The 72,089-nt window shown below is 43.2% G+C and overlaps 3 protein-coding genes across 10 annotated transcripts; 1 reads left to right on the top strand and 2 right to left on the bottom strand.

The window, feature by feature from the left end:
- Window positions 1–6,576: 6,576 nt before the first annotated feature.
- On the bottom strand, window positions 6,577–7,486 carry LOC127321877 (high molecular mass early light-inducible protein HV58, chloroplastic). Its single transcript, XM_051350836.2, has 2 exons — window positions 7,289–7,486; window positions 6,577–7,201 (listed from the first exon to the last, which is right to left on the bottom strand). The coding sequence occupies exons 1-2, from the start codon at window positions 7,403–7,405 to the stop codon at window positions 6,746–6,748; spliced, it is 573 nt and encodes a 190-aa protein (XP_051206796.1). The 5' UTR covers window positions 7,406–7,486; the 3' UTR covers window positions 6,577–6,745.
- A 3,416-nt stretch (window positions 7,487–10,902) lies between these two features.
- LOC127321982 (AT-rich interactive domain-containing protein 6) lies at window positions 10,903–17,313 on the bottom strand. The gene is made up of 13 exons (XM_051350931.2): window positions 16,403–17,313; window positions 16,265–16,304; window positions 14,056–14,108; window positions 13,852–13,897; window positions 13,351–13,443; window positions 13,010–13,129; window positions 12,879–12,930; window positions 12,741–12,807; window positions 12,402–12,468; window positions 12,130–12,180; window positions 11,883–11,975; window positions 11,657–11,790; window positions 10,903–11,340 (listed from the first exon to the last, which is right to left on the bottom strand). Exons 1-12 carry the CDS (start codon window positions 17,311–17,313, stop codon window positions 11,686–11,688), a joined length of 1,698 nt encoding a protein of 565 aa, XP_051206891.1. The 3' UTR covers window positions 10,903–11,340; window positions 11,657–11,685.
- Window positions 17,314–39,493: 22,180 nt separating this feature from the next.
- LOC127322068 (pentatricopeptide repeat-containing protein At4g20740) lies at window positions 39,494–50,915 on the top strand. Of its 8 annotated transcripts, XR_007864506.2 has the most exons (5): window positions 39,494–41,835; window positions 43,833–44,016; window positions 45,200–45,302; window positions 46,218–46,318; window positions 46,808–47,142. XR_007864506.2 is itself a non-coding variant. In XM_051351016.2 (2 exons), the coding sequence occupies exon 1, from the start codon at window positions 39,627–39,629 to the stop codon at window positions 41,811–41,813; it is 2,187 nt and encodes a 728-aa protein (XP_051206976.1). In that variant the 5' UTR covers window positions 39,494–39,626; the 3' UTR covers window positions 41,814–41,835; window positions 43,833–44,478. The 8 variants fall into 8 exon arrangements, 1 of the variants encoding a protein (XP_051206976.1); XR_007864507.2 differs by lacking the exons at window positions 46,218–46,318; window positions 46,808–47,142 and adding an exon at window positions 50,677–50,915; XR_007864505.2 differs by lacking the exon at window positions 45,200–45,302 and having other exon boundaries at window positions 46,189–46,318; window positions 46,808–47,139.
- Window positions 50,916–72,089: the final 21,174 nt, after the last annotated feature.

The following is a 72,089-nucleotide window of genomic DNA, read 5'->3' as shown; positions in this document are numbered from 1 at the left end:
TTCCTTGCTCTGTAAGCCACCCTCTCCCCTATATAAGGAGAGGGGGCACACCCGTATTCGGGATAATCAATCTCTAGGGAAACCTTGTATCCAAAAACCTATAAACATGTTGAGATCAATGAAGATAGTGATCTAGAGCAGAGTTCTTCCTTGTGTGTTTCTTCTTGCATCCCTGCCTTTGGCTGTGTTCTTGAGGAAAGCATCCGGAAGTTCATCCCATCTAATCACAAACCCTCCCCCGAATCCTCTAGCGTCCATTTGGCCCCAAGTTAAGCCATCCTATGGCATCTGCTCGTTCACCACGACGACATTTACTGATTATGCAAACTTGATTGTTAGAAAAGCCATGCCACCATATTTTAATTCCCAACAAAGAAAGGAATTCTTCTATGATCTTAGACATTAATTTTGGGATGATATTATTAGACGTTGTGTACCTGAATTTGAGCAACAGGATATCATAAAAGATTTTCATGACAATCCATATGGAGCACATGTAGGGCATCATAGCGCTGCAAAGGTATTGCAATCAGTTTTTATTGGCCTACTTTATTTAAGGATCATGTGGTAAATGTCCAAAGGTAGGAAATATTGTAAGATGAATAAAATTCCCATGAATTATTTATTAACACTTGAACCATTTGATATGTGGGGAATTGAATCTATGTGACTATTCCCACCATCAACAACAAAACATACACATATTTTGGTTGCAGTGGGTTATGTGACTAAGTGGGTGGAAGCAATTCCAACCAAAAGTGCAGATCATGCTACAACACTGAAGATGCTCAAGGCTGTAATCTTTCCTAGGTTTTGAGTACCTAGATTTTAATTTACTGATGTTGGTTCTCATTTCTTACATGGTATTCTTAGAAAAACTTTAGCAAAGCATGGTGTTAATCATAGAATTGCATCCCATGTCATCCTCAAACTAGTGTTCAAGTTCAACTAAGCAATAGGGAAATGAAGCTCATTTTGGAAAAGATGGTCAATAGGTCCAGGTCTAATTGACCAACAAAAATTAATGATACATTGTGGGCTTATAGAACGGCTTTTAAGAATCCTATGGTAATGTCTCCTTACAAATGTTTTATGGTAAAGCTTGTCACCTCCCATCAGAGTTAGAAATACATCTAGGTGGTTTTTTAAGCAACTAAACTTTGAATTTAATACTTTTGGAGAGAAAATAATACTAGAACTAAATTTGTTAAATGAATGGAGGAATGGAGCTTATAAAGTGCAAGATTATTAAAGAGAAATTTAAAAACTGACATGATAAAATAAAGGGAAAAGAATTCAAATAAGGAGATCAAAGTATTATTGTTTAACTCTCGCTTTAAGTTTTCAGCAGGGAAGTTGGCATCAAAATGACAGGGTCCATTAGTGATACAGGAGGTGTAACGCTCCGGGCCATCTGAACCTATGGAGATGTCAATGGTGAGCCTCATGTGGTAATGGAAACCATCTTAAACATTATATTGCAGGTCAAAAATGTGTTGGAAAGGTGGAAGAGTTAAATCTCCAGAGTTCCGAGGCCATAATTGCAAAAAATTCCCGTGACCGAATTTAGAAACTAATAAAATGCGATTTTCGGGTGTGTAACTTTCTCGGAATATCGTTATGTTCTAGGAAAGTCATTATTTTAGAAATTTAAAGCGTGTCGCGAAAGAATTGGACAAAACGGAATCCTGGGGAGGGAAAGAGTCCAGCTGGCGTGGGCCCACCCTATCTTGGGGATGTTGATGCATGTAAAATGCATCAATGAACTTTGTAGTTTATTGACACATATTCCAACATATATGTTGTTGGAGATATGCCCAAGAGGCAATAATAAAATGGTTATTATAATATATCTTTGTGTTTATGATAATGTTTACATACCATGCTATAATTGTATTAACCAAAACATTGATACATGTGTGTTATGTGAACAACAAGGAGTCCCTAGTAAGCCTCTTGTATAACTAGCTTGTTGATTAATAGATGATCATCGTTTCATGATCATGAACATTGGATGTTATTAATAACAAGGTTATGTCATTATGTGAATGATATAATGGACACACCCAATTAAGCGTAGCATAAGATCACGTCATTAAGTTATTTGCTATAAGCTTTCGATACATAGTTACCTAGTCCTTATGACCATGAGATCATATAAATCACTTATTACCGGAAAGGTACTTTGATTACATCAAACGCCACTGCGTAAATGGGTGGTTATAAAGGTGGGATTAAGTATCCGGAAAGTATGAGTTGAGGCATATGGATCAACAGTGGGATTTGTCCATCCCGATGACGGATAGATATACTCTGGGCCCTCTCGGTGGAATGTCGTCTAATGTCTTGCAAGCATATGAATAAGTTCATAAGAGACCACATACCACAGTACGAGTAAAGAGTACTTGTCAGGAGACGAGGTTGAACAAGGTATAGAGTGATACCGATGATCAAACCTCGGACAAGTAAAATATCACGTGACAAAGGGAATTGGTATCGTATGTGAATGGTTCATTCAATCACTAAGTCATCGTTGAATATGTGGGAGCCATTATGGATCTCCAGATCCCGCTATTGGTTATTGGTCGGAGAGAGTACTCAACCATGTCCACATAGTTCGCGAACCGTAGGGTGACACACTTAAGGTTTGATGTTGAAATGGTAGAACTTGAAATATGGAATGGAGTTCGAAGTTTTGTTCGAAGTCCCAGATGAGATCCCGGATATCACGAGGAGTTCCGGAATGGTCCGGAGAATAAGATTCATATATAGGAAGTCATTTTATAAGATTTAAAATGATCCGGTGATTTTGCGGAAGGTTCTAGAAGGTTCTAGAAAAGTCCGGAAGGAATCACTAAGGAAGGAGGAGTCCCGAAGGGACTCCACCTCCCCATGGCCGGCCAACCCTAGAGGGTGGAGTCCAAGGTGGACTCCACCAAAGGGGGCCGGCCACCCCTCCACATGGAAGGGGGGAATCCCACCTCAAGTGGGATTCCCACCTTGGGTAGGTTTCCCTACTACATGGAAGGTTCTAGTGTTGGGGTCTTATTCGAAGACTTGTAGTCCAACACTTGGGGATCCACCTATATAATGAGGGGCATAGGGGAGGGGGCCGGCCACCACAACCACCCCACCTTGGCCGCACCCAAGGAGGCCGGCCACCCCCTCTCCCAAACCCTAGCCGCCCCCTCTCTCCTCCTCTTCTCCCGCACGCTTAGCGAAGCTCCGCCGGAGATCTCCACCGCCACCGCCACCACGTCGTCGTGCTGCCGGATTCAAGGAGGAGCTACTACTTCCGCTGCCCGCTAGAACGGGGAGAAGGACGTCATCTTCATCAACACCGAACGTGTGACCGAGTACGGAGGTGCTGCCCGATTGTGGCACCGTGATCAAGATCTTCTACGCGCTTTTGCAAGCGGCAAGTGATCGTCTACCGCAGCAATAAGAGCCTACTCTTATAGGCTTTGGAAATCTTCAAGGGTTAGTCTCGTTCATCCCCTCGTTGCTCCCATCTTCTAGATTGCATCTTGGCTTGGATTGCGTTCTCGCGGTAGAAAATTTTTTGTTTTCTATGCAACGAATCCCTACATATGTATCATATTGGTAGTTATTATCAATGTTCTTAATGATTTCGGAGATTTTCTAAACAATCTTCTCTCCTCTAGTTCTAACTCTGTCTAGCAGAAAAAACATTCTGTTAGTATTTTATACTTTTCAGGAACTACGGGACTAAAAAGGGGGGAAAGAGTGGGATAGCAGGAGGTCAATAGGCTGGGAAAGAGAGGGGATGAGACGAGCCCCCACCTATGTCACGCAACTACCCCAATTTTCTACATCCTTGCTCGGATGCCGTCGATTCCAATGACATCCTCTTAGTCTTGATCTAAAACCTTCTATTAAAAGGGTCTCCAACGCGATCTCAGAACATACAGAGGCGGAGATCAGAAGCAAGAAACAGAGAGCCCGAAGGGTGGCGTTGGAAGGAGTTTGGATGGGGCAATCGCTGCCAGAATCGCCTCCGGTGGACTCCACCCCCTCCGGCGTGTTCATCATCAACATCTTCATCAACACCTCTAGCAACATCCTCCATTTACCTCTTGTAATCTCTCGGAAAACATGATATGTGATGCAATCTATTGTTTTCCCGTGATCTATTGTGTCTCTATGTCTATGTTTGAGTAGTGACTTATTCATAGCAATTGTGAAATAGTTTGGTGTTGGTTGCATACAAGTATATGGTATCTTCTATGATGATCTTATGTAGTGATATAGGCTCACATATGTTGGGGATGCATAAGTTTTTCACCGTTGCATGATGATAGGAGAAGGGATAGCCAGAACTTGACAAAATTGTGTCCCAAGTCTTAAATATGCATGCCCTATTAACTCATGGTTAATTAACGGGGGAATATTATTAAGGGGACCTTAAAAATTACAGCGGTGGTTGGACTTTATGTCTTAATATCTCTCCAGTTTGCTCGGAAACGACCTTGGGATCAATCACTACTCACCAGGGGTGTAACAGCATATGTTTATGGCTGGACCTATCTATGGATCCTCTCTAGAAGAAACAATTAAAAGACTATCTATGTGCTTCACTAATTGTGACTAAACAAATGAAATAAAAAATCCTAAACACTCGTGTCCGCACCGCCTCCGCCAAACCATGCTGCCATGCCTCGCCGAGCGTTGCATCCATGCCAGCCGTCGCATCTTGTGCTGCCAACCGCCGAATGAGGAGGGGTAGGATCCCCGCCGCCACCAATGCCATCCGGGCTTCGCCCGACAGTGGCGAGAATTGGTGGGGGAGGGGACGGCCTGATGGAAGGCGGTGGGCGGAGGATTCCTGGCGGCGCACGATTTTAGTCGACTCTTCAGCCATTAGAATTGCTGCGTGGCCCGTGCTATTATGATAGATGCATGTGGGTTGCAACTCAGGTTTTTCTAGTTTCAAATGGGCTGCATCTGATAATTCCCTAGTTACACCTAGTTTGTAACTTAGAAAAAATATCTAGACCGCTGAATTTGTTTCGAGATTTGTGTTGGACTATGAATTGCATCCCGGCTGCACTGGCAGAGGTTCATTGGGGAAAACTGAACCATGGCCCGCCCAGCTTTTTTGCCCAAAAATGATTAACCCATATGCATCAGAGGCCCAGTTCAACAGCACGCACCGTCCATCTCTGTATGCTCCTTCCAGTAACTCGTTCCTCTGGATTCTCTAGACAAAATTCATAGCTCTGGGAAGGCCTTGCTAGGTTTTGCAATCTGGACAGAAAATGAGGTGGAAATCGAGGGAAACGTTGGAGATTAAGATGCACAAGAACGTCGTGCTGCCGCCGGAAGCCAGGGCCTTCGTAGTTCTTAGGGCATGGTAGCAACGTACGAGGCTGGCAAGAGTGCTAGCAGCAGGTAGCAACCTACGACGCTGCATCTTACGTACAGCTCCGACCGAATTGATCCACTTCTCGTCTCCAATTACCCTGCCCATGTAGTTATCTTTATTTCCCAAATTTATGGTTATCAATGTTTTATCATCTATTGTGATTTTGTTGTTCAGTTTTGCAAATTGCAGTAACCAACAGCCATGGAAAAGGCCAATGAGAGGATTTTTTTTGCATTTTCTTTTGGCCTAGCCCGTCCATGAATTTTTTTCAAGCTCCGCCGCTGCCTGGCTGTAACCGAGACTTGAATGATGTCACCTGGTGATTTAGCTAAATCTTAAGTTCACTGAAATCTAGACGTGCCTAAAAACGTACAAGAAAACGGTGGTACTTTGACCTTCACTCAGGAAAAAAATAGTAACTATGAGTATCTATTCTGAAAACCTAAGATCCGCAATTGAAGGTAGCAAGTTTAGATGAGATCGACTTGATTCATTCATCCACTATTTCTAGATTCCAAAAATCTTGCAAACACATCCGTGACCATCAAAAATGAACATATGGGTTTACAACTTGCTCAGCATGACCATCAATATGGGTTTACACTCATGTCCGCACCGCCTCCGCCAAACCATGATGCCACGCCTCGTCGAGTGTTGCATCCATGCCAGTCGTTGCATCCTGTGCTGCCAACCGCCGAATGAGGAGGGGTGGGATCCCTGCTGCCACCAATGCCATCCGGGCTTCGCCCGACGGTGGCGAGAATTGGTGGGGGAGGGGACGGCCTGATGGAAGGCGGTGGGAGGAGGATTCCCAGCGGCGCACGGTTTTAGTCGACTCTTCAGCCATTAGATTTGATGTGCGGCTCTGTGCTATTATGATCGATGCATGTGGGTTGCAACTCAGGTTTTCCTAGTTTCAAATGGGCTGCAGCTGATAATTCCCCAGTTAAAAAATATCTAGACCACTGAATTTGTTTTGAGATTTGTGTTGGACTATGAGTTGCATCCCGGCTGTAACCGAGACTTGAATGATGTCACCTGATGATTTAGCTAAATCTTAAGTTGACTAAAATCTGACGTGCCTGAAAACCTACAAGAAAACGGTGGTACTTTGACCTTTACTCAGGAAAAAAATAGTAACTATGAGTATCTATTCTGAAAACCTTAGATCCGCAATTGAAGGTAGCAAGTTTAGATGAGATCGACTTGATTCATTCATCCCCTATTTCTATATTCCAAAAATCTTACAAACACATCCGTGACCATCAAAAATGAACATATGGTTTACAACTTGCTCAGCATGACCATCAATATGTACATGCACGTACGGTACGGGGGCCGTAACAATTCTAGCTTAATCTAGACGTTGACGAAGGGCGTGCCGGTGATGAACTCGGTGACGGCGAGCGCGACGAGTCCGAGCATGGCGAAGCGGCCGTTCCAGAGCTCGGCGTCGGCGCTCCAGACGCCGCTGGACTTGCTCTCGACGCTCTGGCCCTGGAGGAGCGGCACCAGTGACGCCACGGAGAACACCGCCGCGGTTGTCAGGAACCAGCCAAGGCCGGCGCCGCTGCCGGCCTGGTCGAGGAGGCCGCCACCGCGCGCCGCCTCCACGGAGAGAGCCGCCACGAAGCCCAACATGGCGAGCCGGCCGTTGATGCGCTCCGGCGCCGGGCCGCTGAAGGCGAGCGCGTCCCAGACCGAGGGGTTAGCCTTGGCCTTGGGCTTGGGTGCCGCCGGCATGGGGGTCGGGGTCGGGGTTGAGCTCGGGGTGGAGGTCTCAGCGGTCGTCTCCTTTTTCGGATCCATGTCCGGCTGCAGTGCAGGGTATCATGAGTCAGCACGGTAACACGCATACGAGTACAAGTTCTGATGGCAGAGTCTGGTAACGAGAAGGCTTACCTCGGCCTGGGCCCTGACGACAAGGGCGCGCCGGCGCAGCACGACCGGTGAGCGGACGGCCGAGCGGCCGACGACTGAGGCACTGGCGAAGGAGTTCAAGGCCACCATGGTTGCCATTACTCGTAGCGGTGAAGAGTGCACGGGAAGAGAAAGAAAAGCTAATTAACAGGATCGAGGAAGTAAAGATCGAAGCAGGTAGCAAGAATCGACTACACTTCGTTGTTGTATGCTGTGTTGCTGGGAGTGGTGAGTGAGCGGTTTTATAGGACGAGGGGAGGAGCGATCCCGTCCGTGAGGAGGTGGCCGGTGGCCGCGGCGGTGGCCACGTCGGCGGGCACTCCCCAGCCGTGAACGGGTCGAACTTGTAGTACACAGTGAGAGCCGGGTTAGGACGTGGACGTCGAGACCACCATGCAGAGAGGCTCCGGAGCTCGCCAAAAAGTGCTAGGGAAAGTGGCACAAGTCTACTCCACGGACGGCGGAAGAATCCAGAAAGCACAAGACTGTGGATGCGTGCAGGACGTCCAGATACTTGTGCCATGGCCCACGCGTCAGCACGCGCGTACAGCCGTGGTTGATTTGTATCGGCCTGGGTGCGTATGCAATACGTTCATGGAGAAGCTGGACGTGAAGGTATTGGCGTATTGCTTACTAGTACGTGCTCCCTCCATCCCACCAAAATAGTCTGAAATTCATCTAAATCTAGTATATACCTATACAATAACAATAAGTAGCACCTAGATACATCAAATTTTGATAAACCTCACATAACTTTCATGGAACAGAGTGAGTATCTTATTTGTTGGGAATTGCTTCAGATTTACACCCGATTCGTACACTTAAGTTGCAAAATAGGATGTAACTAAGATTTTTCAGCTGCAAGTAAGATTGCACCTAATATTTTTTAGTTATAAGTGAGGCTACAATTACAAAAAAAAAAAATGTCTTTTACCTGTTAGATTTGCTTCGTGGCTCGCTAATAGTGATTTGCAACTAAAATTTGATGATGTTGCTCTACAAGAATTAGTCACACACTTATTTGTTACACATAGAAGGCTAGAACCTAGACTTTTTTTAATAGTGCTGGGAAGTTTATAGATGACGTGGCAGGTACAGAATTACAAAGAGGCCCTTTACAACACTTGCCCTAATGAACCTATTATTTGAAGATAAGACATCCTTTTTTTCAGAAAACACCCTGTAAAAAGATTGTGAAAAGCAATCGAGGACATGGGCTTCTCCACCACCAGAACGCCGGCGACCTCGAGGCTTTGTAGCCGAGATCAGAGAGCAGCCTGCTCGCGAGCTCTTCTCTAGCGCTTGGAATCCACCGCCAGCTACGCCGAGGATATCGGGGACGAACCACTTGATTTCCTGGGCGGGGCGAGCTCTGGCGACGGTTCCACAGACCTCCGCTGTGGAGGTTGAGATCAGGCCGCCAGAATGGCCGAAGATCGCGGCGACGACGACGGTCGCCGCATGATTTGCGCAAGGACTCCCAATCCCAAGGCACCTCCTCTGCTTGGTCGCCAGACCCACCGCCGGATGCTCTTCTCCCTCGCCACCGGGGTCGGACGAGAGGAGCACCGACAGTGGTTGGCCTCCATCGAAGAAGAGGCAAAGACGCTTATTGGAGGGGGGGCCTCACAGATGCAGAGAGCTTCCCCATCTCCCACCTCGGGAGCATATGGAAGGACCTCACCTGCGATTGCCTGGCACCGCGTCGAAGCACCAGAGAAGAAGCTGACCCCCGGCTGATTCCAGGATCCGTTCAGCTACCCACTGGCTTCCTCTTCTCCTCGCCTCCATGGCCAGCCAGAGGAGGAAAGCAGTGCAGCGGAGCACAACGAATCCAGAAGCAACAGAAAAGGATCTTATTGACGGAGATCCCCGAGGTGGAGGAGCTCGCCTTCTCCAGCCACCGGAGCACGACGAGGCAGGGCCACCACACCAGGATGCACCAGACCTGACCCCAGAGATCTCGTGCCCTACTCCAAACTACCGGCAAGCCGCCAAGACACCTAAACCTAGACCTATCTACAACTTCAGCGCCTCCCCTTTGCCATCTCCGACCGGCAGCGCCGCCGGAGAGGGCTCAGGGTCGGCCCGGCCTCACCTGGTGTACTCTCAAGGAGGAAGGAGAGAGGAGAGCGGTGGGGGGGGGGGAGGAGAGCGTGACTAGAACCTAGACTAAGGTCTCTACATTTCAATCTGAGTTTACGAATGTACATATACATGGGCTTCAGCTGTACCGCAGGTTCATTGAGGCAAAACTGCGGCATTAGAGCCGTGAGATGGCCCATGCCAAGGGTGGGCATTGCTCGTCTAAGCCTAAGAGCATGTCTAACAGGCCCCTTTTAACCCGCCCACCCTGTAAAATTCCGGCGAGATACGGGGTAGGCGCGGTTAGGGCCGTCTAGCAGGTCCCGTATTCGGGCCGCCCCGTTTCGGTGGAATACGGGGCCCAGGAAATCGGCCCCGCCGCCCCCTACTTATACTGGGCGCAGGTGCGAGTGAGGGGTTAACCCCTCACTCGCAACCCTAGCTCCGCCGTGCGCCGCCGCCTCCTCCATCCTGCTCCGGCGAGAAATTCCTCACTCCCCCGCGCTGCATTCCACCCCACCTCCGGCATGGACTCCCGCCGCCGCAGTACCGCCTCGCCGGCGAGCGGATCGAAGCGATCCCGCTCGCCGGACAACGTGGAGGATGCATGGCGGCTTCAATGCAAAAGATCCGCCGCCGGGAGCCGCCGCGCGGCCTGCAAGTACGACGGCGGCGCGTTCGTCCCGCCGAAGCTCCGTGACTTCACGCGGGGCGGCCGCTGGTACCACGAGGACCCGCCGCTCAAACCGATGAGCGGCCCCAAGTTCGAGGCGTGGCGCGCCGAGTGGGAGCGCCAACGCCGGGTGAACGAGGCATGGAGGGCGACCATCGGGAGCACCAGCGGCGGAGGTGCTCCGCTCGCCGGCGAGGAGGAGGAGGAAGACGAGGACCAGGACCCCGCCTTCTTGAAGGCGATTGAAGAGTCCCTCAAGGACGCCGACGAGAGGAAGAGGGCGGAGGAGGAAGATAGGGCGGCGGCCATCGCCGCCGTGAAGGAGGCGGAGGCGGAGGCCGACGGGTTCATCATCGACCTCTCCGACTAGAAGTCACGATCCATGATCGCGCATGATCGCGCATTTTGTATGTAGATACGTCGATTCCTATGTATGGATTCCTATGTATGATCGACAAACTATGAATGAACAAGCTTTCCGGGGTTTTAAATTTACAAATATACGGGGTCAAATACGGGGTCTGCTAGACGAAGCAGTGTATCTACGAGCATTTTTTTTATACGGAGCAAAAAAGCGGCGAAATACGGGGCAGAAAAGTAAAGAGGCATGCTAGACATGCTCTAAGCCTGGTCCATATACAACGACGGCGGGCCTAACAAGGCCCAGCCATTTAGGCTGGGAAATTTTAAAAAGCAATTCAGGTCTTCAGGTGCAGCCCTCCGACGAGAGGCCACCCTATCCCCGCATTTTTATTACCTGACACAATTCAGTAACAATAAACCCTTTACCACAGCAATGTTCAAAAAAAAAAACCTTTACCACAGCAGGAGAAAGATATTTCAAGGGGATGCCACAAATTCTGTCTATATAACAGGTACACACCACAGGCAACAGATACATGGCATATACTGAGAACTCCTCCTGCCACTGTTCTGAAGGGTATGACATACTCAGGTATTAGGAAAAAAAGCTACGACACTACAAACCATCATCATCCCTTTATGGTTAAACGGAAAGAAAAGGAACAAATAAACCATGAACATTTGACCATCAGGATTCTAGGCTACAATAGACTTGGGAGGTTGGACCTTACGCTAAATGTCACAGGCAATGCACAGGACTAAGCCATCTAATTAGTTAGAATCGATCAATACACAGAACATACAACATCGCTGAAGAGCCTTGAAGCACAAAGGAACTAGACTGGAACAAAGACCAGGGTAGGCAAACTTCTTGGCACATGCAACCATCACATAATCCCACCAACATGGCAACCTACGGGAGAGGAAGTTAGCCAAGGTTCTTGTAGTAGGAAATAAGTATTCAATATGCAAATGATAATGACAAACACAGGTCCACTCCAACTTATTAGTCCAGCAATTTCCTTTCTGGTTTAATCATTTATGAATTATGAGATATGACCCATGAAACTGTCATAAGCTGCTGAAGCACAAGAGACCATCCAAACGTGTGGTTCCATTTTTTACTAACATCCTCTAAAATGCATCTTAATATATCCATTTTATGTTCAGATGATAGCATTCCCAAATAAAATAAGCATAATTTGATGTGTCTTTGCAAAAAGGCATACATGGATTTTCTACTTCATCAAGTAGAGCTTCACGATTTTGACTGCTCAAACGGTGCACGAACAAATAGCTGCCCATGGAGAGTGACAACTGCCGAGGTTTGGTGAGGATCAATGCGGGAGGGCAAACTAATGACCTGTAGAGTGTATACCATTTTCAGTATCAAAATATCTGGCGTAAACTAAAATCATCATTCATTAGAATAAAAAGTAAAAAAACTTGACAGACCTTCTTGAATGGAGTAACACCCCAAGGATTATCTAGTTGCTCAGGCTCTCCAGTAACTATCAAACGACCAGCAGGATCTGACTGAACATGTACCTGCAAAACATGTATTAGGGTATATTTATAAGCAATATCATCATTCCAACGTCTGTAGCATGGACGGAAAACTACAAAGGTATGCTTAAAAGCTAAAACGCTAATGCATAACTACAGTGCACCCTCTATAACTGAAAGATTTTTTTTTACTTACCTCTTCACGAAGAAGGCCAGGAACCAATGCATAGACTTCATAACAATCTTTCTGCAAGGAAACCAAAGTTTTCTTTCATAAATAAAACACATAATATCCACATGATCTAACTGAGATTTACAAATTTCAGATAGAATAAGCAATTTGCTGGCACGACTTAAGAATTTTTAAAATTTTACTGAGAACTATTGGGGCTGAGATTTGTGGGAACATGGTACAAATATACTAAAACAACAGAGATTTGATTAACTAAATAAAAATGTGATACTTACAGTTCTCCGGACATTTATCTTCACCCAGTCAGCAGGGGGGCCCATGTCAACTACTGTCGAGTCATTTCTGCCAAATAGCAATCATATTCATCCAATCAAACTCAAGAAAGGAGATTAGAGGGAATGATCTATTCTACTGGCATGGCAAGCCTAGTTGGCTGAGTGTATAGGGCTTGTAACTTGTAAAGGCTGTAATTCTAGTATGCCGTGCAAAAGAACAGAATGAAAACTATGGGCTGGTAATATTGCAGAGTTCATAATGATTGTCCACAGCAGTAGAATGAAAAATTCTGGATGATTTTGTTGATGGTTATAAAGAGCTCAAAAGAAGAGGTTTACTGTAGCTTCTCAGATTTGATTGGCCTCTCATCTTCCAAGGTTGGTGTCTTTTTCCTCTTGGCCGAACCTATATGAATCAGTGGTCAATAAACTATTTACGAAAATAGATGACTAACAAATGATGCCCCGAAAAGTTACCACTGCTTTTCAAATTTTTATCCTTCTTCAGGGCAGGCATAACCGCTTTGTCCTGAAAGAGAAAATGGAGTTATCTATACAGCAAAATGTGGATCACTAATGACCTTTGAAAAGGTTAAAGCAACAGATACCTTAATTACTGGATCAGCGATTTCACCATTGCCGAGCATGCGCTGAGAATGCCAGCCTTGCATAGCACGAGTTGCAGATTCTCTTCTAGCTCTTCCAGATCCTAATTGGCTTCCACCCACCTGTAGAAAATTAGAACCTCGGTGCTCAAGCTCAAAACTTGCCCATCTACAAAAATACTTTCCCACTCACTACTTTCTACATAGGATGATCAAAGGTTTGGACATGAACTTTTACTGCTTCTGAAACATTTTTTATTAAATTAGTTAGTTACACATGGGTCCTCTCTATTTGATTGAAGATAATACAATAGCTACCCTCATATATAAACCATAACATGTACCTGACTATCAGAAGCAATTCGATCTGTTAAAGTAGATGCAGCCACATGGAACTCGCCTGTTTCAATTTTGTGTTTCTCGTATTCAAGGAGTGCCTGCAGGGAAACAAATGATGAAGTCTGTAGGAAACAAGGGTTCAGAAATATCTTGTAGTCTCATTTTCTCCCCTCTGCTGAGAACACAAACTACATTTGCATTCTGGCACTAAAGGGAAAACCTAATCCCCATAACATCTAGCCTTAAGTTTCAACATAATCGCCGGTTATAGAGATTGGACCTAGGGCATGATTCTATGTCAAGTTGGGAAAAGTTCCAAAGAATTACATTAAATTGACCTGGTAAACGTGTTTTACAAAAACCATACAGAACCTGCGTAAGCGCAAAAGGTCTTGTTCAAGCAATTACCATCATCGTTATAGCGTGTGACAGGATTCAACCACAAGAACACTGAAAGTAAGGAATTATAAACGATGACAATCATCTCCAAGAATCTATAGAGGTACCTTTTCATAGAAGTTACGGAAGGTCCATGAAACAGTTGTGCATGTCCTGCATAAAACATGTAGGTCACATGACAGGAGAGGGTACAGAAAGAACAGCTTATGTCAACTAAGTTCAATTCCCTCATTGCACAATTTAAATAGATATTCATCAAATGTGAAAGCCATGATGGAATTCTTGCAGAAAAGAATTGATCAAAATCATACTTTGGAGGTTTGAATGACTCTCCCACTTGACGCCACAGTTTGCATGATGTCACCTGTTGATGCAACTCGTAAGGAAGATTGAAACCCCATACTGGCCAAAGCTTATACAACAAACTTACACACAAACACTAAGATAGAAAGTTAGAAGTAAATACATGCATACTTCTATAGTCAAACCAGGAAATGTCAAATAGCCTAAATATACCTTACACATATTCTCGAGAGGAAAAAGAAAAGCTACATTGGGTCATGCACAACACATGATTTTCCCCTTTAGCAGCCGGCTTGGTGAATTTCAAATAGCCTAGTTGTGTATGTCTATACTCGTGGTGAATTTCATCATTAAAAACTATAGTTGGTGTCATTGCTTACTCTGCAAATGGTAAATATATTGTTCAGATTGGTGTTCTGTCTTGCCAAAAATATAAATTTTGGTTTGTTTGAACACCTTATTAATTATTATTTATTTGCTCAATAAGCTATTATTGATTTGCGCGATAAGGTTAACTTTTTCACCTCTGGAGTGATTCTTACAATTGCTTTTGTTAAATCTATCATTCGCAACCCACTTGCTGAATAAACAAAATATGATACTCCCTCCGTCCCGAAAAGGATATCGCATATTTGTCTAAGTTTAGTGTATAGATACAGCCAAATTTAGACAAATCTGCGACATCCTTTTCGGGGCGGAGGGAGTAATAAATAGTACCAGGCAGGATCACGGGAGGAGGAATGCCTCACTGGCTGCATTAGACACGTAAGAGGGATATCTCTGGTAGCATTTCTATTACCAACAGAACTGAATGAAATCTCACCCTATTTTTATACTGGTGGTAGATCTGGACCACTAGTCATTGTTGACAGACAAAAAATAATTACATAATCAATTAAATGGTTGACAAGGATTCTAAACACGACAACATATCTTGTGAATCCAACAAATTCATGTGTCCCTGCACCCGTTCATTTCTGGTCGAGCGATCTAAATCATGTGCCTTGCGTTGAGTCAACGGAACATTTGCAATTACCTGCCCGCTTCCACAATTAACCAACGTCTCCCTTTTGCGAAAATTCTCCTAACCCTCTAATCCCCGTGCTCCCCTGACACCAAATCGCTCATGGCCTTGAATTCCCCTGCCGTTAACCGGGCGACGAGACTACGGATGCAACCGTCCTCCTCAATTTCCTCCGCCCGGCGCGCTTAAAGGCCGGCGCCACCTTCGACATGATCGGCAAGACCCTGCACTGGTACAGAGTCGAAGAGATTCGGCACCGCCACCAGCGAGCTACTGCGGGAGGAGGCGCTGAGGGGTGCCACGGACATGGAAAGTGGCTAGGCGAGGTGTATCCGATGGAGGGTGTGCACCATGAATCTGCACGTCGCCAAGCTCGACTTCAGTCTTCAAGCCCGGCGGCATCCCGTCGCTGCTGCAGGCAACGACCTCAAAGGCGCCCCCAGTCCAACGAAGGAGGACCTCCGCATTGCCATAAAGCAAGTAATTGACCTCTTTCACAAGACTAGGACAGCCGCATGAACATTAGTACTAATCTGCTTTCATTCCAACTCTGCCCAAAGTGATTCTGCAACTGAATTTCTGCCGGCGGGATCGCATAATTCATGGGCACGATCTAGCGCAGGGTCCAGGGGGTTTTCTACAAAATACAGATTTCTGCTACAGGGTGGAGCGGTGGTGAGCAAGCATGTTTATGAAAATAGATGCTGACTTTTCTCCCTAGATTTTGATCGTGAAGTTGAAAACGAAGGGATACACGATGCTGACCGGATGCACAGGATATATTACCTTCTAAACACCATATAAAAGAAGAGAATAAAAGGGGAAATATCATATTAAAATAGTGGTTCATATTTTGTCTATTGTGTCTCCAGTTAAGAGAATCTGATGTTCAGAAGAGGCATATGGTACAAACAAATTGGGCAGAATAATAGACGCACGAATTATATATATGAGTATGATGATAGCATAAGTGCATAACAAAGGTAACAGAGGCAGAAGGTGTTAAATTAGTGCTCTATGCCTATGTGCAGGGGGCAAGCATATTCAAATTAAAATTCAATAGTAAACAAACAAGAAATGTGAACGGCGAGTGTAATATTATCATCTTCATTCATGTTTCTAGACCAGATTGTTCTACAGAAAGCACCAGGATATGCCCTGACATAATTTCCCAAAGGCATGAAAATGAGTACCTGATCATAGCCACCCAATCCAGTTACTTGTCTCCACAACCTGAAAAAGCAAAATCAAGGAGATAATGTCAAACCATTCAGCAGCCATGAGAACTCGCCTATCATCCAAACATAAAGAGAAGCCATTGTGGTACTAACTTGAGGCAGTTCAACCCTTCCCCATAAAATTTTGGGGCCTTGAATTCCATTAACTTTGTCGTGTAGAAGCGTTCAAGCTCCTTGATGAACTCAGCCTGCTCCTCTTCCGTCCCAGAGTCATCGCCCCCACTAGTGTAATCAAACATGAAGGAGCTGTTTGAGACCTTGTCAGACAAGTTCTGGTCCCCAACTTCTCCGGGTGGCGCCGACATTGGCTGATCCTCGCCGTTGGCATCCTGCTTATTATCCCCACCAATGTCACTTTCCTCTTTCAGCGAGCTGCCGTTGTCGCCATCCACCTTGGCCTCGGTGTGCCCATCTCCATTTCCTGCTTTATCAACCTCCATCTCAGCAGTTTCATTTCCCTGGGTGTCGACCTTCGTCTCAGGCTCTTCATTTTCCCGGGTGTCATCCTTCATCTCAGCCTCTTCACCCTTCATCTCAGCCTCTTCATTTTGCTGGGCCTCGTCCTTCATCTCTGTCCCCAGATTTTCCTGAGCTTCGCTCTTGACCTGATCAGCCACAGAAACATCCACCAGGGCATCCTCCACGCCGTTGCCTTCGGCCTTGGCCGAAACATCCACGGGCTCAACGGCGCTGGGAGGTGCATCCACGGACTCAACGGCGGTGGGAGGTGCATCCACTAGGTCGTCGGCCTTGTGCTCCTCCCCGTCTTCCTCAGCACACTCTTCTTCGGGCACCGCCAAAACCTTGGGAGAACCAACGGCGTGGTCTTCTTCTTCATCGTCCACCATGGGTTCGTCCTCCCCCTTTTCCTCAGCCTCCACCTCCGGCTCCACCTCCGCCTCCGCCTCCGCGGCTTCGGGATTTACCGAATCGTTCACGGAATCGGCGGTGTCGGCGGCCTCGGTCTGGCCACCCTCACCGGGGGCGGGCTCGAAGCTGGGCATCCCACGCAGCCGTATGCCGCTGAGTCCGCACCTAGACGGCCGGCACGGCGGAGCGGTGGCGGCGACGCGCGTTGGGCGAGCTAGGGTTTGGGGTGAGGAAGGGGACGGGACGGGGACAGGGGAGAAGGAGGGCTTGAAGTGACAGAACACAAGAGGCCGATTGGCTTTGGTTGTGGGTGGCTTGGTAAAACTTGAAGCCAAAGACTCCAAAACCGATCTGCGCCATCCTGTCCCCACGTCAACCGGTGCACAGATCTTGACGCAAAACCAACTCAAAAGCATCTCCAACATCATACCCAATACTTAAAAACTGTAATTTTGGATATTTTAGCTCAAAACCTAGCTCCAACAACGTATCCATTTGTGGTAATCAAATTATGGCTGCCGAGCCAGAAGTCTGTCTTCCTTATGCTTCTCCCTTGCGACGTCCCGCTCTTTCTTGAGCGATACAACATCGTGATATATGCCTCCATGAGCTCATCCCTATTACGCACTTCGAGATGATGAGCCGCGCCTACGCGGTTATTCTTGTGTGATATTTTTCTGAAACATTGTTGTAGGATGAAGGGGTGATTATCTTCCGGTCCAATTAGGCTTGTGGCTTCTATTATAGGTGAATCTTGCATAACCACGTCATCAAAAATATAAGATCTTGTTGTTACACTTTTAGAAAATATGATGAGGTGGTGAATTTGTTCGATCTTGTTGTGGTGCACTATTTATTTATTTATTTTTGCACATAAGTGGGGTCAGATGACCCCGGTGGAGCTCTTATATTGAAACAAGTGGCAGGTACATTTTACAGAAAAGCCCCTTTACATCTCTTGCCCTGAGAAACCTAAAATTTGAAGAAGGGGCCTTCCACTTTACAAAAACCACCCTGACAATAAGAGAGAAAAAGCAATCAGGTCTAAGGTAATCTCCGCCACGCACCGTCGGCGAACTCCAGGCGTCTCCGCCGAGTTCCGAGCGCTTGATGCTCGAACGCTCTTTGCGACGCCAAGGTCAAGCCCCTAGCGACCACCAGAGAGACGGGGACGAACCACTTGTCTCCCTCGCGATGTCGAGCTCCAGCAGCCGACCGAGAGGGCCTCCGCCATGGAGGTAGATGAAAACGGGCCACCATGTTGGCCAAGGATCACGGTGACAGGCTTGGTCACCGTGTGTTTCACTCGACGAAGATCAGCTCTAGAGAAGGAGCCAGCAGATCTGCCAAAAGCAGTGTCGTCGGAGATCCCCTCCCAATCTCCACCGCCGCGGTGGCCAGAGAGAGGGGGAATCAAGACGAACTCGCCCAGATCTGGTGACTCGAAGAAGGCTTTTATTGGAGAGGATGGCGCCGACCTGCCGCCGCTCGCCTCTGGCTCTGACTGCCGGAGCACCACGAGCAGCTGCAGCACCGCCGCCAGCAGCAGGGAGAAGCCCAGACTCCACCGCCAGCACCTCAACACGGGCATCACGCCAAATCCACAAGGGTAAACTACTAAAAGGGGGGAGGAGAAGACCTAGACTAAGCCTAATATACTCCGGCGCTTCACCTCCACCGCCTCTGGCCGGCTATTCCGGCGGAGTGGCTTCGGATCTGCCCGGCCATGAGGGTGGAGAGGCCAAGAACTGTAGCAAGCTGAGAGCTGTTCAGGGGGGGAATGAGAGCAGTGTTGGTGCACTATTACTAGTCGAGTAATTGATGATAGCCCAAGATTATTGTTGTGTTTTCTTTTAAATTGGGTTTCATGGGTCGGTTTGCCTGAGCCGTCGTAGTGCGCAAATGTGGCCTTCGTTTGCCAGCTCGCCTGAACTACTTCCGTGCATGATTTCCTTTCGCCAATTAGTGTCTCCACCATTGTGGGTGCGAGATCTCTCAATTTCATGCACAAATGTCTCGGTGATACTCACATGTTAGTCTTAGCACGAAGAAATACGAGTATCCAATTTTAAGTATGCTTTATAGTTGAAAAAAATGGATACCAAAACTTTCTTTCTCATCTACCCTTATATGGTTTGGTTTGGGTAGCCAAATTCTAGGTACATCGCTAGATATGCGCTAAGTTATCCAATGTCCTATTTGGTCCTCTATTTTTGGCACAGGGATTCCATGGGCCTTCCCATCTAATGCACTAAGTTACTCGGCATTTTCTCTCTCAAATCTCTCCTTGAGATCAAGGAGATCATTGGCATGTGCAAGCCTATCCAAGATAACTTGGACATGCTTTTTGGGTTCACCTTGCAAGTTAGAGATAAATTCATCCAAACTAATAATTTCTCTCTTTATCTTGAGACTCTCAACATCACACTCTGAAACAATAGTCTTGGAGGTGGATTTGGATGAAGTAGTTAACTTGGAAAGTCTTGGCCATGAGGCACTTGTTGAGGTTGAAAGAGAGGTCCTCATTGGGAGATTCGAAGAGAGATGTCATAGGGGTAGAGGCACTAGTGGCCTTTTCACTTAATGTGTCTTCGTGAACATATTCTTCATCTCCGGAAGTGAGAACATGAGAAGTCTTGACCATGAGACATCTTGCATTGTTGGAGGAGTCCTCATTGGGAGATTCAAAGAGAGATGATGAAGGTGTGGAGGTGATAGCAATGGCGGCCACCTCACTTCTTGAGTCGTCTTTGTCTTCTTCTTCTCCGGAAGAATACTCCTCATGGGAAATCAACACATATTTCGATGGCTTCTTGGTAATGTCATAACCACTTTTCTTGACAAATGGCTTCTTGCGAGTGACCTTTGACTTGTCCTTGAGGATGATATTTCCACCATGATCTTCTCTATTCTCATATGGGCACTCGACAATGAAATGATCTTGATTGCCACAATTGTAGCAAGTTCTAACTCTTGGGCCCTTGGCATCTCCTCTTTGGTTTCCCTTTAACTTGTACTTGGAAGGATCTCTCCAAAAGGATTTTGTGAGAAGAGCAATGTGACCATGTAGATCACGTTTGAGCTCTTCGGAGTGTCCTTCATACTTAGTTTCCATCAAATCTTCATCATCCTCTACACAAACATGTGCCTTCAATGCAAGGTTTTCACTTCTCTTCATCCCAATAGCCCGGGCATGACTATCAACCGCAGTCTTTGACTCAACCTTGAAAGCATCCATTTCTTGCATGACATCATTGGAGGTCATTTGCTCAAAGTTGTGCTTGTTCTTGAGAATCCTTAGATCGGCCAGTTCAAAGGGCAATAGAGCATTGATGTACTTCCTCTTGATCCAATCATCATCAACATAAGTGGCACCAAGGTCTCGAAAGGAGATAGCAAGAGCCTTAAGACGGCGGTACATATCCCGACGATGTTCACCATCTTCCATGTAGAATCCTTCAGCTTTATTGCTAACCTCTTGGGACTTATTTTGCCTCATGCTTGAGCTTCCAAGGAATACTTCGGCAAGAATATCCGAAGCATCCTTGGCGGTTGTCGCCTTCTTGATGTATGGTCTATCATCCTCGCTAACGACTTGTTGCATCATATACAAGGCGGTGGCGTTGAGTTGACAATCAACCACTTCCCTATGAGACAAACCGTTAGGATTGTGAGGCTTGTATCGTTCCACAACAATTCTCCATAGTTCAATAGATGATGAATTTAAATATGATTTCATCTTAGTTTGCCACAAGGAAAATGCATTAGGATTAAGTGATGGTGGATCTCCACGAGGATTAATGCGAGGGTGGGGAATGGGGGGATCCGGAGAGTACACGAGCGGAGGAGCAACCGTTGAGTACACTCCGGTGGCATTAGGATCTATCTTGAGAGAGGGCTCACCACTACCACCTTCCTCCTTGGTTTCGGCCTCCGTAGAGGCACCAAGAGAGGTCTTATCCAAAATAGGAGTGACAACCTCGGTATTGGTGGTAGGAGGGATAGGAGGTTTATTGGCTTGCATAAAGCTCATCATCATCTCCCTTAATTCACTCATGGAGTCATTCATCGAGGAGATTGACGATTTCAACTCCTTAATATCCTCCATGAATGTTGGCTCCAAACTAGCAACCCCCTCTTCGGCCATACTCTCTTAGGCGGTAAGCCGGTAAAGCCCGAATAAGAGCCGAGGCTCTGATACCAATTGAAAGGATCGTATGACACCTAGAGGGGGTGAATAGGTGTAATCTCAAATTTTAATTCTTTTTAAATTTAGGCTTGACACAAAGGTAAATTCTCTAGATATGCAACTATGTGAATTCACCTATATGACAAGATACAAGCAACAATACAAGATACAAGTAGTAAATGCGGTGAGAGGATAGAGGTAACCGAGGTGGAGAGACAATGATATGATTCCCGTAGTTCCTTCCTTGTAAAGGGAAGTACATCTACGTTTGGAGGGGTGTGGTGCCACGAAGGCCAACCAACGCCACGAAGGCTCACCCTATTCTCCGGTGAGCAATGCCACAAAGGCCTAGCTCACGCTCCACTAAGCAGTTGCCTTGAGGTCACAACCGGGACCTTTACACGAAGCTTGGGACATAAATCCACAACCAAATGGAGGCTCCCAAATGCCGCCCACGGAGCTTTACACAAAGAACTAGCTCCAGGACGACCTCATGAAGATCCACAAAGTCACACTAAGTAAACACAAAGAAATTGAGCGGTGGTCACAAATCGGTTTGGTGGGATTGTAGATCTAGGGATTCTCCTTCACTCCTCAAAGAATCAAGGTGTTTGGGTGGAGTAGCAAGGAGATCTAGATGAATTTATGAGGCGTAATAATGGTGGAGAGAGTACGTAGGTCGTCACCGTTCCAAGGTAGAAGAAGGGGCTTTAAATAGGTAGGTGGGTGGAAATGACCGTTGGAAGAGCAAGAAGCTGCGCTACACCTAGCCGGACTGGCCGTGCTCGGTCGGACCATTCCGGCCGTCCGGACTGGTCCGGCCAGTGGCCAAACCTGGGCCGGCACCATATCAGATTGCCATTCCCGCGACCCCGGACTGAGCCCCGGACTAATCCGGTGGGGCCGGACCAATCCGGCCAGGACTATCTAGCTCCAAAAAGTTCAATAAAGTCGCCTCTTCAACATGCAAGAACCAGTGACACTTAACAAGATGAATATGTGGTGGATATTGGGATGTGTATAGGCTCAGCAACCACCGCGACAACCTCTCGGTAACCCCTCTAAAGAAAACGAGAAACCTAGCTCAAACCAAAACTAAACCGCAAGGCTTCTCTTCCTTTTTTGCTTCTCGAAACCGGGAGAGCCACCTACCATTAGATGAGGAACTACATGTTAGCTCTACCTATTGGTTACGAGTTGTACCATAAACTGAACCAAAACACATGGTTAACTATATCCGCATGACTGCTTGGTGAGCATGGTAGTTCCGCAACGAGGTCACTCATGCTAAGCCCCTCCTTACGATCAAGGGATCCAAGAGGTACATCTATGGTTATGTGAAAAAATCGAGAAACTTGAACTCATCAACCAAGGAAATTATCAAAGGCAAGCAACCAACTTAGATGGGTACGACACTTGATCTAGGCCAGTTAATTAATGCTCTCGTAAGGTGGGTAAAAATGAACGGCGATGGTTATGTTAGATTGGAGGATGGCTCGACAGGTGTTGGAATGGTGCTTAGGGAAGAGAGTGAAGATATCATCATTTTGGCATGTAGGCAATAACCTTAATAAGAGAAAAATTACATCAAAACCTAATGGGACAAGTAGAATCTATCATTTAAGCGCATAGCACGAGTTGAAAATGAAAAGTCCCATTCTCGGCAACTATGGAGTTCCATGTGGAGTATATGGCTCCTACCATCAGATAAGAAACTACATGTTAGTTCTACATGGCTACCTCCTGGTTACCACTTGTACTAGAAACTGCACCGAAACACATGGTAGCTATATCCACATGACTGCTTGGGAAGCACGGTATGCCCGCCACAAGTTCACTCATGCTAAACCCCTCCATACGATCAAGGGCTCCATGAGGTACCTCCCTGGCTATGTAAAAATTCTGAGGAACTCATCAACCAAGAAAATTATCAAGGGTAAGTAACCAACTAGGATCGGTATGACACTTGATCCGCGCGAGTTGGATTCAAGCTCATCATACGTGTGTAAAATGGAACCTTAATGGTTATGTTAAATTTGAGGATGTCTCAACATGTGTTGGAATGGTTCTTAGGGACAAGAGTGGAGATATCATCTTTTCGGCATGCTGCCAATTGTTGAATTGTTCATATCCTTTTAAAGATGAAGCAATGGCGTCCGAGCAAGGCTTGAGATTCATGGGGCAATGGAGTGATACATATATTGAACTCAAGCTAGAATGTAAACTCTTAATTGATGCTATCCAGGAGAAGAGTCCGGGCCAATCACATTTCTCCCATCTGATTTCATTCACTAGAGATTTATGATGGAGTTGTAGAATCATTTATATTGTAAAAGTGGATTGTTTGTAAATAGAGTGAGTCATTGTCTCGCAAACTTTGCAAGTATGGGGGAAGAACTCCTTTTACCCACAAAAAGGTCAAAAGACAAGTTGACTAACTACTCAAGGGTTGTAAATGACTTAGGAATGCCTCACACATGGGTTTGACTTGTCTATAACAAGACATGCCCTCAACTACCACCAACAATTGTTAAACTCCCGTGCCACTCAATAGCAACCCTGCATGAACAGTGATCTCAGTAAAAAGCATGCCACAACCCAAGACGCTCTTGAACAAGGATGTGTTTTCTTAGACTTCCTAGCAATCCATTGGTAAGACTGAAGCCTGACATAGGCGACAGAGCAAAAAAATCCTCACGTGCGTAGTGGATGGCGAATAGTAGCCAAATCATAGACCGTTCCCATATATGAACAAACAAAAAGAGTGTAGGACGTTAAACGACTTTGAAGTCCCTCCGGTATGAAACACGATTTGCCACTCGCTGCCCCTTGCCACCACCCGTTCTATTTTCTACGATTAGCGCTATGATGTCTGGTAGTGCACACAACTTAGATTCGGTTGATTACACCCTGATACGCGTACAGCACGCGTCCGTTGGGAACCCCAAGAGGAAGGTGTGATGCGTACAGCGGCAAGTTTCCCTCAGTAAGAAACCAAGGTTTATCGAACCAGTAGGAGCCAAGAAGCACGTTGAAGGTTGATGGCGGCGGAGTGTAGTGCGGCGCAACACCAGGGATTCCGGCGCCAACGTGGAACCTGCACAACACAACCAAAATACTTTGCCCCAACGTGACAGTGAGGTTGTCAATCTCACCGGCTTGCTGTAACAAAGGATTAGATGTATAGTGTTGAAGATGATGCTTGCAGAGAACATTAAGAACAAGTATTGCAGTAGATTGTATTCGATGTAAAGAATGGACCGGGGTCCACAGTTCACTAGTGGTGTGATACGTCTCCGACGTATCGATAATTTCTTATGTTCCATGCCACATTATTGATGTTATCTACATGTTTTATGCACACTTTATGTCATATTCGTGCATTTTCTGGAACTAACCTATTAACAAGATGCCGAAGTGTCAGTTCCTGTTTTCTGCTGTTTTTGGTTTCAGAAATCCTAGTAACGAAATATTCTCGGAATCGGACGAAATCAACGCCCAGGTTCCTATTTTCACCGGAAGCATCCAGAACACACGAGAAGGACCAGAGGGGGGGGGCACTGGGCCCCCAGACCATAGGCCGGCGCGGCCCAGGCCCTGGCCGCGCCGCCATATGGTGTGGGCACCCCTTCAGCCCTCCTGCGCCGCCTCTTCGCCTATTTAAAGCCTCCGTCGCGAAAACCCTGATACGTATGACGAAAACCACAGAAACCTTCCAGAGCCGCCGCCATCGCGAGGCCAAGATCTGGGGGACAGGAGTCTCTGTTCCGGCACGCTGCCGGAGCGGGGAAGTGCCCCCGGAAGGCTTCTCCATCGACACCGCTGCCATCTCCACCGCCATCTTCATCACCGATGCTGCTCCCATGAGGAGGGAGTAGTTCTCCATCGAGGCTCGGGGCTGTACCGGTAGCTATGTGGTTCATCTCTCTCCTATGTGCTTCAATACAATAATCTCATGAGCTGCCTTACATGATTGAGATTCATATGATGATGCTTGTAATCTAGATGTCATTATGCTAGTCAAGTGAGTTTTACTTATGTGATCTCCGGAGACTCCTTGTCCCACGTGTGTAAAGGTGACAGTGTGTGCACCGTGTGGGTCTCTTAGGCTATATTTCACAGAATACTTATTCACTGATGAATGGCATAGTGAGGTGCTTATTTATATCTCTTTATGATTGCAATGTGTTTGTATCACAATTTATCTATGTGCTACTCTAGCAATGTTATTAAAGTAGTTCTATTCCTCCTGCACGATGTAATGGTGACAGTGTGTGCATCCGTGTTAGTACTTGGTTTATGCTATGATCATGATCTCTTGTAGATTATGAAGTTAACTATTGCTATGATAGTATTGATGTGATCTATTCCTCCTACATATGCATGAAGGTGACAGTGTGCATGCTATGTTAGTACTTGGTTTAGTCTTTTGATCTATCTTACACTATAAGGTTACTTAAATATGAACATTTAATTGTGGAGCTTGTTAACTCCGGCATTGAGGGTTCGTGTAATCCTACGCAATGTGTTCATCATCCAACAAGAGTGTAGAGTATGCATTTATCTATTCTGTTATGTGATCAATGTTGAGAGTGTCCACTAGTGAAAGTGTAATCCCTAGGCCTTGTTCCTAAATACTTGCTATAGCTGCTTGTTTCTTGTTTCTTTGCGTTACTACTGCTGCAATACTACCACCATCAACTACACGCCAGCAAGCTATTTTCTGGCATCGTTGCTACTGCTCATATATATTCATACCACCTGTATTTCACTATCTCTTCGCCGAACTAGTGCACCTATTAGGTGTGTTGGGGACACAAGAGACTTCTTGCTTTGTGGTTGCAGGGTTGCATGAGAGGGATATCTTTGACCTCTTCCTCCCTGAGTTCGATAAACCTTGGGTGATCCACTTAAGGGAAAACTTGCTGCTGTTCTACAAACCTCTGCTCTTGGAGGCCCAACACTGTCTACAGGAAAAGGAGGGGGAAGTAGACATCAAGCTATTTTCTGGCGCCGTTGCCGGGGAGGAAAGGTAAAAGGTACTCACACTCCGGACCTCGGCTACCAAGTTATTTTCCGGCGCATTGTAAGTACTCAAAGCTATTTCCTTTAGATCCTGCAATTGCAACTTTTTGTTTCTTGTTTACACTAGTTTGGCATAATGGACAAAAATGATCTTCTTATTCTATTTCCTGATTTAAAACATGGATTGTTTGATGCGAAAATTAAAAAACCTATGGAATCTTATTTGCATGCTGGTAGTAATATTAGTATGAACGCTTTGAACACCATTGTTGATAATGATATAGAAAGTTCTAAGCTTGGGGAAGCTGGTTTTCATGATCTTTTTAGTCCCCCAAGCATTGAGGAGAAAATTTTCTTTGATGATACTTTACCTCCTATTTATGATGATTATAATGATAGTGGTCTTTTGGTACCACCTGTTATGGAGGATGAATTTGATTATGATTACAATATGCCTCCTATATTTGATAGCTACTTTGTTGAATTTGCTCCCGCTATTACTAATAAAATTGATTATGCTTATGTTGGGAGTAGTAATAATTTTATGCATGAGACTCATGATAAGAATGCTTTATGTGATAGTTATATTGTTGAGTTTGCTCATGATGCTACTGAAAGTTATTATGAGAGAGGAAAATATGGTTGTAGAAATTTTCATGTTACTAAAACACCTCTCTATGTGCTGAAATTTTTGAAGCTACACTTGTTCTATCTTCCTATGCTTGTTACTTTGCTCTTCATGAACTTGTTTATTTACAAGATTCCTTTTCATAGGAAGCATGTTAGACTTAAATTTGTTTTGAATTTGCCTTTTGATGCTCTCTTTTGCTTCAAATACTATTTCTTGCGAGTGCATCATTAAAACTGCTGAGCCCATCTTAATGGCTATAAAGAAAGAACTTCTTGGGAGATAACCCATGTGTTATTTTGCTACAGTACTTTGTTTTATATTTGTGTCTTGGAAGTTGTTTACTACTGTAGCAACCTCTCCTTATCTTAGTTTTGTGTTTTGTTGTGCCAAGTGAATCCTCTAATCGAAGGTTGATACTAGATTTGGATTTCTGCGCAGAAACAGATTTCTATCTGTAACGAATCTGGGCTGTTTTTTCTGTAGAAAAATCAGAAAAATATGCCAATTTACGTGCGTGTTCCTCAGATATGTACGCAACTTTCATTAGTTTTGAGTTTTCTGATCTGAGCAACGGAAGTATTTATTAAAAATTCGTCTTTACGGACTGTTCTGTTTTGACAGATTCTGCCTTTTATTTCGCATTGCTTCTTTCGCTGTGTTGGGTGGATTTCTTTGTTCCATTACCTTCCAGTAGCTTTGAGAAATGTCCAGAAGTGTTAAGAATGATTGTGTCACCTCTGAACATGTGAGTTTTTGATTATGTACTAACCCCTCTAATGAAGTTTATGAGAAGTTTGGTGTGAAGGAAGTTTTCAAGGGTCAAGAGAGGAGGATGATATACTATGATCAAGAAGAGTGAAAGCTCTAAGCTTGGGGATGCCCCGGTGGTTCACCCCTGCATATTCTAAGAAGACTCAAGCGTATAAGCTTGGGGATGCCCAAGGCATCCCCTTCTTCATCGACAACATTATCAGGTTCCTCCCCTGAAACTATATTTTTATTCCATCACATCTTATGTGCTTTGCTTGGAGCGTCGGTTTGTTTTTTTTGTTTTTGTTTTGTTTGAATAAAATGGATCCTAGCATTCACTTTATGGGAGAGAGACACGCTCCGCTGTAGCATATGGACAAGTATGTCCTTAGTTTCTACTCATAGTATTCATGGCGAAGTTTCTTCTTCGTTAAATTGTTATATGGTTGGAATTGGAAAATGATACATGTAGTAATTGCTATTAATGTCTTGGGTAATGTGATACTTGGCAATTGTTGTGCTCATATTTAAGCTCTTGCATCATATACTTTGCACCCATTAATGAAGAAATACATAGAGCATGCTAAAATTTGGTTTGCATATTTGGTTTCTCTAAGGTCTAGATAATTTCTAGTATTGAGTTTGAACAACAAGGAAGACGGTGTAGAGTCTTATAATGTTTTCAATATGTCTTTTATGTGAGTTTTGCTGCACCGGTTCATCCTTGTGTTTGTTTCAAATAAGCCTTGCTAGCCTAAACCTTGTATCGAGAGGGAATACTTCTCATGCATCCAAAATACTTGAGCCAACCATTATGCCATTTGTGTCCACCATACCTACCTACTACATGGTATTTTCCGCCATTCCAAAGTAAATTGCTTGAGTGCTACCTTTAAAATTCCATCATTCACCTTTGCAATATATAGCTCATGGGACAAATAGCTTAAAAACTATTGTGGTATTGAATATGTAATTATGCACTTTATCTCTTATTAAGTTGCTTGTTGTGCGATAACCATGTTCACTGGGGACGCCATCAACTACTCTTTGTTGAATTTCATGTGAGTTGCTATGCATGTTCGTCTTGTCTGAAGTAAGAGAGATCTACCACCTTATGGTTAAGCATGCATATTGTTAGAGAAGAACATTGGGCCGCTAACTAAAGCCATGATCCATGGTGGAAGTTTCAGTTTTGGACAAATATCCTCAATCTCATATGAGAAAATTATTAATTGTTGTTACATGCTAATGCATAAAAGAGGAGTCCATTATCTGTTGTCTATGTTGTCCCGATACGGATGTCTAAGTTGAGAATAATCAATAGCGAGAAATCCAATGCGAGCTTTCTCCTTAGACCTTTGTACAGGCGGCATAGAGGTACCCCTTTGTGACACTTGGTTAAAACATGTGCATTGTGATGATCCGGTAGTCCAAGCTAATTAGGACAAGGTGCGGGCACTATTAGTACACTATGCATGAGGCTTGCAACTTGTAAGATATAATTTACATGATACATATGCTTTATTACTACCGTTGACAAAATTGTTTCATGTTTTCAAAATCAAAGCTCTAGCACAAATATAGCAATCGATGCTTTTCCTCTATGGAGGACCATTCTTTTACTTTCATTGTTGAGTCAGTTCACCTATTTCTCTCCACCTCAAGAAGCAAACACTTGTGTGAACTGTGCATTGATTCCTACATACTTGCTTATTGCACTTATTATATTACTCTATGTTGACAATATTCATGAGATATACATGTTACAAGTTGAAAGCAACCGCTGAAACTTAATCTTCCTTTGTGTTGCTTCAATGCCTTTACTTTGAATTATTGCTTTATGAGTTAACTCTTATGCAAGACTTATTGATGCTTGTCTTGAAGTGCTATTCATGAAAAGTCTTTGCTTTATGATTCACTTGTTTACTCATGTCATATACATTGTTTTGATCACTGCATTCACTACATATGCTTTACAAATAGTATGATCAAGTTTATGATGGCATGTCACTCCAGAAATTATCTGTGTTATCGTTTTACCTGCTCGAGACGAGCAGAACTAAGCTTGGGGATGCTGATACGTCTCCGACGTATCGATAATTTCTTATGTTCCATGCCACATTATTGATGTTATCTACATGTTTTATGCACACTTTATGTCATATTCGTGCATTTTCTGGAACTAACCTATTAACAAGATGTCGAAGTGCCAGTTCCTGTTTTCTGCTGTTTTTGGTTTCAGAAATCCTAGTAACGAAATATTCTCGGAATCGGACGAAATCAACGCCCAGGTTCCTATTTTCACCGGAAGCATCCAGAACACACGAGAAGGACCAGAGGGGGGGCACTGGGCCCCCAGACCATAGGCCGGCGCGGCCCAGGCCCTGGCCGCGCCGCCATATGGTGTGGGCACCCCTTCAGCCCTCCTGCGCCGCCTCTTCGCCTATTTAAAGCCTCCGTCGCGAAAACCCTGATACGTACGACGAAAACCACAGAAACCTTCCAGAGCCGCCGCCATCGCGAGGCCAAGATCTGGGGGACAGGAGTCTCTGTTCCGGCACGCTGCCGGAGCGGGGAAGTGCCCCCGGAAGGCTTCTCCATCGACACCGCTGCCATCTCCACCGCCATCTTCATCACCGCTGCTCCCATGAGGAGGGAGTAGTTCTCCATCGAGGCTCGGGGCTGTACCGGTAGCTATGTGGTTCATCTCTCTCCTATGTGCTTCAATACAATAATCTCATGAGCTGCCTTACATGATTGAGATTCATATGATGATGCTTGTAATCTAGATGTCATTATGCTAGTCAAGTGAGTTTTACTTATGTGATCTCCGGAGACTCCTTGTCCCACGTGTGTAAAGGTGACAGTGTGTGCACCGTGTGGGTCTCTTAGGCTATATTTCACAGAATACTTATTCACTGATGAATGGCATAGTGAGGTGCTTATTTATATCTCTTTATGATTGCAATGTGTTTGTATCACAATTTATCTATGTGCTACTCTAGCAATGTTATTAAAGTAGTTCTATTCCTCCTGCACGATGTAATGGTGACAGTGTGTGCATCCGTGTTAGTACTTGGTTTATGCTATGATCATGATCTCTTGTAGATTATGAAGTTAACTATTGCTATGATAGTATTGATGTGATCTATTCCTCCTACATATGCATGAAGGTGACAGTGTGCATGCTATGTTAGTACTTGGTTTAGTCTTTTGATCTATCTTACACTATAAGGTTACTTAAATATGAACATTTAATTGTGGAGCTTGTTAACTCCGGCATTGAGGGTTCGTGTAATCCTACGTAATGTGTTCATCATCCAACAAGAGTGTAGAGTATGCATTTATCTATTCTGTTATGTGATCAATGTTGAGAGTGTCCACTAGTGAAAGTGTAATCCCTAGGCCTTGTTCCTAAATACTGCTATCGCTGCTTGTTTACTGTTTTACTGCGTTACTACTGCTGCAATACTACCACCATCAACTACACGCCAGCAATCTATTTTCTGGCATCGTTGCTACTGCTCATATATATTCATACCACCTGTATTTCACTATCTCTTCGCCGAACTAGTGCACCTATTAGGTGTGTTGGGGACACAAGAGACTTCTTGCTTTGTGGTTGCAGGGTTGCATGAGAGGGATATCTTTGACCTCTTCCTCCCTGAGTTCGATAAACCTTGGGTGATCCACTTAAGGGAAAACTTGCTGCTGTTCTACAAACCTCTGCTCTTGGAGGCCCAACACTGTCTACAGGAAAAGGAGGGGGAAGTAGACATCATGGTGTCTCTCCGATAGGAAATAGCATGTTGGGTGAACAAATTACAGTTGGGCAATTGACAAATAAAGATGACATGACAATGCACATACATATTATGATGAGTAGTGTGAGATTTAATTGGGCATTACGACAAAGTACATAGACCGCTATCCAGCATGCATCTATGCCTAAAAAGTCCACCTTCAGGTTAGCGTCCGCACCCCTTCAAGTATTAAGTTGCAAACAACAGACAATTGCATTAAGTATGGTGCGTAATGTAATCAACACAAATATCCTTAGACATAGCATTAATGTTTTATCCCTAGTGGCAACAACACATCCACAACCTTAGAACTTTCTGTCACTGTCCCAGATTTAATAGAGGCATGAACCCACTATCGAGCATAAATACTCCCTCTTGGAGTTACAAGTAACGACTTGGCCAGAGCCTCTACTAGCAACGGAGAGCATGCAAGATCATAAACAACACATAGATGATAGATTGATAATCAACATAACATAGTATTCTATATTCATCGGATCCCAACAAACGCAACATGTAGCATTACAAATAGATGATCTTGATCATGTTAGGCAGCTCACAAGTTCCGACAATGATAGCACAATGAGGAGAAGACAACCATCTAGCTACTGCTATGGACCCATAGTCCAGGGGTGAACTACTCACACATCAATCCGGAGGCGATCATGGCGATGAAGAGTCCTCCGGGAGATGATTCCCCTCTCCGACAGGGTGCCGGAGGCGATCTCCTGAATCCCCCGAGATGGGATTGGCGGCGGCGGCGTCTCTGGAAGGTTTTCCGTATCGTGGCTCTCGGTACTGGGGTTTTCTCGATGAAGGATATATGTAGGCGGAAGGGTAGGTCAGGGGCGTCACGAGGGACCCACACGCTAGGGCGGCGCGACCCAAGGCCTGGCCGCGCGGCCCTGGCGTGGCGTCGCCTCGTCGCCCCACTTCGTTTCCCTTTCGGACTTCTGGAAACTTCGTGGAAAAATAAGACCCTGGGCGTTGATTTCGTCCAATTCCGAGAATATTTCCTTACTAGGATTTCTGAAACCAAAAACAGCAGAAAACAACAACTGGCTCTTCGGCATCTTGTTAATAGGTTAGTGCCAGAAAATGCGTAATAATTATGTAAAGTGTGTATAAAACATGTGTATATCATCAATAAAGTAGCATGTAACATAAGAAATTATATATACGTTGGAGACGTATCAGCATCCCCAAGCTTAGTTCCTACTCGTCCCCGAGTAGGTAAACGATAACAAAGATAATTTCTTAAGTGACATGTTGTCATAATCTTGATCAATACTATTGTAAGCATATGTAATGAATGCAGCGATCCAAAGCAATGGTAAAGATAATGGTTAAACAACTGAACCATATAGCAAAGACTTTTCATGAATAGTACTTTCAAGACAAGCATCAATAAGTCTTGCATAAGAGTTAACTCATAAAGCAATAAATTCAAAGTAAAGGCATTGAAGCAACACAAAGGAAGATTAAGTTTCAGCGGTTGCTTTCAACTTTCAACATGTATATCTCATGGATAGTTGTCAATATAAAGTAATATGATGAATGCAAATATGCAAGCATGTAAGAATCAATGCATAGTTAACACAAGTGTTTGCTTCTAAGATAGAAAGAAGTGGGTAAACTGACTAAACATAAAAGTAAAAGAATGGCCCTTCGCAGAGGGAAGCATGGATTGCTATGTTTGTGCTAGAGCTTTTATTTTGAAAACATAGAGAGAGCATAAAAGTAAAGTTTTGAGAGGTGTTTGTTGTTGTCAACGAATGGTAGTGGGCACTCTAACCCCCTTGCCAGGCAGACTTTCAAAGAGCGGCGCCCATGAAATTTTCTATTTTTGGGTGACACTCCTTCCAACCTTTGCTTTCACAAACCATGGCTAACCGAATCCTCGGGTGCCTGCCAACAATCTCATACCATGAAGGAGTGTCTTTTTATTTTAGTTTTATTTAGATGACACTCCTCCCCACCTTTGCTTTCTCAAGCCATGGCTAACCGAATCCTCGGGTGCCGTCCAACAATCACATACCATGGAGGAGTGTATTTTTTTTTTGTAAATTATGAAGGTTAATTAATTGGGGCTGGGAACCCCATTGCCAGCTCTTTTTGCAAAATTATTGGATAAGCGGATGAAGCCACTAGTCCATTGGTGAAAGTTGCCCAACAAGATTGAAAGATAAACACCACATACTTCCTCATGAGCTATAAAACATTGACACAAATAAGAGGTAATAACTTTTGAATTGTTTAAAGGTAGCACTCAAGCAATTTACTTTGGAATGACAGAGAAATACCATGTAGTAGGTAGGTATGGTGGACACAAATGGCATAGTTTTTGGCTCAAGGATTTGGATGCACGAGAAGTAATCCCTCTCAGTACAAGGCTTAGGCTAGCAAGGTTGTTTGAAGCAAACACAAGTATGAACCGGTACAACAAAACTCACATAAGAACATATTGCAAGCATTATAAGACTCTACACCGTCCTCCTTGTTGCTCAAACCCTTACCAGAAAATATCTAGACTTTAGAGAGACCAATCATGCAAACCAAATTTTAGCAAGCTCTATGTATTTCTTCACTAATAGGTGCAAAGTATATGATGCAAGAGCTTAAACATGATCTATATGAGCACAAAAATTGCCAAGTATCACATTATTCAAGACATTATACCAATTACCACATGTAGCATTTTCTGTTTCCAACCATATAACAATTAACGAAGCAGTTTCAACCTTCGCCATGAACATTAAGAATAAAGCTAAGGACATATGTGTTCATATGCAACAGCGGAGCGTGTCTCTCTCCCACACAATGAATTCTAGGATCCAATTTATTCAAACAAAACAAAAAACAAGATCATACAAACGCTCCAAGTAAAGCACATAAGATGTGATGGAATAAAAATATAGTTTCACTAGAGGAACCTGATAATGTTGTCGATGAAGAAGGGGATGCCTTGGGCATCCCCAAGCTTAGATGCTTGAGTCTTCTTGAAATATGCAAGGATGAACCACGGGGGCATCCCCAAGCTTAGAGCTTTCACTCTCCTTGATCATATTGTATCATCCTCCTCTCTTGATCCTTGAAAACTTCCTCCACACCAAACTCAAAACAAACTTATTAGAGGGTTAGTGCATAATCAAAAATTCACATGTTCAGAGGTGAAATAATCATTATTAACACTTCTGGACATTGCACAAAGCTACTGAAAGTTAATGGAATAAAGAAATCCATCAAACATAGCAAAACAGGCAATGCGAAATAAAAGGCAGAATCTGTCAAAACAGAACAGTCCGTAAAGACGAATTTTTCTGGGGTACTAGACTTGCTCAAATGAAAATGCTCAAATTGAATGAAAGTTGCGTACATATATGAGGATTACTCACGTAAATTGGCAGATTTTTCTGAGTTACCTACAGAGAATACTACTCAAATTCGTGACAGCAAGAAATCTGTTTCTGCGCAGTAATCCAAATCTAGTATGAACCTTACTATCAAAGACTTTACTTGGCACAACAATGCAAAAAATAAAGATAAGGAGAGGTTGCTACAGTAGTAACAACTTCCAAGACTCAAATATAAAATAAAAGTGCAGAAGTAAAATCATGGGTTGTCTCCCATAAGCGCTTTTCTTTAACGCCTTTCAGCTAGGCGCATAAATTGTGTATCAAGTATTATCAAGAGATGAAGCATTGGCATTCTTACCAGGGGCTTTGCGCCTACCCTTCTTACTCTTATTCTTACTCTTTGGTTTAGGGAATATATGACCACATCCAGGTATGGAGGAATTTAGAGTGCCCTTCCCCACATCTATGGTTACTCCCAAGAGTTTCAGCAGGGATCTTCCAAGTGTGATTTGTCCTATCCCTACACATTCAATAACGAGATAATCAGTGGATACCGTTCTTCCAAGAAGGGTTGTGAATACTCCTTCAGCTATTCCCTTAGGAATTATAACGGAATTATCAGTGAGAGTTATTCCTTCTCCACCTTCAGTAAGTCCCCAGAGTGTCAAAGATTCATAAATACTTTCAGGCATAAGGCAAAATTCAGTCATAATATCACAATGAGCATTAAATTTTTTACCATCAATAGTAACTTTAATAGTAGGGTCCCACATTGAAGGTTCAGAGTTTATTGGAACATAATCAAAATGCTCACGAATCCGACCATACCCTTCTTTTAAGCAAGATACACTTGTCTCAAGAGTGTTCAATCTATTATAAATACTAACAAGAGATGGATCAAAATTACTAGCGGAGCTAGATGATGTAACCAATTTTTTTATGGCATTAAAAGCTTGATCCCCATCACAGTGAAGGAAATCTCCTCCCACTACAGCATCTAAGGCATATCTATAACGAAGAATAAGCCCAAAATAAAAATTACTAAGAAGCAAACTTAGCGTCATTTTAGGTTCAGTTTTACTATAAGAATCAAAAATTCTAGACCAGGCTTCTTTAAAACTCTCTTCGCCACCTTGTTTAAAAGTAAAGATTGATTCCTCAGGTGATAGAGTAACAGCTACGGGACTAGTCATGATAATAAAAATAAGGTAAATACAAATAACTAATTTTTTTTGTGTTTTTAATATGGAGAATGCAAACAAGATAGTAAATAAAGTACATGCGAGTAACTAATTTTTTTTGTATTTTGATATAATGCAGCAAACAAAGCAGTAAATAAAATAAAGCAAGACAAAAACAAAGTAAAGAGATTGGAAGTGGAGGACTCCCCTTGCAACGTGTCTTGATCTCCCCGGCAACGGCGCCAGAAATTTAGCCTTGATACGCGTACAGCACGCGTCCGTTGGGAACCCCAAGAGGAAGGTGTGATGCGTACAGCGGCAAGTTTCCCTCAGTAAGAAACCAAGGTTTAACGAACCAGTAGGAGCCAAGAAGCACGTTGAAGGTTGATGGTGGCGGAGTGTAGTGCGGCGCAACACCAGGGATTCCGGCGCCAACGTGGAACCTACACAACACAACCAAAATACTTTGCCCCAACGTGACAGTGAGGTTGTCAATCTCACCGGCTTGCTGTAACAAAGGATTAGATGTATAGTGTGGAAGATGATGTTTGCAGAGAACAGTAAGAACAATTATTGCAGTAGATTGTATTCGATGTAAAGAATGGACCGGGGTCCACAGTTCACTAGTGGTGTCTCTCCAATAGGAAATAGCATGTTGGGTGAACAAATTACAGTTGGGCAATTGACAAATAAAGATGGCATGACAATGCACATACATATTATGATGAGTAGTGTGAGATTTAATTGGGCATTACGACAAAGTACATAGACCGCTATCCAGCATGCATCTATGCCTAAAAAGTCCACCTTCAGGTTAGCGTCTGCACCCCTTCCAGTATTAAGTTGCAAACAACAGACAATTGCATTAAGTATGGTGCGTAATATAATCAACACAAATATCCTTAGACATAGCATTGATGTTTAATCCCTAGTGGCAACAACACATCCACAACCTTAGAACTTTCTGTCACTGTCCCAGATTTAATGGAGGCATGAACCCACTATCGAGCATAAATACTCCCTCTTGGAGTTACAAGTAACGACTTGGCCAGAGCCTCTACTAGCAACGGAGAGCATGCAAGATCATAAACAACACATAGATGATAGATTGATAATCAACATAACATAGTATTCCATATTCATCGGATCCCAACAAACGCAACATGTAGCATTACAAATAGATGATCTTGATCATGTTAGGCAGCTCACAAGATCCGACAATGATAGCACAATGAGGAGAAGACAACCATCTAGCTACTGCTATGGACCCATAGTCCAGGGGTGAACTACTCACACATCAATCCGGAGGCGATCATGGCGATGAAGAGTCCTCCGGGAGATGATTCCCCTCTCCGGCTGGGTGTCGGAGGCGATCTCCTGAATCCCCCGAGATGGGATTGGCGGCGGCGGCGTCTCTGGAAGGTTTTCCGTATCGTGGCTCTCGGTACTGGGGTTTTCTCGACGAAGGCTATATGTAGGCGGAAGGGTAGGTCAGGGGGCGTCACGAGGGACCCACACGCTAGGGCGGCGCGGCCCTGGCGTGGCGTCGCCTCGTCGCCCCACTTCGTTTCCCTTTCGGACTTCTGGAAGCTTCGTGGAAAAATAAGACCCTGGTCGTTGATTTCGTCCGATTTCGAGAATATTTCCTTACTAGGATTTCTGGAACCAAAAACAGCAGAAAACAACAACTGGCTCTTCGGCATCTTGTTAATAGGTTAGTGCCGGAAAATGCGTAATAATGATGTAAAGTGTTTATAAAACATGTGTGTATCATCAATAAAGTAGCATGGAACATAAGAAATTATATATACGTTGGAGACGTATCACACCCGCACCTGTTTTATGCATAAAGGACCATTGAGGTCCGACCCTATCATCGTGTTGGTAGTCAGACTTGAAATCATTCGCCTTAATGCTTGGATTTTTTTTTCAAAATGGTTGAGCTTAAGGTAGTTTCAAATATGTACCACCACCTTCGCTTACTCACAAGTGTATGTGATATAAATTTAATGATATCTAGTTAGGACTGACCTACCCTTTCAATGCCAAATCAACCGAGGACCTCAAACTACCTAACCTACCACATGGATGCGATCAGTTGGAGAACAATTGGTTGTATAGAAATCCCACCGGGTGTGATTTTACACCGGAACAATGTCTTTCCTCTTGTCCCATGCAATCCAACAGATGAGGGGAGCATATCTGTTACTCTTTCTATTTCACCACCTCCACATATTATGAAGTTTTGACTTCTATGCATTGAAGTACCTCATAAAGATGAGGCGAAGCCCAACTTTAAGACACCGCCAATGATGCTTCGTTTTGGCAATGGAGTTGCAAACAAAGATGTTTTGGTGTTCTATGTTTATTTCAGTGTGTCATGTTTTATTTTCCAGTATGTGTTTATATTTATGAGTTGGTATTTGGGCATGTCCAAATAAATGTTTAGTTCTACCATTTGGGACATTAAGTTGGCGTGGGGCTTGTTCTAGCCAAACTAGTGTTTAGAGTCATCCTATAAAGGATTTTGGCAGACGCCATATGTATCATTAGATTGAATTTTCGAGATAAAGGATACACCATAAGAAGTCTCAATGTTAGGGGTGCATATCGTTGTGTTTGGTTGCGGATCTTGAGGATATGATGCGTTGTTATGCGTGTGAGTTGATTCCGATCAGTTCCAACATCTAAAGTATTCGGGTTTCACGATTGATCTTCGATTGATCGAATTACCTAGTTGTTGGTTATTTGGTTTGCGGTGAAAGATTGGGCCAAAAACCCTACTGGATCATGTTGATCCTTATCATCTTGTTATCAGATTCGTCAAGTTTCTCTGACGATTTTTCTGCTAAGATTTACTATTAAAGAAAGAAACTCTTGGCTTGTTGAACATAAAATCATTGTGTGTGTGATCCATATGACCTAAAAGTAAAGCGCTAGCTCCCACCCAAATTTAAGCTTTATATTTCTTATTAACCTCATACAACCAATTACCAAACATATTCGTTACATTAGTTGGGGGTGATATGTTAAATGTCATATGAATAGTACAGCAAAAGAGCAAGCTATAAAAAAAGGTGATGTATTGTTTGTTTTTATTACAAAAACAACACCTATATCTGCTAATTTCTCTCAGTAAAATTATATTTTGTTATATGTACCTTGCAGCAAAGGAACCCCATGAAAATCCTTATTTTTAGTAGCACCTTAATTTTCCAAATATATGTATAGAGAAAGTAAGTATGGTCAGTCATGTAATCTATATATACAAAGATTTAACCATAAAAATTTCTGAGCTTGTTAGCTTCCAAACAAAAACACCTTTGTGCTGTGTATGATAACTCTGCTTCCATCTTTCGTAGAGCTAAATGCTGCACTACTCTGTTCTTTTCTTTGAGGCGGCCGTTAGTTGGAGACTGTAGCGGCTGTCTCCTCCGCGCCTCCGCCTCCGCCTCCGCCTCCCTCTGCTCGGGACGGCTGCAGTACGGTGTGCCTCCTCACAACACAGTGCAATGACCTCTCCGTCATCTCCTCCCGCGGACCGCCGCCGCAGGCACACGATATACCATGGCCACCGCCGCGCGTCCCCGCACCGCCCCACCGTCCGCGGCGGCCTCATCACCCACCTCCGCGCCACCAACCCCGGACCCCGCCCCTCCCCCTCCCCCTCCTCCGCCGCCCCCTTCCGCCTCCGCGACTGGGACCCCTCATCCCCCTCGCACTCCCCTCGCTCGCCGCCCACTCTGCCGCATTCCATACCCGCCGCCACCCGCCGCCTCTCCCCGCTCGCGCGCTTCCTCCTCGACGCCCTCCGCCGCCACCACCGCTGGGGCCCTCCCGTCGTCGCGGACCTCTCCAAGCCCCGCCGCGTGCCCCCCACGCTCGTGGCCGAGGTCCTCAGCGCGCGCCCGCCGCCACCTCCCCCGCTCGCCCTCCCCTTCTTCCACTGGGCCGGCCGCCAGAAGGGCTTCCGCCACTGCTTCCCCGCCTTCCACGCCCTCGCCTCGCTCCTCTCCGACGCGGGCCTCCCGGGCGCCGCCGACCAGCTCCCCGACCTCATCCGCGCCCACGGCAAGCCCGTCTCCCACCCTCAGCTCACCCTCCTCGTCCGCCTCCACACGGCCGCGCGGCGCCCCCTCCGCGCGCTCTACACGCTCCGCAGGTTCCGCCACGAGTTCTCCGTCCAGCCGCAGGTCCACGCCTGCAACCGCGTCCTGGGCGCCCTGGCCGCCGCAGGGCATGTCGACGACGCGCTCAAGCTGTTCGATGAAATGTCAAAGGACGGTGCTGCTGGTGTGAAGCCTATGCCAGTCACGTTTGCGATCATCGTCCGCGCGCTGGGCCAGGCAGGCATGACGGACAGGATCCTAGAGATGATCGCAAGGATGCGGGACGAGGTGTGCCGGCCCGACGTCTTTGTGTACACCGCTCTCGTCAAGACCATGGTGCGCAGGGGCCACATGGAGGGCTGCATCAGGGTGTGGGAGGAGATGGGGAGGGATGGTGTGGAGCCAGACGCAATGGCATATGCTACAATGGTTGGGGGGCTATGCGATGCTGGGATGCTAGAGGAGGCCGCTAAGTTGTTCGATGAGATGACCAAAAAGGGGCTGTTGGTTGACCGGGCTGTGTATGCGTCCCTCATCGATGGGTATGTTGCTGCTGGGAGGGTTGGGGATGGCTGTAGAGTGTTGAAGGGAATGGTGGATGCTGGCTACCGTGCTGACCTCGGAACATACAACACACTCATTGCCGGGCTGTGTGATATAGGTCGGGAGGACAAGGCGTATAAGATGTTTCAGATTGTCCTTCAGGAGGATCTCGCGCCAAGCTCTCAGACAGTTTCACACTTGCTACTTTGCTACGCTGATAAGGGTGAGATGGTTAATTTTTTTGGATTGGTCGACAAATTGGTCGAGCTGGGCTTGCCTGTCGTAGAATTTTTAGCGGACTTCCCGAGGCTCTTTGCATGCAAGGACGGAAGGGAATTGAAGGCTGTGGAAGTGTTTAGGACTTTGAGACAAAAAGGTTATTGCAGTGTTACCATTTACAACATTCTTATCGAGAATCTGCTCAAGATCAAGGAGAGGAAGATAGCTCTAGTACTGTTTGAGGAAATGAAACTTTCAGATGACTGCAAACCAGAATCATGTACGTATAGTCATATGATCCCTTGTTTTGTGGATGAAGGAACTATTCAAGAGGCTTGCTCCTGCTACAACTCCATGATCAAGGCAGAATGGACACCAAGTATCTCTGCCTATTGGTCTCTCGTGAAAGGGCTATGCAAGGTTGGGGAGATAAATGCGGCTGTCTCACTCGTAACAGATTGTCTTGGAACTGTAGAGAATGGGCCAATGGAGTTCAAGTACACCTTAACTATTATTGAAGCTTGCCGGTCAAAAAGCCCAGAGAAGGTCATGAAAGTGGTGGATGAGATGATTGAGTTAGGTTACTCAATAGAAGAGCTTACCTTCTCTGCTATCATCTATGGCTTCTGCAAGCATGCAACTTCAACTGGAGCTAGACAAGTGTTCTCTGTTATGAGAGACCGGGATATTATTTCAGAAGCTAATTTTATTGTTTACGAGGATATGCTGAATGAGCATCTCAAGAAGGTCACTGCAGACTTGGTGATATCTGGATTGAAGTTTTTCAACCTTGAATCAAAACTGAAATGGAGAAGCAGAGTTGATTGAAATATATTTGTACAGATATTAGGTACAATGTGCTTATCTTCAATTCTGATCTGTGTCGTTTAAATATAAGATTGTTTTGATACTTTCCTATGAATTTAATATTGCATCATTTAATAAGTACCATCACTGCTTTAACCTCTTCTGGGAAGTTGCATAGCCTGCTTATTCCAAAAATGCATGCAAGGGGCAGGACGTGGCTTGCCAGTGTTGATATCTAGGGTCTGTTTGGATTCAGCCCACACGTGCCCTGCCAAATCCTGGGCGTGCCAAATTTTTGGCGAACGATTTCGCCGCCGTGGTCTGGCCAAGCCACAGGCTGAAAAAGTAACGGGGTGACCAAATAATTGGAAAGGCGAAGGAACATTGGCTTTCATCCAAACGACCACCCAGGTCCTGAGTCAACGCCAAAATATTGGTTTGGCAGTTGTTGGAAGCAATCCAAACAGACCCCTAGACTTATTTATACCAAGTTATCAGTGATTCAGTATGCAATACTCCCTTTATTCTCATATAAAAAGGCCTTTTGTCCAGAATCAAACAGTGTAATTTTTTTATCAAGTTTATAGAAAAAATGGTAATGTAGATAGTTTTTATAAACTTGGTCAAACTTTAAATTGTTTGACTTTGGCCAGAATTTATACGGCTTATTTTGAAGAGAGTATTTCCTACTGGCTATGACCTTTTCTCAAGCTTATCTGCCAAGGAACATAAACTAATATAGTACGTATTGCATTAAAAAAGAAGGCAACCACTTAGTTCTGGAGGTTTCACTTTAGTGTGGCTTTTACAAGTATCAGTGTACCCAGACTTATATGAAGTTTGGATATCTGTATTGCACCATCCACCCACACACCCTGAGAACCGAAACAACTTTATCTTTTATATGCATGATTAGAGTACTTGTATCCTCATAATTTCATGCGCATATGGGGTATCATTCGACGGCAAATAGAGAGAAGGCAACAGTATGTGTTTTTAATGTATGACATTAGACATACTAATGAGTTTGATACTGAAATATTCTGTGTACCCCTGTACTCATGATGCTGTGGATTCATAGGTCTTTTAAGATTTATTTGGTACATTTAGAATGCCCTAAAACCGTATCCAAGCTTAATGGGTGTAGGTGCGTTCATGCATAGCTGGAAATGTACTCTTTACAGACTCTTTTGTCCTTACTCCTCCATTGATGTGTTACGAGAGATAGAAATCATATCGCAGGAGCGAGCCATCTGGCTTAAACTGCACTGCATATATTGAAATCCCTGTACATCTAGTTTTAGAACTGTGTTGCATAATCACCACTGTACATCTAGTTTTAACTTTTAAGCAAAGCATTGGTAGTACTGTGGTACTGTACCAAACAGCCATCTTGCAACTTTCGAATAACTTTCAGTTAAGTTACTGAGTGTAGATTAAAGAGTTTTTAATTTACTATATGTGTATACCATCACATTTGTATGGTCTGTTCTCAAGTACATTGATTCTACCTTATCTTATGAAGTTATGAGTGAGTGGTGCTGACATTTTGGCTGCTACAGTGCCTCATGGTTGTGCATGCACCATTCATATTTGTTATTTGCTAACTCTTGCATGTTTGCATAAAGCAAATGTTAGTACCTTAGCTAAAATAACCTGAGCTAGTATTTTTTTCATAGGCAAATATCCAGGAATAACTATAAATATGCATTCAGTTAAAAAAAAATATAAGTATGCATTTCTTCAATCTTTGCAGTCTGTAGGGTTCAGTCAGGTATCTATTTGGTAGAAAAGAACCTACCTTCAGGGATGGTTGTGCTTCATTACTGATGTTACGGGTGGCACATTAATATTTTTTTTTATTAATCTCCCTTCATGTATGATGTCAATTCTTCGCAACATCCTTATACTGCAAAGAACGATTTGGCAAGAAATTGTTAATGTGGATTTTATTTGTTATTCTACAGTTGATTTCAGTATTGCATCCAATATGTGGTTATTGAAAAATTAGGTCCTAATATACTCTATGACTATTGACAGTTACTTGGAAGATCTCTAGCTGGACAAGCGTGTGGGCCTCGTACTGGATATATTGACTAGCTAGGATCTCTCATTGGGCATTTGGGCTTACTGGTAAATGAGGCTGGTCACATTTACCTCGTTGTTGCTTACCTGCAGACTGGCCCTTCCCAGCAGAAGACATCGACCACACTAAACCACAAAAGTAAGTAATGTATTGTGGAAGTATACAAATTCTCTAATTGGCAGTGAAGGCAGCGTTGGTGAATGGCCTTATAGTGTATAGGCACTGTTCAACCTATTTATAGAGCAATATGTAGTCTACAAAGCTGGTTCCGACTGAGTTTGTTGCGTTATTTTTTCAACCAAACTGGAAATTATTAGAAGGTCTGAACGGCGTGAGGTGTGTTAAACCAGACATAAGTATATGGGGAGAACATGATATTAATTGTGTTATCCATTAGCCAATCTTTAGTTCTTATCCCTGTACCTGCCCTGAAGCAATCCACTATCCATGCAGTTGATGCTATCAAGAAACGAAAAAAGGACTAATATATGCACATCATATATGGTTTCAGAAAATAATCTGTTTTTAAGTTTAGAAAAGAAGCTTGTATATCTCTCTACATTCAAAAGTTAGACTTAAGACCTTGCACTTGAAGAAAATATGCATCAGATGACCCCTTTACTTTCAGAAGCAAAATCCAACTACTGATAATCGTAGAAGTTCAATGCTAGGCTCCCTTGGTTTGTGGCGGCATTATTTATCTTCAGTTTATGAGCCTATGTTTATATATGGAAAGGTTCAACTAATAGAGGTATTTGGCAACTCGTTTATCCATTTAATGTCATCTGTATTCTTTTTTGGATTTTGTGAAAAATAACTTCCTCTACATTGTCTGAGGTTCATTTTGTCATACCTATATTTACATGATGGAACTCATCCATTTAATGTCCCTTGATTAAAAAATGAGACCAACCAGGACTAGCCCTTGGTGGCATATATTTTTATATAGAAGAAGACTCCTTGGTGAGAATTCCAGAAATTCGCTCCCGGCATGATTTAAACTCTGGTTGTTGGGTGAGCCACTGCTATCTCAACCACTAGGCCTCTGCCTGGTCCTCAACCCCTGGTCCCTTAATTACTTACATAAATCAACGTAATATCGCTTGACTATTCTTACAGTTGGTTAAGTTTTAACTTTGAGATGGCTAATCTCGCTTTCATGCAATTGCTGGAGCACCACCGTACGATGACAAAGTTCTGTTTTTAATATTGGTTAATATGTGGTAAAATGGTTTGACTGATGTTAAAGACTGTAGCGACTTCATGAAAATATTATAGGAAGTCAATGATCAGGTTCCTTTTTTCACAATGATCCATATAGAATACAGAGCTTTGGGCATCATCAGAAAGAGGTCAAAAAACAACATAGCCAGCTGGTGGAGCAAATGAGATCCTGTGGTGCTACCTACAAGGTTGATGCAGAGGTAATTTAGCATTGATTCCTATAGTTGTCACTTGAATTGCAACAGACTGGTATTTTCTATTCTACTGGTCATCTTATCTTAAAAACACATGACTGGTTTAGAAAAAATGCCATTGGATCTACTTATTTTTTAAAGCTGATAGTTCAACATAAAGCGCATAAAATGACTAAATGCTGACGGTGCCACCTTAACGAGAGCATCCTACTAAATGAGTAAGTCCAGGAGAAGAAGTACATATATCCTCCCGAAGCCAAAACCTATACCCACAGTCCGTCCCACACAACAAAAAGCAGAAGGCAAGAAGCAACGGAACTAAACAAAACAAGCTTCCAGCATTTCCTATGCAATCCTGCCTCGTCAGGGTTGCTTTGCAGTTTTCTCAAGACTGGTCCTGTTCACCCGCTATATTTTCCATTTCTGCATGAAGAATGCTATTTTGAAATCATGAGGATGAGCCAACAACTTTTTCTCAAACTTTATTTTATATCTAATATTGTCTCACAGGGTTGAGCAAAGGGGTATCAGCCCAAAGCAAATAACCTTCCTGCAATTTTAGAAATCCCTCTGACCAAATAAAAAAAATCCCCCAAATCCCAGTCAAAAACTTCATTCAGAAGATTCAGGCAAACAACGTGACTTACTTTTCAAAATCTTAGCTCTTCTTTGGCACTTAGAGAGCTTCTTGTTTACGTGTAGCTTTGAGAGATCAAACGTACGAAGTCAGCAACTCGGCGTTACGTATAGCCAGGCTTCTCAATCAATGAAAGATATGTTCATTCTGTTGATGGATACTTCTCATGTTTCTGTAACTATAATAGTATCATGTTCCTGTAGCTATACTGCAAGTGGTTGGGCCAATATAATTCACATGCCGCTGTTGCTGCAGAAACTTATATGGTTGCTACACTGATTTAGATATGGAAAGCATACGCGGTCTTCCATTTGCAGTGTGGTCTTCAATTGGCTACCTATTCTGCAAGTTGGACATGGGGGTAGCTGTTGCCATATAGCGTAAGGTATAACCGTTGACACATGTTGATGTCAATTCACTGCTATGGATGTAAGTTTGTGTACATCTCTATTGATGCCACCAAATTACCAATAATTTTGCGGGTGTGGTAGTACATGCTGTTGTGGGAAGTTGTAGCCTTGGACATGCAGTGGTAGACGCTGTTGTGGGACCTTGTACTTGGACAAATGTTTAGATGGTATGGATTAAGAATACAAAAATGTCCAGTTTTCGACTTTGAACTCTGGCAGAAGTTTACTTTTCAACCATGAAGTCTTTAACTGTTTCAAATGCAACCTTGAGCTGGCTTTTGCTAACATGGATGCTATCTGTGTCCACTGCACTGCTAGGTTGTTGCCATGCCATGAAGTTCCATTTTGTAATACAATTGTGCCAACCTTCTTCCATTTTTAGTATTTTTTTGTGTGTGGAATTCAGTTAGCTAAATGATGTAGCTTGAATTAAATATCTGATTTGTAGTGTTCGTTTGTTCAAGGCACCCAAAAGCACTTGTCGCACGACATGGGGTAAGAAGTGGACTCTTTCAATATGTCGAGGTTGCAATGCAAATGGTTTCAGAGTTCAGGGAGAAGTGAACATTTACCTAGAGTTTGGGATTGAAAAGCGTTTTTTTTTTCAAAAAAAAAATATACGAGGAACTAGACATATTTTCTTCCTGTAAGAAGACAGTCACACAAATTTGAGTCAAACAGGACTTGAATCCTCAAGCGGTGGCATTGTACATGCGCACCAGGCCCAACTGTGTTAATCTCAATACCTACTATAGATGGTATTCATTTAATTTTTTGTTTTTCCGTTTACTTATTACTTGATGTTTATCCAAGTAACTGGGGTTGGAAGTTGCAAGTAGCTAGTAGCTAGGGATGTTGCCGCGCTTAGAAACTACAAGGGTCTGTTCGGTTTCAGAACCGCATGGAACGGAATGGAATCAAGTCGTTCCTCAGGGCGATTCCTGCGTTCGGTTCTGGGATGGAATGGAACCAACACGTTCCTCAAAAGGGAATATTCGCTGTAGATCCGGAACGAGCCCGTCCGGCCGAATCGGTCGAACGAAGTGGAACGGGCTCTGTCATCGGGGCTAATCGCGCTTATCTCTCTCCCCTCGATCTCCCCTCTCTCTCTCGACCGGAACGAGTCGGACGGCGGACGAGCATGGCGCGGAGGCCGACGGAGCAGGGCGGCCGCGGACGAGCATGGCGCGGAGGCGGCCTCCCCTCTCTCCCCTCGACCGGCCTGAGGCGGACGGACCAGCGCGGCGGACGGAGCAACGCCGGCGGCGGACGGAGCAGGGCGGCCGCGGACGAGCATGGCGCCCTCCCTCGAGCTCCTGCGCGCGGCGAGCCGCCCTCCTCGGCCTCCTTGAGGTCGCCCCGCCGCCATCCTCCAAAGTCGCCTCTGTTCCGACGGGCGCGGGCGGCGGAGGTCGGCGGCGGGCGCGGGCGGGCCGAATGTTGGCGGGCGCGGCGCGGAGGTCGCCGGGGCGCGGAGGTTGCCGGGGCGTGGAGCTCGCCGGGGTGTGGAGGTCGCCGGGGGCGTGGAGGTCGCCGGGGCGTGGAGGTCGCCGGGCGCAGAGGTCGCGTGCGCGGCTCCTCTCCCGTGGTTTGGGAAATAATTAGGGTCAAAATTGGGTATTTAGACTAATTAGGTTCTAATTAATTGGGTATTTAGACTAATTAGAGTCCATTCCATTCCACAGCTTCTAAAATCAACCGAACACCCAGATTGAATGGAATGGGATGGAATGGAATGGAACGGAACCATTCCATTCCATTCCACCACATCCCGAAACCGAACACATCCCAAGAGAACTTATGAAGAGAATGGCAGGGGAACTCTACATTCAGTTGTTACTATTGTAGATTTCACTTGGACCTAGTGTATCGACGTGTATGCTACGGTTGTGAAGTAGAGATACTGATATAATAAGTTCCCCTTACATCATAGTTTGACTACCTACAGCGCTCACATTCTGGTACAGCATAGTTGTGCTGGATGTAAGTCACTCAACAAATCTAGCTCTGAAAGCATGCATATGCATGACCATTGTTGATAGGGCCATGCGTATCGTTTTCGATGCAGATCGGTCAAGAAGATTTTTCTGTTTTTGAACATTGGCGAGAAGATTAGATATGATCAGTACACCGCTGCAAGGTTGCTATCATACAGCTAACAAAAGCTAAAACTAAGTATATCTCTAGGCTTTAGCCGTATCTTCTTCATTTGGGACAACCTTCATTGTGCATAACTAACATCTCTATAATTTGAGCTTGAATGCGACGCTTCGATGAACACTCAGTGGTGAAGAAATCATCACATTCCTGAAATGGCAGTTAGGTGTGAAGGCTCTGACCTGTCACCTGTAGGGAGATGCATGAATTAATCAACCGACCATTGCAGATTAGCTTTGCCCATTATGTTCCTATCATCAGTCTTTTGGGCAAACTGACCAAATCAGTCCTACCTAATTGCCGCAAAGACGAACCGTTTGCTTAAGTAATCAAGAACCCTTGTTTCTTCCTTGACTAATTGGCTTCATGCCAGATAAAAATATATTCACTCACTGAAGGTTGATGGATGTTTAGCGCTGAGGTTAATTAGTTAGGTTTCCATAGGGAGCAAACAGGTCAAGAATGCATGGTCGGCAGTTTAAGCTTTTGGACTTCTTTCTATCACAGGGAATTGAAAGCAACATCAAAAGCAGGCAGCTGAAAGAAAATATATCCACAATAAGAGCGCGGTGCAAATGACTCTGAAATTGGAGCCCAAAATAAGTTAATAGTCATCAATTTGAGAAGATAGAACGGAGATATTACTGTTTCCCAGCCAAAAGCCAGAAGATTCAAACTCCATGCAGTGCATAGGATTCTAGTATTCCCTGTGGTTCGTGAGGCTGACTGGGGTAGTTTTTCTTTTCTTCTTTTGTGCTTCATGATAAAAAGGAAATACACGCTCGTATACAATCATTTATATTGGGGCTTGGCACTTGGGAGCACAAACTGACGCGTTAAAGAATAACCTGCCAAAACTACTTCAGACTATTCAAAATTTCAAATAAAAAAAATGCGGTACGTGTTAATGTCTTATATGTGTGTTTTAAGTTAGATGAAGTACAAACACCGGTCCTCTAAAAAAATATTTCAAACAACATATTTGTTTAATTTACACTGATTTTTATGAACATATACATATACACAAAGGATATATATACATCTGTTACTTTTTAGTCTTTTTACATTAATATATTCATTTTTGCAACTTGAAAACATTGTGTTTATGTATTTTACTAAAATGATCATGGCCTAATTTGCAATTCTTGTTGTTTGTTTTAAAAATTGGTCGCGAAAGAAATCTTTTTGGTTAATGAGATCTCAGTTATGTCCTCTCACATTTCACCCTGTATGGTTTGGACCACAAAACTATGTTTCGCAACTTCGCTACAGATGTTCTCCTCTCTCGAGAGAATTTATTGAAAATTCTTACAGTTACAAAAACATGCATATACCTCAAGTTAGTTTAATAAAATAAGACCTGATTTCAATTTTTTGAAAAAGGCTATTTAAGTGCTTCAGAATTTTTTCAAAAAGGCTATATAAATGCTTCAGAAAAATTTGAAATAATTCACAGCGTGTATGTCACCTTGATACTTACCCATGCAAATTTTAAAGAAAAAACACGACCGTATGTGACCTACACAAAAAAGAGAAAACAGAACTTTGTTATACCGTGTATACTGCGTACTTCTTATATTGTGAACAGTATAATTTATTATTTTTGTGTAGGTTACATAATTTTATATTTTCGATTCAAACTTCGACATGCACATACCTGGATACATTCTCTACCTACATGATTTATGCCGCATTTTCTTATTATTTTTAGTAGTTGTTTTGATTTTATTGTTAAAAACGGGTTCTGGCACACACGAGAGCCAAAAATCTACTTTTAGCAATCGTAAGAGGGCAGCGTACATTTTTTTTCTTTTGAGAAACACCAAGTACAATATAGCACATGAACTCACACAACGTCGACTGAAGACGGAGTCGAAGCTCGACTGACGGAGTAACCACACAAACATCTCCCTGGAACTTCGCCTCCTGCTGAAGAAAAACCGCATTGTTGAGACTCCAAAACATCATACCTGGAGTTTTATCACTAGTGGACCCAAAGTGTAACCACACATCTTAACCATTCAACCAATATCTGATTCTCGATTAGCAGCCCTTGGTACGACATGAGGTGCCATAATTTTTCCTCATTTTCACTGACTTCCTTTGTCCTCTTTGTTTATTTTCTTTCCAGTTAATTTATTCATTTCTCTTAACATTTTTTTGTTGTTTGAAGCAGCGCATCTCACACGGATCTTCTCCACATGCCACCGATGAGGACGGCTGGATTGGCATAGCGTGGAATTAAGAGCACAGCCAACTTTCGGCTGTAGTAGACAGGGACAGAGAATCTAATGTTGTGCACACCAACCAATCAAACGACTAACCGATCAATCAGCTGATAATTAATTATAGCTACCTCCTCTCTGCACTTCAGTAAAAAGTTATCTGCTGACAGTCCAATTGTATGGTATTATATCACAGATTGGTGACGTAATTAACCCCAAAGCAAAAGGTAAGAGAGCAGCTGTTGTTCAGGAGCCATGGAATCACAAACAAACAAAAAGCGTGCATGGATGCACAAGGTAGCTAGCACTCGTCTTACATAGTGGTTTAATTTGTACTACGTATATCTCACCAGACTTCACAACGACACAAACTAAGTCAATGGTAAGCTAAGTCAAAAGATAGATGTCATATCGTCAATGGTTGATTGTATATGGCAATGGCCGAGCTTTGCACTTGCTTCTCGTCATGCGTCCATAAAATGGTAAATTAAAGCACTTCAGGTAGACGGCCAGTTCAGAACCTGAAAGATATGATTATGTAGATTACAGGGGGTAATTAACAGGGAAAATAGCTCGGTCATTCGAGCTAATCAAGCATGGCGTTGCTACTTCATTTCTACATGGGTAGGCTTCATAATCAAAACGGAATGAAGCCTTCATTACATTTCCACCTTCAGCTATCCCCTTTCTCGCTTTGGTGCTATCGCTCGATGTCTTCTCCACACGAACACTGCAAGGTATGATTGACCCGTGAGCTAGAAATCTGGAGAGAAAGTAAACCCATGTCAGATTTTACTGCAAGAAATAGGAAGAATTGCAGGATAGGCTTTCCGATGACACCAATGGACAGGAAGAGTGGATCCACAAGCAGATGAAACTGCACAGCATGATCTGATCATCAGTGTAATTGACATGCAATTAAGCACTGCTGTCAGACTGGGCACTCATCAGATCATGCTGGCAGCTTCAGCCCCTAGAAGATGCACCAAAGCTATAGAACACCTCCAGAGTAGGAGAGAGAGAAAATGAGAGCTTGAGAGAGATAAGAGGTTGGGTGGGGGAAGAAGGGTGAGGAGGGGCTTATATAGAAGTGGCTGCAAGTCATTTGATTGGTTAGCTCTCTAGCTAGATTGATGTGACAACTAACTAATGTGGTGGTCCCTGTTGCTATACATTTGTTGTCACTGTCAAACACCCTAACCACACCACCTTTCAGTTAGGGCTTCTGAAATATATTTGCTGTAGATGTCGTGCATACGAAGATAGTTGGTGGCCATCCTAATAATTAGCTCGATGCATATGTTCCGGTACGCATCTAAGATCATATTTAAAACAACTTTGAGTCCCGCTGCTACACCATTTTCTTTTTCTTTCTAGAATACACTGCTACAGCATATGTGTATTTCCTTCAGTTTTGCTTTCCTCTTGTAATCTTGTATCTGTCAAGTGAACTGCCTACTGCATAAAACTCGATAAGGCGCGAGAGCCAGCATGCATGCAACAGGGTCATGAGTTCGAGATCCAGGCATACAGAAACGATATAAATAGAACATTCACGATCCACACAATTCCACATCATAGCGTTGGAAGAGCACATGGTGTTGAATTATGTCTTGCCCACACCTTGCTCCAATTGTCTAGCTTTGTCGCGTGAGCTGTATGGTGCTTCAAACTCAGCAGCGGGTCATATTATAGGCCATAGCTTATTGAACAAAGTTCACTGAGTTTGCAGTTTCAAAAATTCAGACTTATGACATACGGGACCTTGACCCTGATGCTAGTCTCATTCAAATCTGATTACTCTGCAGTTGTATGTTATCTTTTTGGTTTTTCGTTCCGACGTCATAGATTTATACACCGATATATAGGGTTAACTAACCATTTTTAGGGGTTCGGTACACCCCCTCCTCCCAAACTCACCCAAACTCAAACACAACAACATATGAGATCGTTAGATACATCTTCACAATTAAGGGCATCGTGGTCTTTACATCCAATCGCATATGCACCAATCCGTACATGTAGGACCTATGTATGTACGAAACTTGTATGGTGGTGGTGGATGGCGAAACACTCGACGGTGGCTTATGATTTCACTGTTGGACAGTCCGGCCATTGTCCAAGAGGGTCACTCTGGACCCGGTTATACTGGCTGGACTGGATGGGATCGAAAGAAACAAAAGAAACAGAGACTTTGGCCGGTATGACCGGTCGAGGGCCCGGTCATACCGGGCCAATTCTCTGGAAATAGGATGTGCACGTGAAGAGGGTTGGCCGGTCTGACTGGCCTGGGCCCCGGTTAGACCGGCCCAAGTTGCTGTTTTTCAGCTCCTTTCTTGATTTCTTTTGGCACACTCTAAGCAAAAATTCGAACCACTTTTGGGTAAAAACCGAGCAAACTTCGAGAATCTCAGGGAGAGTAAACAAAGGAGATATGAGCCTCTTTTGGATAGACGAAAAGGAGAGAACCAAAATGTGACATGTGGTAGCAAAGATATGGTGGAGGAAGATGGCAAACGAAAGGCAAAATATTGTGGAGAGCAAGATGTGGCAAAATGAGATAAATGATTTGAGCCAAGTAGTCAAATAAAAACTTTGATTCCTCCTAATAGTGTGGGGTGCTATACTTAATAAAGACCGAAACTAGGAGACTACATTGTCACGCTTTTTTCGAGCTCCGTCTTCGAGCGCTCTTTCGAACTCCATCTTGAGCTCTTCCTCTCTCTTTTCGCATCGTGACCCGACACCATAAGAGGGAGAGAGAATTAACCGCATTCCGCTAGACCTTGATAATAGTGCTTATGCGTAGCCACATTCAAGTCGGAACACCTCAGTTGATTGCATGCCCTAGGTCTTTGTCACCAATAGCTCAACTCGTGAGACTTGGAGGACCGTGACACCGACTTCGAGCCAAAGCTTCTCTTGACATCAACTATCTTGAATCCAACATATGGTCTTCAAACAAACCTATGGAGTATTTCTTCAAACAAAAACTCAGTGAAAATATTTACCCATAGGAATTATCATCAATTACCAAAAACAAACATAGGTAAAGTACCCTTACAGTAGGCGAGTTGCAGAGATAATGATACGTCTCCAACGTATCGATAATTTCTAATGTTCCATGCTTGTTTTATGATGATACTCATATGTTTTATACATACTTTATGTCATATTTATGCATTTTCCGGCACTAACCTATTAACGAGATGTCGAAGAGCCAGTTGTTGTTTTCTGCTGTTTTTGGTTTCAGAAATCCTAGTAAGAAAATATTCTCGGAATTGGACGAAATCAACGCCCAGGATCTTATTTCTTCACGAAGCTTCCAGAAGTCCGAAAGGGAAACGAAGTGGGGCGACGAGGCGACGCCACAGCAGGGCGGCGCGGCCCAGGCCCTGGTCGCGCGGCCCTAGCGTGTGGGCCCCTCGCGTCGCCCCTAAACCTACTCTTCCGCCTATAAGAAGCCTTCGTCGATAATAACTCCAGTACCGAGAGCCACGATACGGAAAACCTTCCAGAGACGCCGCCGCCGCCAATCCCATCTCGGGGGATTCAGGAGATCACCTCCGGCACCCTGCCGAAGAGGGGAATCATCTCCCGGAGGACTCTTCACCGCCATGGTCGCCTCCGGAGTGATGTGTGAGTAGTTCACCCCTGGACTATGGGTCCATAGCAGTAGCTAGATGGTTGTCTTCTCCTAATTGTGCTATCATTGTTCGATCTTGTGAGCTGCCTAACATGATCAAGATCATCTATTTGTAATGCTACATGTTGCGTTTGTTGGGATCCGATGAATATGGAATACTATGTTATGTTGATTATCAATCTATCATCTATGTGTTGTTTATAATCTTGCATGCTCTCCGTTATTAGTAGAGGCTCTGGCCAAGTCGTTACTTGTAACTCCAAGAGGGAGTATTTATGCTCGATAGTGGGTTCATGCCTCCATTAAATGGGGACGATGTGAGAAAGTTCTAAGGTTGTGGATGTGTTGTTGCCACTAGGGATAAAACATCAATGCTTTGTCTAAGGATATTTGTGTTGATTACATTACGCACCATACTTAATGCAATTGTCTATTGTTTGCAACTTAATACTGGAGGGGGTTCGGATGATAACCTGAAGGTGGACTTTTTAGGCATAGATGCATGCTGGATAGCGGTCTATGTACTTTATCGTAATGCCCAATTAAATCTCACACTACTCATCATAATATGTATGTGCATTGTCATGCCATCTTTATTTGTCAATTGCCCAACTGTAATTTGTTCACCCAACATGCTATTTCTTATTGGAGAGACACCACTAGTGAACTGTGGACCCCGGTCCATTCTTTTACATCGAATACAATCTACTGCAATTCTCGTTCTACTGTTCTCTGCAAACAATCATCATCCACACTATACATCTAATCCTTTGTTACAGCAAGCCGGTGAGATTGACAACCTCACTTTTTTGTTGGGGCAAAGTACTTTGGTTGTGTTGTGCAGGTTCCACGTTGGCGCCGGAATCCCTGGTGTTGCGCCGCACTACACTCCGCCGCCATCAACCTTCAACGTGCTTCTTGGCTCCTACTGGTTCGATAAACCTTGGTTTCTTACTGAGGGAAAACTTGCCGCTGTACGCATCACACCTTCCTCTTGGGGTTCCCAACGGACGAGTGTTGTACGCGTATCAAGCACATTTTTCTGGCGCCGTTGCCGGGGAGATCAAGACACGCTGCAAGGGGAGTCTCCACCTCCAATTTCTTTACTTTGTTTTTTGTCTTGCTTATTTTATTTACTACTTTGTTTGCTGCATTATATCAAAACACAAAAAAATTAGTTGCTAGCTTTACTTTATTTACTATCTTGTTTGCGTTCTCCATATTAAAAACACAAAAAAATTAGTTACTTGCATTTACTTTATCTAGTTTGCTTTATTTACTATTTCTAAAATGGGTACTCCTGAAAATACTAAATTGAGTGACTTCACAAACACAAATAATAATGATTTCTTATGCACACCTATTGCTCCACCTGCTACTACAGCAGAATTCTTTGAAATTAAACCTGCTTTACTGAATCTTCTTATGAGAGAGCAATTTTCTGGTGTTAGTTCTGATGATGCTGCTGCCCATCTTAATAAATTTGTTGAATTATGTGAAATGCAAAAGTATAAGGATGTAGATGGTGACATTATAAAATTAAAATTGTTTCCTTTCTCATTAAGAGGAAGAGCTAAAGATTGGTTGCTATCTTTGCCTAAGAATAGTATTGATTCATGGACTAAATGTAAGGATGCTTTCATTGGTAGATATTATCCTCCTGCTAAAATTATATCTTTGAGAAGTAGCATAATGAATTTTAAGCAATTGGATAATGAGCATGTTCCTCAAGCATGGGAAAGAATGAAATCTTTGGTTAAAAATTTCCCAACCCATGGACTGACTACTTGGATGATCATCCAAACCTTTTATGCAGGACTGAATTTTTCTTCGCGAAACCTATTGGATTCAGCTGCTGGAGGTACCTTTATGTCCATCACTCTAGGCGCCGCAACAAAGCTTCTTGATAATATGATTATTAATTACTCTGAATGGCACACGGAAAGAGCTCCACAAGGTAAGAAGACCTTTTCTTCGAACTGTTGGTGCTATTATTGATATGAAGGAAGGTAATATTAAATATCAATTTCCTCTCAAGAAAGGTATGGAACACTTCCCTAGAAAGAGAATGAAGTTACCTTTTGATTCTATCATTAGAACAAATTATGATGTTGACGCTTCATCTCTTGATGTTACTTGATTCGCACTTTCTGCGCCTAGCTGAAAGCCGTTAAAGAAAAGCGCTTATGGGAGACAACCCATGATTTTACTACAGTACTTTTGTTTTATATTTGAGTCTTGAAAGTTGTTACCACTGTAGCAACCTCTCCTTATCTTTATTTTATTGCATTGTTGTGCCAAGTAAAGTCTTTGATAGTAAGGTTCATACTAGATTTGGATTACTGCGCAGAAACAGATTTCTTGCTGTCACGAATTTGAGCAGTATTCTCTGTAGGTAACTCAGAAAAATCTTCCAATTTACGTGAGTAATCCTCAGATATGTACGCAACTTTCATTAAATTTGAGCATTTTCATTTGAGCAAGTCTGGTGCACCTAAAAAATTCGTCTTTACGGACTGTTCTGTTTTGACAGATTCTGCCTTTTATTTCGCATTGCCTGTTTTGCTATGTTTGATGGATTTCTTTATTCCATTAACTTTCAGTAGCTTTGGGCAATGTCCAGAAGTGTTAAGAATGATTATGTCACCTCTGAACATATGAATTTTGATTATGCACTAACCCTCTAATGAGTTGTTTTGAGTTTGGTGTGGAGGAAGTTTTCAAGGATCAAGAGAGGAGGATGATACAATATGATCAAGGAGAGTGAAAGCTCTAAGCTTGGGGATGCCCCCGTGGTTCATCCCTGCATATTTCAAGAAGACTCAAGCATCTAAGCTTGGGGATGCCCAAGGCATCCCCTTCTTCATCGACAACATTATCAGGTTCCTATAGTGAAACTATATTTTTATTCCATCACATCTTATGCGCTTTACTTGGAGCGTCTGTATGTTTTTATTTTTGTTTTGTTTGAATAAAGTTGGATCCTAGCATTCATTGTGTGGGAGAGAGACACGCTCCGCTATTGCATATGGACAAATATGTCCTTAGCTTTACTCATAATATTCATGGCGAAGGTTGAACTGCTTCGTTAATTGTTATATGGTTGGAAACGGGAAATGCTACATGTAGTAATTGGTATAATGTCTTGAATAATGTGATACTTGGCAATTATTGTGCTCATGATTAAGCTCTTGCATCATATACTTTGCACCTATTAGTGAAGAAATACATAGAGCTTGCTAAAATTTGGTTTGCATGATTGGTCTCTCTAAGGTCTAGATATTTTCTAGTAAGGGTTTGAACAACAAGGAAGACAGTGTAGAGTTTTATAATACTTGCAATATGTTCTTATGTGAGTTTTGCTGTACCGGTTCATACTTGTGTTTGCTTCAAACAACCTTGCTAACCTAAGCCTTGTATTGAGAGGGATTACTTCTCGTGCATCCAAATCCTTGAGCCAAACACTATGCCATTTGTGTCCACCATACCTACCTACATGGTATTTCTCCGCCATTCCAAAGTAAATTGCTTGAGTGCTACCTTTAAAATTCCATTCTTTGTCTTTGCAATATATAGCTCATGGGACAAATAGCTTAAAAACTATTGTGGTATTGAATATGTACTTATGTATCTTATTTCTTATTAAGTTGCTTGTTGAGCGATAACCATGTTCCTGTAGACGCCATCAACTATCTTTGTTGTATATCATGTGAGTTGCTATGCATGTTCGTCTTGTCTGAAGTAAGGGTGATTTATCATGATCAATGGTTTGAGTATGCATATTGTTAGAGAAGAACATTGGGCCGCTAACTAAAGCCATGATCCATGGTGGAAGTTTCAGTTTTGGACAACAATCCTCAATCTCTTATGAGAATATTATTTGTTGTTGAATGCTTATGCATTAAAGAGGAGTCCATTATCTGTTGTCTATGTTGTCCCGGTATGGATGTCTAAGTTGAGAATAATCAAAAGCGAGAAATCCAATGCGAGCTTTCTCCTTAGACCTTTGTACATGCGGCATAGAGGTACCCCTTTGCGACACTTGGTTAAAACATATGCTATGCAATGATAATCCATGTAAATCCGAGCTAATTAGGACAAGGTGCGGGCACTATTGGTATACTATGCATGAGGCTTGCAACTTGTAGGATATCTTATACATAATACATATGCTTTATTACTACCGTTGACAAAATTGTTTCTTGTTTTCAAAATAAAAGCTCTAGCACAAATATAGCAATCCATGCTTCCCTCTGCGAAGGGCTATTCTTTTACTTTTATGTTGAGTCAGTTCACCTATTTCCTTCCATCTTAGAAGCAAACACTTGTGTTAACTGTGCATTGATTCTTACATGTTTACCTATTGCACTTGTTATATTACTTTGCATTGACAACTATCCATGAGATATACATGTTACAAGTTGAAAGCAACCGCTGAAACTTAATCTTCCTTTGTGTTGCTTCAATGCCTTTACTTTGAATTTACTGCTTTATGAGTTAACTCTTATGCAAGACTTATTGATGCTTGTCTTGAAAGTACTATTCATGAAAAGTCTTTGCTATATGATTCAATTGTTTACTCATTGTATTTACCATTGCTTCGAATCGCTGCATTCATCTCATGTGCTTACAATAGTATTGATCAAGATTATGATAGCATGTCACTTCAGAAATTATCTTTGTTATCGTTTACCTACTCGGGGACGAGTAGAAACTAAGCTTGGGGATGCTGATACGTCTCCAACGTATCGATAATTTCTTATGTTCCATGCTTGTTTTATGATGATACTCACTGATACGTCTCCGACGTATCGATAATTTCTTATGTTCCATGCCACATTATTGATGATATCTACATGTTTTATGCACACTTTATGTCATAATTATGCGTTTTCCGGAACTAACCTATTGACGAGATGTCGAAGGGCCAGTTCCTGTTTTCTGCTGTTTTTGGTTTCAGAAATCCTAGTAAGGAAATATTCTCGGAATCGGACGAAATCAACGCCCAGCATCTTAGAATCCCCGGAAGCATCCAGAACACCCGAGAGCCGCCAGAGGGGGGCCACAGGGGCCCCAGATGACAGGGTGGCGCGGCCAGGGCCTGGGCCGCGCCCCCCTATTGTATCATCGCCTCTTCGCCCCTCCGACTCCGCCTCTTCGCCTATATAAAGGTCCCTGACCTAAATCTTCGATACGAAAAAGCCACGGTACGAGAAACTATCCAGAGCCGCCGCCATCGCGAAGCCAAGATCTGGGGGATAGGAGTCTCTGTTCCGGCACACCGCCGGGACGGGGAAGTGCCCCCGGAAGGCTTCTCCATCGACACCACCGCCATCTTCATCACCGCTGATGTCTCCCATGAGGAGGGAGTAGTTCTCCATCGAGGCTCGGGGCTGTACCGGTAGCTATGTGGTTAATCTCTCTCCTATGTACTTCAATACAATGATCTCATGAGCTGCCTTACATGATTGAGATTCATATGAGTTTTGTATCACAATTCATCTATGTGCTACTCTAGTGATGTTATTAAAGTACTCTATTCCTCCTGCATGGTGTAAAGGTGGCAGTGTGTGCATCATGTAGTACTTGGCGTAGTTTATGATTGTGATCTCTTGTAGATTATGAAGTTAACTATTACTATGATGGTATTGATGTGATCTATTTGGTTATGTTGATCTATCTTGCACTCTAAGGTTATTTAAATATGAACATTGAATATTGTGGAGCTTGTTAACTCCGGCATTGAGGGTTCGTGTAATCCTACACAATTAGTGGTGTTCATCATCCAACAAGAGAGTGTAGAGTCTAGCATCTATCTATTTATTTATGTGATCAATGTTGAGAGTGTCCACTAGTGAAAGTATAATCCCTAGGCCTTGTTCCTAAATACTGCTATCGCTGCTTGTTTACTGTTCTACTGCATCTGTACTGTCCGCAATATTACCACCATCATCCACACGCCAGTCCTGGATAGCAAAGCACTTTTCTGGTGCTGTTGCTACTGCTCATATTTATTTATACCACCGGTATTTCACTATCTCTTCGTCGAACTAGTGCACCTATTAGGTGTGTTGGGGACACAAGAGACTTCTTGCTTTGTGGTTGTAGGGTTGCTTGAGAGGGATATCTTTGACCTCTTCCTCCCTGAGATCGATAAACCTTGGGTGATCCACTTAAGGGAAACTTGCTGCTGTTCTACAAACCTCTGCTCTTGGAGGCCCAACACTGTCTACAAGAATAGAAGCTCCCGTAGACATCACTCACATGTTTTATACATACTTTATGTCATATTTATGCATTTTTCGGCACTAACCTATTAACGAGATGCCGAAGAGCCAGTTGTTGTTTTCTGCTGTTTTTGGTTTCAGAAATCCTAGTAAGGAAATATTCTCGGAATTGGATGAAATCAACGCCCAGGATCTTATTTTTCCACGAAGCTTCCAGAAGTCCGAAAGGGAAACGAAGTGGGGCGATGAGGCGACGCCACAACAGGGCGGCGCGGCCCAGGCCCTGGCCACGCGGCCCTAGTGTGTGGGCCCCTCGCGTCGCCCCTAAACCTACTCTTCCGCATATAAGAAGCCTTCGTCGATAATAACTCCAGTACCAAGAGCCACGATACGAAAAACCTTCCAGAGACGCCGCCGCCGCCAATCCCATCTCGGGGGATTCAGGAGATCACCTCCTGCACCCTGCCGGAGAGGGTAATCATCTCCCGGAGGACTCTTCACCACCATGGTCGCCTCCGGAGTGATGTGTGAGTAGTTCACCCTGATACGTCTCCAACGTATCGATAATTTCTTATGTTCCATGCTTGTTTTATGATGATACACACATGTTTTATACATACTTTATGTCATATTTATGCATTTTCCGGCACTAACCTATTAACGAGATGCCGAAGAGCCAGTTGCTGTTTTCTTGCTGTTTTTTGTTTCAGAAATCCTAGTAAGGAAATATTCTCGGAATTGGACGAAATCAACGCCCAGGATCTTATTTTTCCACGAAGCTTCCAGAAGTCTGAAAGGGAAACGAAGTGGGGCGACGAGGCGGCCACACAGCAGGGCGGCGCGGCCCTAGCGTGTGGGCCCCTCGTGGCGCCCCCTGACCTACCCTTCCGCCTACATAAGTCTTCGTCGATAATAACTCCAGTACCGAGAGCCACGATACGGAAAACCTTCCAGAGACGCCGCCGCCGCCAATCCCATCTCGGGGGATTTAGGAGATCGCCTCCGGCACCCTGCCGGAGAGGGGAATCATCTCCCGGAGGACTCTTCACCGCCATGGTCGCCTCCGGAGTGATGTGTGAGTAGTTCACCCCTGTACTATGGGTCCATAGCAGTAGCTAGATGGTCGTATTCTCCTAATTGTGCTACCATTGTCGGATCTTGTGAGCTGCCTAACATGATCAAGATCATCTATATGTAATGCTGCATGTTGAGTTTGTTGGGATCCGATGAATAATGAATGCTATGTTATGTTGATTATCAATCTATCATCTATGTGTTGTTTATGATCTTGCATGCTCTCTGTTGCTAGTAGAGGCTCTGGCCAAGTCGTTACTTGTAACTCCAAGAGGGAGTATTTATGCTCGATAGTGGGTTCATGCCTCCATTAAATGCAGGACGATGTGAGAAAGTTCTAAGGTTGTGGATGTGCTGTTGCCACTAGGGATAAAACATCAATGCTATGTCTAAGGATGTATTTGTTGATTACATTACGCACCATACTTAATGCAATTGTCTGTTGTTTGCAACTTAATACTGGAGGGGGTTCGGATGATAACCTGAAGGTGGACTTTTTAGGCATAGATGCATGCTGGATAGCGGTCTATGTACTTTGTCGTAATGCCCAATTAAATCTCACAATACTCATCATAACATGTATGTGCATGGTCATGCCCTCTTTATTTGTCAATTGCCCAACTGTAATTTGTTCACCCAACATGCTATTTATCTTATGGGAGAGACACCACTAGTGAACTGTGGACCCCGGTCCATTCTTTACATCGAATACAATCTACTGCAATACTCGCTCTACTGTTTTCTGCAAACATCATCATCCACACTATACATTTAATCCTTTGTTACAGCAAGCCGGTGAGATTGACAACCTCACTGTCACGTTGGGGCAGAGTAATTTGGTTGTGTTGTGCAGGTTCCACGTTGGCGCCGGAATCCCTGGTGTTGCGCCGCACTACACTCCGCCGCCATCAACCTTCAACGTGCTTCTTGGCTCCTACTGGTTCGATAAACCTTGGTTTCTTACTGAGGGAAAACTTGCCGCTGTACGCATCACACCTTCCTCTTGGGGTTCCCAACGGACGCGTGTTGTACGCGTATCAAGCACTTTTTCTGGCGCCGTTGCCGGGAGATCAAGACACGCTGCAAGGGGAGTCTCCACCTCCAATCTCTTTATTTTGTTTTTGTCTTGCTTTATTTTATATACTACTTTGTTTGCTGCATTATATCAAAATACAAAAAAATTAGTTGCTAGCTTTACTTTATTTGCTATCTTTTTTGCCATATTAAAAAAACACAAAAAAATAGTTACTTGCATTTACCTTATTTACCTTTTGTTTATTTCATCATGTTTCCTCCTAAGTTTATTCTTAAAGATGTACCGGTAGGCCGAGGGTCTATCCTTGGGAAAGATAATATAGAAGATTTTTTCACTCATATTAGTACGGTTGAAGATTTTGAAGATAGACACTTGGTAGAACTTGCTCCTACTTATGAAATTGTTGTTGCTTCTTTAGTACACGCGTTAGAAGCTAGATTTGTTAATCTCAATCCCGTGATTCAACATATGTTTCTTACACTCAGTGATATGGAAGAAGGAGAAAAGAAAGATTTTGTATTAGAAACCCTTCTTAAAGAATTTGGTGGTGTAGCAAGAGAAACTAGAAAAGTCTTTGCTAAATATAATATGCTTGGCTCTTATACCAACTTTGCTAGTATCCTTGAAAAGATGAAAAAAGACAGACAAAAGTACACTAATCAAGTTAATTATGAGGGGGATATTAAAACATCAATACCTTGCAAGCTCCTAGGAATGTGCGAGGCACTAGAAAATAACTATGCTTGGCTTGTCCCTGAAAATTTGTTTGATGAGAATAGCAAGCCTAAGACTAATGAAAAAGGAGCCTCTGAAACTTACATAGATAAGATACAATGCATAGTTGAGAAAACTCCAAACCCCGCTGTTGATGCTTCATCTCTTGATAATACTTGATACACACTTTCTGCGCCTAGCTGAAAGGCGTTAAAGAAAATCGCTTATGGGAGACAACCCATGATTTTACTATAGCACTTTTGTTTTATATTTGAGTCTTGGAAGTTTTTACTACTGTAGAAACCTATCCTTATCTTAATTTTGTTGCATTATTGTGCCAAGTAAAGTCTTTGATAGTAAGGTTCATAGTAGATTTGGATTACTGCGCAGAAACAGATTTCTTGCTGTCACGAATTGGAGCAGTAGTCTCTGTAGCTAACTCAGAATAATCTGCCAATTTACGTGAGTGATCCACAGATATGTACGCAACTTTCATTAAATTTTAGCATTTTTATTTGAGCAAGTCTGGTGCACCTAAAAAATTCGTCTTTACGGACTGTTCTGTTTTGACAGATTCTGACTTTTATTTCGCATTGCCTGTTTTGCTATGCTTGATGGATTTCTTTATTCCATTAACTTTCAGTAGCTTTGTGCAATATCCAGAAGTGTTAATAATGATTATGTCACCTCTGAACATGTGAATTTTGATAATGCACTAACCCTCTAATGAGTTGTTTTGAGTTTGGTGTGGAGGAAGTTTTCAAGGATCAAGAGAGGAGGATGATACAATATGATCAAGGAGAGTGAGAGCTCTAAACTTGGGGATGCCCCCGTGGTTCATTCCTGCATATTTCAAGAAGACTCAAGCATCTAAGCTTGGGGATGCCCAAGGCATCCCCTTCTTCATCGACAACATTATCAGGTTCCTCTAGTGAAACTATATTTTTATTCCATCACATCTTATGTGCTTTACTTGGAGCGTCTGTATGTTTTTGTTTTTGTTTTGTTTGAATAAAGTTGGATCCTAGCATTCATTGTGTGGGAGAGAGACACGCTCCGCTATTGCATATGGACAAATATGTCCTTAGATTTACTCATAATGTTCATGGCAAAGGTTGAAACTGCTTCGTTAAATTGTTATATGGTTGGAAACGGGAAATGCTACATGTGGTAAATGGTAAAATATCTTGAATAATGTGATACTTGGCAATTTTTGTGCTCATGTTTAAGCTCTTGCATCATATACTTTGCACCTATTAATGAAGAAATACATAGAGCTTGCTAAAATTTGGTTTGCATGATTGGTCTCTCTAAGGTCTAGATATTTTCTAGTAAGGGTCAAACAACAAGGAAGACGGTGTAGAGTCTTATAATGCTTGCAATATGTCTTTTATGTGAGTTTTGCTGTACCGGTTCATACTTGTGTTTGTTTCAAATAGCCTTGCTAGCCTAAGCCTTGTACTGAGAGGGAATACTTCTCATGCATCCAAAATCCTTGAGCCAAACACTATGCCACTTGTGTCCACCATACCTACCTACTACATGGTATTTCTCCGCCATTCCAAAGTAAATTGCTTGAGTGCTATCTTTAGACAATTCAAAAGTTATTACCTCTTACTTGTGTCAATGTTTTATAGCTCATGAGGAAGTATGTGGTGTTTATCTTTCAATCTTGTTGGGCAACTTTCACCGATGGACTAGTGGCTTCATCCGCTTATCCAATAATTTTGCAAAAAGAGCTGGCAATGGGGTTCCCAGCCCAAATTAATTAACTTTCATAAATTTACAAATAGACACTCCTCCATGGTATGTGATTGTTGGACGGCACCCGGGGATTCGGTTAGCCATGGCTTGAGAAAGCAAAGGTGGGGAGGAGTGTCATCTAAATAAAACTAAAATAAAAGGGCACTCCTTCATGGTATGAGATTGTTGGCAGGCACCCGAGGATTCGGTTAGCCATGGTTTGTGAAAGCGAGGTTGGAAGGAGTGCCACCCAAAAATAAAAATTCATGGGAGCCGCTCTTTGAAAGTCTATCTGGCAAGGGGGTTAGAGTGCCCATTACCATTCATTGACAATAACAAACACCTCTCAAAACTTTACTTTATGCTCTCTTTATGTTTTCAAAATAAAAGCTCTAGCACAAATATAGCAATCCATGCTTCCCTCTACGAAGGGCCATTCTTCTACTTTTATGTTGAGTCAGTCTACCTATTTCCTTACATCTTAGAAGCAAACACTTGTGTTAACTGTGCATTGATTCCTACATACTTGCATATTGCACTTATTATATTACTTTATGTTGACAATATCCATGAGATATACATGTTACAAGTTGAAAGCAACCGCTGAAACTTGATCTTCCTTTGTGTTGCTTCAATGCCTTTACTACGAATTTATTGCTTTATGAGTTAACTCTTATGCAAGACTTATTGATGCTTGTCTCGAAAGTACTATTCATGAAAAGTCTTTGCTATATGATTCAATTGTTTACTCATTGTATTTACCATTGCTTCGAATAGCTGCATTCATTACATGTGCTTACAATAGTATTGATCAAGATTATGATGGCATGTCACTTCAGAAATTATCTTTGTTATCGTTTACCTACTCGGGACGAGTAGGAACTAAGCTTGGGGATGCTGATACGTCTCCAACGTATCGATAATTTCTTATGTTCCATGCTTGTTTTATGATGATACACACATGTTTTATTTTCTGCTGTTTTTGGTTTCAGAAATCCTAGTAAGGAAATATTCTCGGAATTGGACGAAATCAACGCCCAGGATCTTATTTTTCCACGAAGCTTCTAGAAGTCTGAAAGGGAAACGAAGTGGGGTGACGAGGCGGCCACACAGCAGGGCGGCGCGGCCAGGGCTTGGGCCGCGCGGCCCTAGCGTGTGGGCCCCTCGTGGCGCCCCCTGACCTACCCTTCCGCCTACATAAGTCTTCGTCGATAATAACTCCAGTACCGAGAGCCACGATACGGAAAACCTTCTAGAGACGCCGCCGCCAATCCCATCTCGGGGGATTCAGGAGATCGCCTCCGGCACCCTGCCGGAGAGGGGAATCATCTCCCGGAGGACCCTTCACCGCCATGGTCACCTCCGGAGTGATGTGTGAGTAGTTCACCCCTGGACTATGGGTCCATAGCAGTAGCTAGATGGTCGTCTTCTCCTAATTGTGCTATCATTGTCGGATCTTGTGAGCTGCCTAACATGATCAAGATCATCTATATGTAATGCTACATGTTGCGTTTGTTGGGATCCGATGAATAATGAATGTTATGTTATGTTGATTATCAATCTATCATCTATGTGTTGTTTATGATCTTGCATGCTCTCCGTTGCTAGTAGAGGCTCTGGCCAAGTCGTTACTTGAAACTCCAAGAGGGAGTATTTATGCTCGATAGTGGGTTCATGCCTCCATTAAATCTGGGACAATGACAGAAAATTCTAAGGTTGTGGATGTGCTGTTGCCACTAGGGATAAAACATCAATGCTATGTCTAAGGATGTATTTGTTGATTACATTACGCACCATACTTAATGCAATTGTCTGTTGTTTGCAACTTAATACTGGAGGGGGTTCGGATGATAACCTGAAGGTGGACTTTTTAGGCATAGATGCATGCTGGATAGCGGTCTATGTACTTTGTCGTAATGCCCAATTAAATCTCACAATACTCGTCATAACATGTATGTGCATGGTCATGCCCTCTTTATTTGTCCATTGCCCAACTGTAATTTGTTCACCCAACCTGCTATTTATCTTATGGGAGAGACACCACTAGTGAACTGTGGACCCCGGTCCATTCTTTACATCGAATACAATCTACTGCAATACTCGCTCTACTGTTTTCTGCAAACATCATCATCCACACTATACATCTAATCCTTTGTTACAGCAAGCCTGTGAGATTGACAACATCACTGTCACGTTGGGGCAAAGTAATTTGGTTGTGTTGTGCAGGTTCCACGTTGGCGCCGGAATCCCTGGTGTTGCGCCGCACTACACTCCGCCGCATTCAACCTTCAACGTGCTTCTTGGCTCCTACTGGTTCGATAAACCTTGGTTTCTTACTGAGGGAAAACTTGCCGCTGTACGCATCACACCTTCCTCTTGGGGTTCCCAACGGACGCGTGCTGTACGCGTATCACACCCCTGGACTATGGGTCCATAGCAGTAGCTAGATGGTTGTCTTCTCCTAATTGTGCTATCATTGTTCGATCTTGTGAGCTGCCAAACATGATCAAGATCATCTATTTGTAATGCTACATGTTGCGTTTGTTGGGATCCGATGAATATGGAATACTATGTTATGTTGATTATCAATCTATCATCTATGTGTTGTTTATAATCTTGCATGCTCTCCATTATTAGTAGAGCCTCTGGCCAAGTTGTTACTTGTAACTCCAAGAGGGAGTATTTATGCTCGATAGTGGGTTCATGCCTCCATTAAATCTGGGACAGTGACAGAAAGTTCTAAGCTAGGTTGTGGATGTGCTGTTGCCACTAGGGATAAAACATCAATGCTTTGTCTAAGGATATTTGTGTTGATTACATTACGCACCATACTTAATGCAATTGTCTGTTGTTTGCAACTTAATACTGGAGGGGGTTCGGATGATAACCTGAAGGTGGACTTTTTAGGCATAGATGCATGCTGGATAGCGGTCTATGTACTTTGTCGTAATGACCAATTAAATCTCACACTACTCATCATAATATGTATGTGCATTGTCATGCCATCTTTATTTGTCAATTGCCCAACTGTAATTTGTTCACCCAACATGCTATTTCTTATTGGAGAGACACCACTAGTGAACTGTGGACCCCGGTCCATTCTTTTACATCGAATACAATCTACTGCAATTCTCGTTCTACTGTTCTCCGCAAACAATCATCATCCACACTATACATCTAATCCTTTGTTACAGCAAGCCGGTGAGATTGACAACCTCACTGTTTCGTTGGGGCAAAGTACTTTGGTTGTGTTGTGCAGGTTCCACGTTGGCGCCGGAATCTCTGGTGTTGCGCCGCACTACACTCCGCCGCCATCAACCTTCAACGTGCTTCTTGGCTCCTACTGGTTCGATAAACCTTGGTTTCTTACTAAGGGAAAACTTGCCGTTGTACGCATCACACCTTTCTCTTGGGGTTCCCAACGGACGCGTGATGTACGCGTATCAAGTAGACGACCGACGTCAACCATGAGTGGGACGTGGGCACGAGTGCGAGTTGAGGGACGGTCGACTGACTATGGAAATGGTATGCCCCTATGTCAGTATATAGGGTTTGGATATGAACTTGGCCGGACGAACTTAATTTAATTAATCAATCAATTAAATAGGGGCTAATGACCACCTTACCTTTCATGAGGTGGGATATGTACCCGAGCACAACCCTTTATTTTATGCTCACACAAGTTTCAAGTAAAACAACAACACTTGTCACAACAAAACAATTCATATGCACCCTCTGAAAGTGAGTGGCATGGGGATTAATGAATTGGACCATGAATCTGTGTTGTATCTAGCGTTGTGTATGTATATCATATTGTATACATCTTTACATCGGTCCCATTGCATAATTTCATTCCTTATTGCAGTCCTAGTACAACTTCGTTGACTTTTTTTTGGAACACAAGTATACAACTTCCCTTATTATAGCAGTCCTACAAGCCATGCAAATCCTTGCAACATTTCCACCTCTGCAACTCAGAAGTTTCAATTTAGTCGATCAAACGATGCAGATTTTTCGTAATTGGATAATTATCTTTCTGATACACTCTAGAAAATGATGGGTTTGGATACTGATACAATCTTCAAAATGTAACTTCTATTACTAGTAGTTTGTATTGCATTTCTTATAATTTTTGAAAATACTTCTCAAGACAAATCTATGCATATGATTTTCAACTTACAATCCCACATATTTGGTCAATATTGATGTTTAATGTTTTGTTTTGCTTGTTCATAATCTAGAGAAAATAGCAATTATGTGTCATACTTACAAGTTACTGTTGTACTTCCCATGTGTAACTTAGATGCCGTGTTCACATCTATATTTAGTAACATCAATCTTTGTTGGACTCCATATATGCTTATGTATAAGTATAACTGTCGTCACTTCTAAAGAATTGGACATCAATGACAACTCATCGCAAATGGATCTGGTTTCCCCATGAGATCATCATGGGGTGACTTGAAGCCAATTTTTAGTTCGTCATCTTAGTTCAGTTTTTTGCTTTCGTCTAGTAGTTATCAAGTCTCTCATAGTTTGAAAAGCAATTCGAGCATTACCATCTATCTTTGGTAAAGTGGTTTTTAATGAAATTTGGTGGTGTTATCCATGATTTTTTGTATGGAGATTTATGGGTAACACTCACGCACATGTGTTCCTTGTATTTAGAAATTGCAATCACATCTTATCTTGAACTTTATTAACTTGAGAATGTTGGAAAAGCATAGAATTTTGTAAGTATGGTTTACAACAAAGGAGCAATAGTAGGAATTATAAGAAAAATAAAATACCTTAAAGTTGTGTTGGAGATGTGGTCTTGGAGAACAAATAGTTAGGAAGAGGAGATGACAAGGAGGTATGAGATACTCTGGTGCTACTTGGTAATCAACGGCTAAACTGATTGACATGGATATTTCAATACATATGCTCGAACAAGTTTGTGAATGAAAAGGTCGGCACCCGAGGATTCGGTTAGCCATGGAAAGTGAAAGACAAAGGTGGATGTAAAGCATATGACATGACTGAAAGGTCCATGAATAAGGTTTATACTGGTTACTAGGGGCAAGACTATTAACTAGTCCCATCAAGAAAATGACAAAGTCTTTGATAAACATCAAACTTCATGCTCATCTCTTGCCATTTAACAATTACTCTTCTTATAACTAGTTGATCTATGAGAGTTTATATTCACTACAAAGGCAAAGTAAAAAAACAAATAAAGTTGGTAAAATGCCAAGCATAAAAGTGATCTATAGTTATGGACACACACGAAACATTGTTCAATTGTCCAACATGCAATGATTAGTCTTGTTCAAATGGTAGGAGGTAATTGTTAGAGTTTCTATTATATGAAGTTCATGTTTGTATGATTGTTGGTTCAGAGATCTTACATTACAATTGAATATGCATAAGTTGATGATGCAATGCTCATATTTCTTTTGTCAACCATAAGCTCATTGATGCATGATATGATCTATTTACTTATTTGCTCGGGGATGACCAAAGGTTTAAGATGTAAAGCGTTGATATGCGCATTTTACATCATCATTATTGCTACATATATGTTTAGTTTTCATTGTTATATGCCATTATACATCATTTTTAGTTAATTTTCGAGACTTTCCTACAAAGTCTCCTTCATTGGTATTTAATTTCTGGGAGGCAGAAAACCTTCTTTTTTGTATTTTATTTGTTTCGGACTTTCTGGGTCGCTAAAAATCGAGAAAAAAAATACATGATCAGTTTTTCACCTGGAGAAGGACCGTGAACGAAAGAACAACACAAGAGGGGCCACGAGGGCCAAACGAGCATTGGTGGCGCACCCTACCTCATGGATGGTGTTTACTGTGACGCCCCGGATTCGGTACCATGAGGATCCCAGCGAACCCGCCGAAATCCGCACGGTATCGACTCTGAGACGCCCTCCATCACGACGTGCGCGACGAATCACACACGTGATTCCAGAGGAATTAACACAAGCGGTAACATTACAACATGATTACAATAGATCCCACAAGATACAGATATATTACAATAATGACTCCAACGAGTCAAGATACAAAATATACAAGATCTGAATCATAAAGAAATGTCGAATGCATCCGAGTACGGACAAGATGCAAATTGGACTAAGAGTCCTGAAGATAACCAAGTTGACGTGGGCATTACCCTTCGAGTAACTGATACGCGTACATCACGCGTCCGTTGGGAACCCCAAGAGGAAGGTGTGATGCGTATAGCAGAAAGTTTTCCCTCAGTAAGAAACCAAGGTTTATCGAACCAGTAGGAGCCAAGAAGCACGTTGAAGGTTGATGGCGGCGGAGTGTAGTGCGGCGCAACACCAGGGATTCCGGCGCCAACGTGGAACCTGCACAACACAACCAAATTACTTTGCCCAACGTGACAGTGAGGTTGTCAATCTCACCGGCTTGCTGTAACAAAGGATTATATGTATAGTGTGGATGATGATGTTTGCAGAAAACAGTAGAACGAGTATTGCAGTTGATTGTATTCGATGTAAAGAATGGACCGGGGTCCACAGTTCACTAGTGGTGTCTCTCCCACAAAAAATAGCAGGTTGGGTGAACAAATTACAGTTGGGCAATTGACAAATAAAGAGGGCATGACCATGCACATACATGTTATGATGAGTATTGTGAGATTCAATTGGGCATTACGACAAAGTACATAGACCGCTATCCAGCATGCATCTATGCCTAAAAAGTCCACCTTCAGGTTATCATCCGAACCCCCTCTAGTATTAAGTTGCTAACAACAGACAATTGCATTAAGTATGGTGCATAATGTAATCAACAAATACATCCTTAGACATAGCATTGATGTTTTATCCCTAGTGGCAACAGCACATCCACAACCTTAGAACTTTCTGTCACTGTCCCAGATTTAATGGAGGTATGAACCCAC

Source organism: Lolium perenne, chromosome 2 (assembly GCF_019359855.2).
Source record: "Lolium perenne isolate Kyuss_39 chromosome 2, Kyuss_2.0, whole genome shotgun sequence".
NCBI classification, from domain to species: domain Eukaryota; kingdom Viridiplantae; phylum Streptophyta; class Magnoliopsida; order Poales; family Poaceae; genus Lolium; species Lolium perenne.
Note: the sequence above shows the minus strand (reverse complement) of the source record. Positions and strands in the feature narration are given on the sequence as shown.

What these genes read in the sequence shown, in the direction of transcription:
- LOC127321877 (XM_051350836.2), bottom strand. Translation starts at nt 7,405, where the DNA reads ATGGCAACCATGGTGGCCTTGAACTCCTTCGCCAGTGCCTCAGTCGTC. An exon ending in TCGTCAGGGCCCAGGCCGAG is followed by an intron (nt 7,202 to 7,288) that starts GTAAGCCTTCTC and finishes CCTGCACTGCAG; the next exon opens with CCGGACATGGATCCGAAAAA.
- LOC127321982 (XM_051350931.2), bottom strand. Translation starts at nt 17,313, where the DNA reads ATGCCCAGCTTCGAGCCCGCCCCCGGTGAGGGTGGCCAGACCGAGGCC. An exon ending in TCCGTAACTTCTATGAAAAG is followed by an intron (nt 13,444 to 13,851) that starts GTACCTCTATAG and finishes GTTTCCCTGCAG; the next exon opens with GCACTCCTTGAATACGAGAA. An exon ending in TCGCTGATCCAGTAATTAAG is followed by an intron (nt 12,931 to 13,009) that starts GTATCTGTTGCT and finishes TTTCTCTTTCAG; the next exon opens with GACAAAGCGGTTATGCCTGC.
- LOC127322068 (XM_051351016.2), top strand. Translation starts at nt 39,627, where the DNA reads ATGACCTCTCCGTCATCTCCTCCCGCGGACCGCCGCCGCAGGCACACG.